The 72089-nt window shown below is 35.6% G+C and overlaps 5 protein-coding genes, 1 long non-coding RNA gene and 1 other non-coding gene across 17 annotated transcripts in view; 2 read left to right on the top strand and 5 right to left on the bottom strand.

The window, feature by feature from the left end:
- Window positions 1–3823, top strand: part of LOC132619570 (uncharacterized) — a 4174-nt gene extending 351 nt beyond the window's left edge. Inside the window, exons 2-14 of the mRNA XM_060334430.1 lie at window positions 36–320; window positions 362–490; window positions 576–689; window positions 781–891; window positions 1146–1292; window positions 1590–1679; window positions 1874–2167; window positions 2274–2348; window positions 2455–2589; window positions 2732–2785; window positions 2917–3096; window positions 3217–3422; window positions 3601–3823. Coding sequence (XP_060190413.1) covers window positions 36–320; window positions 362–490; window positions 576–689; window positions 781–891; window positions 1146–1292; window positions 1590–1679; window positions 1874–2167; window positions 2274–2348; window positions 2455–2589; window positions 2732–2785; window positions 2917–3096; window positions 3217–3422; window positions 3601–3823 — 2043 coding nt within the window. The remainder of the gene's footprint in view (window positions 1–35; window positions 321–361; window positions 491–575; window positions 690–780; window positions 892–1145; window positions 1293–1589; window positions 1680–1873; window positions 2168–2273; window positions 2349–2454; window positions 2590–2731; window positions 2786–2916; window positions 3097–3216; window positions 3423–3600) is intronic.
- Window positions 3824–10354: 6531 nt separating this feature from the next.
- On the bottom strand, window positions 10355–11714 carry LOC132619568 (uncharacterized). Its single transcript, XM_060334429.1, has 3 exons — window positions 11388–11714; window positions 11003–11080; window positions 10355–10927 (listed from the first exon to the last, which is right to left on the bottom strand). The coding sequence occupies exons 1-3, from the start codon at window positions 11712–11714 to the stop codon at window positions 10355–10357; spliced, it is 978 nt and encodes a 325-aa protein (XP_060190412.1).
- Window positions 11715–29168: 17454 nt separating this feature from the next.
- On the bottom strand, window positions 29169–44726 carry LOC132619342 (lysM domain receptor-like kinase 3). Its single transcript, XM_060334277.1, has 12 exons — window positions 43778–44726; window positions 33275–33308; window positions 33154–33158; window positions 32874–33023; window positions 32440–32636; window positions 31772–31861; window positions 30981–31074; window positions 30719–30870; window positions 30552–30643; window positions 30127–30265; window positions 29795–29893; window positions 29169–29704 (listed from the first exon to the last, which is right to left on the bottom strand). The coding sequence occupies exons 1-12, from the start codon at window positions 44406–44408 to the stop codon at window positions 29540–29542; spliced, it is 1848 nt and encodes a 615-aa protein (XP_060190260.1). The 5' UTR covers window positions 44409–44726; the 3' UTR covers window positions 29169–29539.
- A 2150-nt stretch (window positions 44727–46876) lies between these two features.
- Window positions 46877–53769, top strand: LOC132617450 (uncharacterized). 11 transcript variants are annotated; one of them, XR_009573744.1, is made up of 12 exons: window positions 46878–47408; window positions 47857–48254; window positions 48474–49287; window positions 49377–49687; window positions 49758–50136; window positions 50217–50331; window positions 50404–50482; window positions 50570–50677; window positions 51686–52075; window positions 52166–52292; window positions 52795–53300; window positions 53388–53769. It is a non-coding gene; the product is annotated as an uncharacterized LOC132617450 (long non-coding RNA). The 11 variants fall into 11 exon arrangements; XR_009573739.1 differs by having other exon boundaries at window positions 46880–47408; window positions 49377–49683; XR_009573745.1 differs by having other exon boundaries at window positions 49377–50136; window positions 50223–50331; window positions 50413–50482.
- A 518-nt stretch (window positions 53770–54287) lies between these two features.
- LOC132619567 (uncharacterized) lies at window positions 54288–55495 on the bottom strand. Its single transcript, XM_060334428.1, has 4 exons — window positions 54989–55495; window positions 54824–54847; window positions 54668–54724; window positions 54288–54584 (listed from the first exon to the last, which is right to left on the bottom strand). The coding sequence occupies exons 1-4, from the start codon at window positions 55493–55495 to the stop codon at window positions 54288–54290; spliced, it is 885 nt and encodes a 294-aa protein (XP_060190411.1).
- A 356-nt stretch (window positions 55496–55851) lies between these two features.
- Window positions 55852–57548, bottom strand: LOC132619566 (uncharacterized). Its single transcript, XM_060334427.1, has 2 exons — window positions 56980–57548; window positions 55852–56428 (listed from the first exon to the last, which is right to left on the bottom strand). The coding sequence occupies exons 1-2, from the start codon at window positions 57546–57548 to the stop codon at window positions 55852–55854; spliced, it is 1146 nt and encodes a 381-aa protein (XP_060190410.1).
- Window positions 57549–59811: 2263 nt separating this feature from the next.
- Window positions 59812–59914, bottom strand: LOC132620529 (U6 spliceosomal RNA). Its single transcript, XR_009574976.1, has one exon. It is a non-coding gene; the product is annotated as a U6 spliceosomal RNA (small nuclear RNA).
- Window positions 59915–72089: the final 12175 nt, after the last annotated feature.

Genomic DNA, 72089 nt, shown 5'->3' with positions numbered 1-72089 from the left:
TTCGGAACTGACAGTCCACAATATATTATGTGCAGGAGAATAGTTGTAAATTCAACAACATTGTTCCGACCATATCAGAGGTTGAGAAGCTTGATCTGCGTGCATACTTGGTCAACAGACGTGCACCACCACCCCAAACATACCAAGAGAAGGAAAATGAATATGCAGATTTTACCGCAACACCTCCCCATATTGCCGCTGCCAAGAAAACTCAAAAGAACGATGCTTCAAAATCTCCACCGCACAAGAAGCCCAGGAAGATGTCGACGGCAGCATTGCTTGTTGAGAAGTCACCAACCACAATCCCAAAAAAACCTACAGTTGGTCAATCATCTAAAAAATCTGCTTCGTGGTAGATAAGCCAGTTCAATCAAAGGAAAAAGAAAAAGCTGCTCCAAGTGTCCACCGCGTTCCTGTTGACGATGTATCGACCAGCAAATCAGTTGACCCCACAAGTTTGAGGCAGGAACTTAATCAATTTAAGCAGGAAGTAAGTTTTCTAATTTTATTTTGATATTCATCAAACTACAACAAATGAGGATTTTTACGTTGAATTTGTTGTTTTTACCATTTAGGTGCTTGCTGAATTCAAGGTTGTTTTTTCTGAGCTCAAGGATCTTCGCAAAACTATTGATAAAAATTTCAAAAAGGTTTTGAAACATGTCAAAGGGAAACAAAACTCAGAAAAGGTAAAAAAATCAATAAATACATATTCAAACGATTGCATTCAATGTGAAGTAGGAAGCATATGTATCTAACAAATACATATTATTTTTTTAGGATGATGACAATGAAACTCATGTTCCTTTACATGATGACAACTTACATCAACAAGTTGATGATTACATGGACCATGGTGACGATATTCACATGGAGACTGATACGGGTGATGTGCACCCAACAGAGATATTTTTTTTAAAATGTATTTATGTATTTGTTATTGATATGAAAAACAGTAGTGTCATGTATTTTTTGTGTGTACTGTTTTCTTTGACAGCATGACTGTTGAATGTTCCCCTTATGTATTTGTTTACTGCTTTTGGACATCATCAACAAATACTTTCTATGTATTTATGTATTTAATATTGTTTTTTATCAATTAGATTCATATATTTTTATATACTTTGGCCTATTTTTTTTATAAGAAGAAGGGTCTTGCACCGGATATTCGAGTCGGTATTGGCAATGATAGCGGCAATACGCTGAAAGCTTCAACCGAAGAGATTGCGGAAGGAGGTGATCATTCAGGAGAACCGAAGACTTCGGTTGAACGTCCGGTGGATCCAACAGAGGTATTTTTTTACTCATTCTTATATCTTATTTTTAAAAAAATATAATTCAGGTATGCTGAAAAGTTGGCAGCTACTGGCACTTAAAATATTATGTATTTGATATTAATATGACAAAGAGTAGTGTCATGTATTTTTTTGTTTGACAGTATGATTGTTCACTGTTTTCTTTATGTATTTGTTTACTACTTTTGGACATCATCAACAAATACCTTTCTCATGTATTTATGTATTTTATATAGTTCTTTATCTATAAAATTCTTGTATTTTTATAGACTATTGGACTGTGTTTTTTTTAAGGAAAAGGGTATTACACCGGTTATTCAAGTTGATATTGGCAATGAGAGCGGCGATACAATGGAAGCTTCAACCGAAGAGATTGCAGAGGAGGTGATATTTCAGGAGAACCGAAGACTTCGGTTAAACGTTCGGGGAAACATACTATGGAAAAGCAAAAATGTTCTGATGATTCAAATAATTCTGAGGTTCGATAACAACGAATTCTGATTAACCCATTTTTACAGTTTTAAAATGTATCATACAAGTGATTGAATAATGTTTCTTTTTTGTATTTTTTTGAGTAGATGATCGCACAGGTGCTAGCAAAAATAGCAGAATCAGAAATGACTGACGAACAAGTTCACGCAGAAAAAATCGAGGAAAACACTAGCTCAACTCTCTTAGAGGAACCCCAGGCAGCTGTTTGTAACGCGCAGCCGTTGTCTCAGTGGTTGTTGCCTGATGAGTATTTACCAAGCCAAACCCCAGGGAAAGAAATCATGTTACATTCATCAGTCACACGAGCTACATGCCCCAGTAAATACAAGTCTTCACCGTTTGTGACAGATTTTGGTATATATCTACTTTTTAATTTACTTGTTTGTTTTTTTAATACGCAACTTTTAATGTTTAAAGACCAAATACACAAGTAGTAGTTCGGGCAAGAATCATGGACATGGGTTTGATAAAAAATATCCATTCCAGATAGATCCCATTACTGGTCCACTTGATGTACAGATGGTGAATGAATACCGTACTTGGCTCCGAAACGGTCTGCTTGTGAGGCACGATAGCAAGTATGTGTTTTTCTCCCAGTTTTACATATAGTGATTCCGCATGTTTTTCGTGAAAAAGTGGATGTATTTTTTTTTGTTGCCGCAAATAGAACTACGAAGACCATTACAAAAAGAAAATGACAGTTTTTGACAATGGAGTCAAATTCAATTTTGGCATCACAACTGTCAATGATAAGAACTGGTTTTACCTGTTATCGATGGATGGTCAGCTTTGGAATGACGAGGTGATTTTTTCCAGCAATGATATGCCTATCAACTAGTTGTTTTACACATGCACTTTGTGTATCTTACCTGCTCTGTATTTGTAAAATACAGAGATGGATGTATTTCAGGACATTCTGTCTGCTGTGTTTTCTTAAAATACAGAGAGGTTCTGAAATTCACATTTCTGCTACTACAATGCTTTTTATGTATTTGACTGTGATCTAATTTATGTATTTTTTTAACAATTTCAGCACATTGACGTCATTTTCTATTACTTTCGGAAGAAAGGAAAGTATGATAAAAGGAACAATTTCAGCTTCACCACTGTTGACTGCCTATTCAAGTAGAAAATTTATGTGGTCCACCATGCATATCGCAATGTTGAAACACAGACAAATGTGGCAAATGAAGAGCAAGTATTGATTGAGTATGTTAAAGGCCACAGGCTTATTGCCAATGTCCCGTGGCATACCGTTGACAACATGCTAATACCGGTGAATATACAAGAAGAAAATCATTGGTTATTGGTACTCCTTTCATTCAAGGACAGGTATTTTTAATGATGAATTAAATATTTTATCATTAGTTTTTAATTCATCCTTTTACCGCTGAATTCTTCTTCTTATTTTTTTTTTTAAAATGTACAGGCGTCTGTATGTTTACAACTCGTATCGATCAGCCGGGCACAACGCAGAGCAACACTGATGCCACATTTCCTACATCTGGCTGGATTCTATGTAAATAAAAAAAGCATAGATTTGGTGAAAGACCCAGCATATGCGGATAAGGGACAAATCGATAGCTTTGAAGTTGTCTATGTTGATAATCTGCCGCAGCAAACTGTTGGTAGCACGTAAGTTGTAGACATACACTTTTTAAAATATCATAGAGTAACAAATACATGATATATCATATCAATTTGTTATTCTTCTAAAATACATGAGTTGTTTGAAGTTGATATACTTTGTTTAGAACTTGAAACATATATTTTCTAATACAAGTTCTTACCTTTTTGTTTTTTTGTTTTTTAGGGACTGTGGTATTTTTGTGGCAGCGTATGCTGAGTATTTAACATCGAGTGAAAGGATTCCAGATGTCATTGATGCACACATGCAGCGTATGAGATACGGTGCACTCTTGTGGGACTACGTTGAAGGCAAGGCTGCTGACAATGCAGAGAGTGATAATGAAATTCCACCAAGACCGATTAGGCCAACAATCGATTACAACACCGTAGATGCAATTGATGTTTAATAAATACTATTCGTGCATTCGATGTTTTTTGTCCTTTTTTTCTTTACAGCAAACAATCTGATGTTTTTAGATGTATTTTGAATTATGTTGGATAATTATAATTTAACCAAGAAATCTCAATGGTTTTATGTTCAATATGTTTGAAGTACTTAGTTCCATATACTGTCAAATAAATCTGAAGTTTGGATAAAATACAGTAAAATGCAACACCATGAATCCACAAATACATTTAATCACCAGGTTCACAAAATATGTATGTTTAATTCCCCACGTTCACAAAATATGTATGTTTTAGATATGTTTTACGTTAATAAACACATCTTGCGTGTTTGATATGGTCAACACAACTATATGATTTCAATAAAAATAAAAAACAAATCGGAAACAATACGTACGTTTTTATACCACATATGTTGTGCTACGAGGTTGAATAGACAACACCATTTTCATACTGGAACATGGGTTACCTTTTATTGTGTTAAAAATATATGAACATTACCGTGTAATTTCAGACACCATGATCACAATAACCATGCGTGTTCTATTACAGTTTATACAATTTTCAGAAGGCCAATAACTACATAATTTTAAGTTGACATTACAAGCACAACTACGATCCTCCAATCAAAAAAAATTCCAAAATAAAAACAACTTTATCATTTTTACAGTTATAACATGTATGTTATTTTACCAAGTACGCATTATTTTTTGATGTTGAAAAAAACACCATACGTATCGTGCCAAAAAAAATTTGAATTAAGATCATTTTGAATGGGACATTCATTTCATTGAAAAAATTTATATAATACTACAACAAGTGTCAATGGAAGTTTTTGACATAAGTGTTCAAATACTTAAATAACGAATCTATCTTCGGTAAAAAAGTTAAATTGATAGGAACGCAAGAAAAATTCACTTCCTCAGAGGCTCAAACTACATGAACGTCTGTTGTGCCCAAGTTGTCCACAAGTACTGCAAGCATGTCTGCCCTTTCCAAACAACAATTCACTTAAAGGCTTATCACGCCTCTTCTTTGGCCTACCAGGCGGTCTCTTGTATCTTGGGGGCAAAACCACATCCTCCAAGATGTGGTTGGGAATGTTCTATTCACGCTCGTCGGGTAGAGGATCCACAGGTATATCATATGTCTTCAACACGGTCGCCGGTTTGAACAAATCAGAGCAATAATCCTCAGCAACAAGATTTTTCTTTTTAATGACAGCCCATGCATGCGGGTAGGGGATTTCATCTAGTTGAAACATACGACAACTGCAAGTTTTGCTATTCAAATTAAGAATGAATCGTCGTCCTCCATCATGTACTGTGTACACGAATTCTGTTGACGGTTCTACCTGCAAAAATAAATATTACATGTATTTGTTATTGGAACAATCAGAATTTTAAAATAAATGAACAAATCATTAAACAAATACATATCAGTTTTCAAAGATTCATCGTAATTTACATTAACACTAACTGTTCATGCATACCAAATATACAAATGTATAATGTGTAGAAACACCAGATTAGTACAAGTACAAGTTTGTCAAATAAATTATAACACGCATTAAAATGAAACATAGCGTCATTCGTAGACATAGATACTCCTTGATTGATAGCATCTCCTGAAACTTTTTACCGAGTGTAGTGAATGTGTATGTTCCATTTCTCCGGTTATTGTAATTCCATCTCCCAAACATCCTTCTAACTTCTTCGAGAAAGTCATATATAGGCAGTTCTCTAGCTGCTAGAAGATGTCGGTTAATGCACTCTGCTATGTTAGAAGTCATTGTCCACCCTCGGTTAACAGATGCATACAATCTAGCCCACTTGTCTCTACCAGCCGATTCCAAATACTCTGCCACGCGCATATCTACCTTTTGAACCTTTCCCATTAACTCATCGAAATCATCCTGCGTGTATGCCTTTGCCATGGAATAAAAAACAGGACTCAGCACATCATGACTCTTCTTGTATTTCTTACATACATTACCCCATAGGTGCTAAATACATGCATAATGTGCAACTTCTGGATAAATCCGACAAACAGCCTTGTTTATACTTTCATGCCTATCTGATACGATACACATATTCTCTCTGATTCCATATGATTCTCTGAAACGCTTAAAAAACCACGTCCATGATCTGTCATTCTCATAATCAATCACACCATATGCTAAGGGAAGTATGTTGCCTGGAGATACAGTTAAGAAGAAAAAAAATATAATACATTTTGTATTTGTCCAAAACATATAAAATATACACTGACATAACAAATTAATATGTATTTTTTTGACATACCTGCACCGTCTAATATGCTTGCCGAGACAAAAGTTCCATTGTATGGTGTTTTTAAGTGGCTTCCATCCACCACCACAATTGGCCGACAATAATCAAAGCCTTTGATAAATGCATATAGTGCTATAAAAACATACAGAAATTCATTTTTGCGGGTTTTATGCATTCTGATATGTGAACCCGGGTAAGTTTTATCCAAAATGTATAGATATCCAGGTAGTCTTTTATAAGAATCAGCCGGTTAACCCATTAAATCGTTCATCGCCCTTTCTTTGGCCCGCCAAGCAACCATGTATGATACATCCATTCCGAAATCATTTTTCACGTCCTCCGCAATGTCTTTAGGCGTATATTTCCTCTTATGATTTGATATTTTTGGTTTGACAATCCCACTTATCAACCGACTTGTAGCTTGGCATTGGGAATAAACCTTTTCCTTCAATGGACATGTATGTTTATCTCGAAACTCCCTAACTCTAAACATTCCTGACTTACCGACACTTGATGCCCTGAAATTCCAATCACACTCTACTGATACGCACACAAGAGTGTAGCTACAACAAAAAAATAAAAGAAATAAAAAAAAACACATTAATGTAAAATACATCAGTAATGTATTTATTCTTGTTTTATTAATACAAATGACAGATGAGTAACTTTACCATATGTAATTAAGTTAATCAAATGCAAACCAGACCAAATACATTATTTATGAATACAAATACATACAAATCAGTATTGATTCTACTTTATAATAAACATACACATGCTGAGAAATACTTCCACTCGTATAAATTAACAAACATACACTGTCACTGTTCAAATACATAACAACACACAGTTGCAAATACATAAACAAATGCACATTTGGTACCTTATTGCATTGCTCCTTTCTGTCCGATAGTTGAACTTGTTCGTAATTGCATAATTCACCATCACAGATTTTAATGTATCTTTATCCTTGTATACTTGATTGACGGCAACTACTTTTTGGTTCTTGTCATCAATAACCATACCCTTGTTGTTTTCGAATAACAAATCAGCCTTTCCACAACTTGATGATGCAAAATCATGCGAACCAACTGTTTGATTCGTGTATCCGATTTGCAAATAATTACCTTCAACACAACTCTCATACGATATACATATCTCAATGCTTCTATCAGTTGTAATGATACATAATGGGTACATTGGTAATGCTTTGTTCTCTTTCTTCAGTTCCACATACACCCTAACACCCATGTCATTGTGAATTTCCATTGGAATATAATCACCTTCAACCATGTATTTTATGCTTATGTTTTTCATTTTCATGTCCAAATTCAATTGTGTTGCAACTGTTTGTAACAATTCCTCATACGTCGAATACTCCTTGTAAGTCACAACATCGATTTTGTAATTAACGTATTTATTCTCGTCGTTCCAAATACCAGAGTGTCTAATCAACGATGAAATATTGGCCATTTTACAAAAATAAAATAAATTCCTTGAATCACTGTGTCAACATAAAACCTGTAATATGTATGCCCTACATAAGATTCACGTTCAAATTTGAATAATTTATACAAATTAGAATTACTCACTAATAACTCAAATACAACATACACATATTGAATTACACTTCAGAATACATAGTTTAGCATAAATTGAAACTGATATGAAAAATAGTTGAGAAATACATAGTTTAAATAGTTCAGAAATACATAGTTAGAAATACATAGTTTAGGCAGTGCATAAATACATGGTTTAGATATTTTAAAAATACATAGTTTAGATAGTTCAGTTTAGATTGTTCATAAATACATGGGTTATAAATACATAACCTAGACAGTGCATTAAAAAAATAGATTGGATATTATAAAAATACATAGTTGAGATAGTTCAGTTTACATTTGTTCAGAAATACATGGTTTAGATATTGAATTATAGAAAAGAAATACATAGTTTAGATCCATAAGACCAGCGGCGTGCAATTTACGTATATTTGCCGACCGCCTCATCACACTGGCGTGAATGTTATTGATGAAAACTTCGACAAGTTATTGGAACGTGTAAAAGAGAAAACATATTGGAATATAACATACACATACTGTTACACTTCAGAAATACTTAGTTTAGCATAAATTGCTACTGGTATGAAACTTAGTTTAGAAAAACATAGTTTAGCGTCAGAAAAATAAAAGATATGAACTGGATCCTTTTTTTTTGGATTCCTAACCATTCATGTACATTAACATACTTTCAACCAAAATTTTCAAAAGCATTATTCATTCATTCACACGTTTACAATGAGATTACATTATTATTTTCGAATATCAGTGATGAAGGCAGAAATCAAAAAAAAAAAAATAGAAGAATAATACAACTTTGACATTATTATCCAAGAAAACAATTGAAATCACATATTAAATACATATTGAATAGACCAAATTAGTGACAACAAAAACGGTGTTTTTGCACGAATTACCTGATGATTGACGTGTTTGTGTTTGTTACTGTATTTTCAGATGTGTTGAAGATTTAATTTGAAATTTGAATTTTTACGTTTTTGACTGTTGAAGAATGAATGGAAGAAGAGAAACGTGTAAGGAAAGGGAATATTACAGCTAATTTTGTGGAAAGGAAGGTAAAAAATATATTGATTTTGCATTTAATATCACCACGGTTAGAGGCTAAAATAAAGGAAGTTGTTCCCTTTTTTTACCGTATGCTCATGTATTTGCTGATAACAAATACATCCGAAAACATACACAAATCAGCTGATTTGTTGCAACGAATTGTAATATTAAAAAGGATAGTTACAAATGGTAGGAACCTACAATAAGGTAGTCATTTAAGAAATTTTACCATAATTTATTTGCTCCTTGTGCTATTTTGACTTCTAAATTTGAATAAAAGACCTAGTTTAATTAACTACATTCTAACGCGTGCTAAAATATTACCTAACAGAACAATATGTAACTATTGGCGCTCGGATAAAAATGATGTCGTAATAGCCGTGCAATAATATTTTAGAGTCAATAGTGAATAAAAGCTATTATTTGATTGCGCGAAAATAAATGCAATGCGTGTGCATAGGATGGTAAAAAATGCTGAAATGATTATAATGCAAATTGTGGTAATACTGGTAATAATAATAATAATAATAATAATAATAATAATAATAATAATAATAATAGTAATAATAAAAATAACAATAGCTAGTGACTACAATAGAATAATGAAATGCCGGCATTAATAAAAGCTAACAATTATAGTAAAAAATATAAATAATTATTTCTTAAGTTGCCAAAAATATTAGAAGCGTAAATAGATATTTCGGAGGAAAGGTGAGACAAAATTGGGTGTCAACACTATGTATTTGTGTATTTGAACCAGTGATGCATATGTTTGCATGTTTTTGTGTATTTGAACCAATGAGTGACGTATTTTGTTTGTATGTATTTGTGTATTTGAAATAGTGATGAACTGCGAATCAAATATACAGTCATTTAAATTCGTTTATGAATGTTTGAATGTATTTGTGTATTTGAATTTTTCAATAAAAACTTAAATACAATTAATTTTTAAGTGTTTTGAAATTACAAATCATGTATTTTTCGAATTACTGGTTGAATGATCGTAGTCTTTGTTTTTGTGTTTCCTTCTATTATTAATGTTTTTGAATTTTGAATTTAGTTACAAAAAGAAGGGAAGAGAGAAGGAAAATCATGGTTGGAGAAATAAATGGAAGCTAAAATTATGGAACAAAATTTACCTTACCAACAGAAGGAAAGAGAGAAAGATATTAAAAAAAACATATTATTCTGTCTATTAATAAACACCACCATTAATGCCTAAATTTAAAGGATCTGGTTATTGTTTACATATTAGTTATGTATTTGAAGACCTTCAAATACACGCGTCCAAATACATAAACTAATAAAATGGTAGCTACATATCGTAATATTGAAAGGGTAGCTACTAATGGTAAGGAACTATAATAAGGTAGTTATTTCTGTAAGTTTACCAACATAGTAACCAGAATAAGACAATGGGCTTGGCCCACTCCTTTTAATTTCGTTTTTGCTTTATTTATTAATCTCTTTAGGCTAAATTACTAAATAACCCTTATTTTAAAATTTGGGTTATTACATTCTCCACCACTTAAAACAACGTTCGTCCTCAAACGGGTCTAGAATCATACCTATCGTGTCAAATAAGTAAGGATATTTATCTCGCATACTCAGTCTCCTAAGTAGCCTCCTTGGTTGGATAATTACGCCATAACACTTTGACTGAAGCTGCCTTCTTCGACCTCAATTGTCGTACTAGCCTATCAAGAATAGATATCGGACCCTCCTTATAAGTCAAATTCTCATCGAGCTCCACATCCTCAGGCTGAATCTTATGACTATCATCACAAACACATCGTCTTAGCATAGACACGTGAAATACAGGATGAACAGCAGTCAATCTCAGAGGTAAAGCAAGTCTATATGCCACCAACCCAATTCGATCCAAAATCTCATAAGGACCGATATACCTAGGGCTTAGCTTACCCTTCCGACCAAATCTCACAACTCCTTTCACAGGTGAAACTTTTAAGAAAACTTTTTCACCCTTCATGAACTCCACATTACAAACTTTCTTATCTGCATAGAATTTCTGTCTGCTTTGCGCTGTCTTAAGTCGTTCTCGTATCGTCACAACTTTCTCTAAGGCTTGCTGAACCAAATCTGGACCTAATAGTTGTGCTTCGCTCGGTTCGAACCATCCAACTGGTGAACGACACCTGTGACCATATAGAGCCTCAAACGACGCTATCTGTAAACTCGATTAGTAGCCATCCCAATGACCACCAAAATTGATTGCGCAAGCTCTAAGCATGTCCTCTAAAACCTGAATAACCCGCTCATACAGTCCATCAGTCCGTGGATGAAAAGTTGTACTCAACTCAACCTGTGAACCCAATGACTTCTGAAAAGATTTCTAAAACTCAACAGTAAATTTTGCACCTCGATCAAATATTATAGAAATAGGCACACCATGAAGTTGTACTATCTCAGGAGGTAAATATTCGCCAGCTGCTCTGCAGTATGAGTAACCGAACCGGTATAAAATGAGTGAATTTTGTGATTCTATCCACAATCACCCAGATTGAATCATGTTTCTTGAAAGTATTCGGTAACCCAACTACAAAATCCATCGTAATTCTTTCCCACTTCCACTCTGGGATAATCAAGTTTTGCATTACTCTGCCGGGTTTTTGATGTTCATATTTAACCTGCTGACAATTTAAGCAACTAGTCACATGTTTCAAAATATCAGCCCTCATACCTTTCCACCAATACAATCCACGCAAGTCTTGGTACATCTTCGTAGCACCTGGGTGGATGGAGTATCGCGAGTTATGAGCCTCTTCAAGAATTAGTTGCTTCACATCACCCACCATAGGAATACACAGTCTACTATGACAATGTAACACGCCTTTGCCATCAATAGAGAATGACTTAACACCCCCATTTTGCAATAGATCTTGTAGTCTAGCAAAACGGGGATCTTCATATTGGCAAGCCTTGACTTGCCCCACTAATGACGATTGTGCCACCATACCTGCAAGTAACCTGCCCTGCACTATATGATCAATCCGAACTCCGCGTTGGCTAATGCCTGAATATCCTTAGCCATAGGTTGTTCTTCAGTAGTAAATCGGGCCAAGCTGCTCATAGACTTTCTACTCAGGGCGTCTGCCACTACATTCGCCTTACCAGGATGATACAAAATAGTAAGATTGTAATCCTTAAGTAACTCTAAACATCGTCACTCTCTCAAATTCAGATCTCTTTTCTTGAATATGTATTACAGACTCTTGTGATCAGTATAAATTTACACGGGTCACCATAAAGATAGTGGCGCCAGATCTTGAGTGCAAATACAATTGCGACCAATTCTAAGTCATGAGTCGGATAATTCTTCTCATGTTTCTTTAGTTGTCAAGATGCATAAGCTACCACTTTGCCATTTTGCATCAGGACATAGCCCAACCCGACTCGAGATGCATCACAATAAATGGTGAAACCACCCTCATCAGTAGGTAAGGTCAAAATCGGAGCCGTAGTCAATGCAGTCTTTAATTTCTGAAAACTTTCTGAGCATTCATCTGACCACTAGAATACCACACTTTTCTGAGTTAAACATGTCAATGGAGCGGCTATCTTCGAGAAACCCTCCACAAACCTTCTGTAATATCCAGCTAGTCCCATGAAGCTGCGTATCTCTGTGGGAGTAGTGGGTTGAGGCCAATCTCGAACTGCTTCAATTTTCTTTGGATCAACTTGAATCCCATCTCGGGACACCACATGTCCTCAAAAAGAAACAATACCCAACCAGAACTCACATTTTGAGGACTTAGCATAAATTTTTCATTCCTTAAGTGTTTGTAGCACAATTCTAAAGTGTTGTCCATGCTCAGCCTCACTCCCAGATTAGATCAGAATATCATCAATGAACGCAATCACAAAATGGTCCAAGTATGGCTTGAATACCCTGTTCATGAGGTCCACAAATTCTGCAGGGGCATTAGTCAGCCCGAATGACGTCGTCAAAATTTCGAAGTGCCCATATCTAGTCCGAAAAGCTGTCTTGGAGATATCCTCGGTCTTGACTCTCAACTGAGGATAACCTGATCTCAAGTCGATTTTGAAAAAATGAGTAGCACCCTATAGATGATCAAACAAATCATCAATACGAGGCAATGGATACTTATTCTTGATCGTCGCCTTGTTCAGTTGCCTATAGTCAATGCACATTCTCATCACGCCATCTTTCTTTTTCACAAATAACACAGGTGCACCCCAAGTCGATACATTAGGCCTAATGAAACCCTTATCAAGTAGCTCTTAGAGCTGAACCTTTAGTTCTCTCAATTCAGCTAGAGCCATACGATATGGAGGAATATAGATAGGTTGAGTCCCTGGAACTAAATCAATGCTGAGCTCGATTTCTCTCATTGGAGGTAAGCCGAGTAAATCTTTAGGAAACACATCCGCAAATTCGCGAACAACAGAAACACTATCAATAGTAACATTCTCCGCTCGAGTATCATGAATGGTGGCAATAAAACCCAAACACCCATGATTAATCATTCGACGTGCCTTTACATAAGATATTATTTTTCCTTGAGTCACAGGTGTCATGCCTTTCCACATTAAAGGTTCTCCAGGAAAATTAAAATGTATAGGCTTAGCATAGCAATCAACCGATGCATAACATGATGCTAGCCAGTCCATGCCCATAATCACATCGAAAGCAGATATCAGTAACACACATAGATCAACTACGGTGTCCTTGCCCTGAACAGATATCAAACAATCTCTATATACTCTATCCACTAATATACTCTCCCCCATTGGGGTTTCTACCACATATGGCACATTAAAGACTCAACCCCGCGTTCTAAGAATATAGCAAAAGAAAGAGATACATACGAATATATAGAACTGGGATCAATAAAAGCATATGCACCATGAGAACCGATAGTAATAATACCTATGACTACTGCATTAGATGTCTCGACATCATGTCTGGTCATAGCAAAGAATCTCGGCAGTCCACCCGCCCCCTGAGCAACCTACATACCCTGTCGACCCTGTCTATGAGCACCATGTAGAGCATCCCTAGCTAGCTAAATCTGACACTATGTAGCTGTAGTAGTTCCCTGCGGCTGTGTGGTAGCTCGACTAGCACCAGAATTTCCTTTAGGACAGCACTTAGCAATATGCCCCTTTTCACTACAAGAAAAACAAGCCCCATCTGCTCCAAAGCAACGACCACTGTGATTTCTACCATAGTTAGAACACCTTGGATGATAACCTGACTGATATGAGCTACTACAACTCCTCTGCATCTGCTACTGACCCTGTCTAGCTGAATAACCACTCCTAGAAGACTGCACCACTGACTCTGACTGAGCAGGTCTAGACTGCCCACGATAAAATCACTCTTGCCCCCCCAAATGGAGCACCACTAAAACCACCTGTGTTATGTGGCTTTTTATTTTCACGCTGAACTTTGTCCATTTCTAGATAGGACTCATAACGGAGAGAAGTGTCAACTACATCTGAATAGGTACCATATCGTACATCTCGTGCCACAGGACAATGATAGCGGTGCTCAAGTCCATTCACAAATCATCGCACCTTCTCTCTCGGATCCTCAAACAAAGAGGGTACATACCTGGATAAATCTGTAAACTTGGCCTCATACTCTGTAACGGTCATAGTTCCCTGCCGCAGATTATTGAACTGACGTCTCATGTCATCTTGCTTGCTTAATGGAATAAACTTGTACTTAAACATTGCTAAAAACTCTGACCAAGTAATAGGTGGTAACCCTGCTTGTCTACCTCTTTTAATCGAAATTCACTAAGACTCTGCAGACCCCGAGAATAAGAAAGTGGCAAATTCCACACCACGAGTCTCTTTCAGCCCCAACGTAGTCAATATCTTTTCAGAAAGATCAATGAACTTCTGAGGCTCAATAGAAGCTGGTGAAGCATCAAACTCTGGTGGCTTAAGATCCATGAAGTCCTTAAACTCCTTGGATTTCCCTGTAGACTGGACAATCTGTTGAAGGGCCAACTGAGGTGTCTGATTAGCTGCAGCATTCAACTTAACTTTAGCTTGTGCTTGTGAAGTAGCCCGAGGACCAGAAAGTCCACCATAATTAGGCGCCAATGACTCTAACACATTCAACAATCTGGTCACCACATCTGCGGGCAAAGAAATAGTAGGTGCAGCAGCTGGAGCTGGTAGAGTGTTCTGAACCACTTGCTCTTGCACTTGCTCTAATGCAACTCGGGGCTAACCCCCATTCACAACTTTAGGCTGAGGAGTGACCTGAGTCCTAGTCTGAGCTCTATTCTGATGAGTACTAACCTGTCTACCACCGCGGTAGCACTCTGTCCAGCACCACATTTGGCAGAAGAAGATGCGCGTTTCTTAGCCATCTGCAAAAAAAATATTACAAGGTTAGATTTGATTCAACTCACCCACGAATAAGGAATGAAAAAATGGAAAATTTCCTAGATGTTCAGTAGCCTCAAGGTCATAAGTATGGGCGCCTACATACCCATGAACAAGACTTTACTAAACACTATTCCATGACCCAAGACTTAAAGCCTAAGCTCTGATATGAACTTTGTCACTTCCTAAAATACCCGCTAGACATGATTGGCTCCCAGCAAACACCACCTGACAGGCAAACCATATATCATACCCTTTATCATTTACGAAAGCACTAAAAGAAATAAGTGCAGGTCCAACAACTTTATTAATGAAAACAATACGAAATAGTCACCAACCAAATCCATAATCGATTTATAAAAAAACCAACCAACGCTAAGATAAAAAGAATCTCTAGTCCACATCCCACGCTAAGATCATGAAGCATCTAACAGAGTTACATGAGTTTGAATATCAGGCATTTAAACCCAAAATAAAGGAAGTAACTAGAAATAAACTAGGTAAAACTGAAATAGCTGCCTCCACGAACAATGCGGTGGCTCACCTCAGCAACAAAATCCACTCACGAAATCTTCAACCACCAGTCTCGTTCTCAATGATAGTATCTGCATGGACATGCAAGTAAGGAGTGAGTTATACATAAATATAACCCAGTAAGATCCTTGACCCGCCACTTTAAATACCCATAGAACAAACAAGTGTTAGAAAATACAAACAACATAACAAGCATAAAAATATTATGCACATGAATATATCATCATATAATAACAACCAAGGTCCAAACCACTATTTATCAAGTATATCATATATCTCAACACAATTTAAGCTAAGGACTTGTCGTAACAGCAATTAAAGAATTAATCAACGCCATGAATCCACGGCAACATACACAATGTGTCGAATATGTCGGGAAGCATAAACAATGCTAAGGGAAGCATACACAATGCCCCAATATCATCAAGAAGCATACACAATGCTAAGGGAAGGATACAAAATGCCTTAATATCAAGGCTCACAACTGTATCACATCACAAAACAATTTATAAAGAGAGTTTCAGAGTATTTGAAAATAAATTATATGCGGCTGGCCTTAAGGACCACCGATTATGCCAAGCACACGCTCGCACAACACATGGACCAGGCAGACAAAACATATTTTTAAAATGGGTTTGAAAAACAAGTACCCAAAACTTAAAGTCTCACTTATCTCGAATTCACAATCCAAGCATCTCTTCCAATAATTCAAAACTATGCTCTCGAAAATTTGAATCACCTCAAAATACACCAAAACGGGTTTAAGAATAGTCCAAAATCAAAGTCTAGCTCACTGTCTAATCACTCACAATGTATACCCAATTTAGTGTAAAACGTAGCACTTGCAGCAATGGGAAAATTGCAAGGAAATAGTGGCTTTTAGTGTGCTGGTTTGCATTCCTAATACATTGATTTCTCATGCTAACAAAACCCATAAGTTGCACTGTATTAACACGAATGGTGACAACCTCATAAAAGTTATTAATGGACGGTAGAAGACTTTATCATTCAAATGTCTCTTGGATCAATTCAAATTATTCAATTGAAGAATTGTTACTTGCCTTGACTAATTCCTTATACTTGTTGTCTCCTTTAATTAACTAATAATTAAGCAGACATCCAACACAATCCATGAACAAACCAAATGGAATTAATTTGACATAAAGAGTTTCCAATTTTATAAACACCACTATTCTTACTATTTATTCCCTCCCGAAGAAATCCATGAGAAAGACAACTAAAATACTTTTCCCACTATTATATCATTCCCTACACTTTGACAAAAGTATCACATCAACTGTAGTTTAAAATTTAAAGTCAAAGGGACCAAGAATTCTTAATACTTAAACAGATGAAATCGTTGATGTGCACTGTGTTCGTGACTCCCCCCAATTTCTCAATGGGTTTACTTATTTTTCTTCCAAAACTTATGGGATCAATTACCCTAATATTTCTATTCCACTAAAACACAGTAACCAGAATAAGACAATGGCTTGACCCACTCCTTTTAATTTCGTTTTTTGTTTTATTTATTAATCTCTTTAGGCTAAATTACCCAAAAACCCTTATTTTAAAATTTGGGTTATTACAACCCTTCCTTCACATCTGCATGATTATATATACACCATCCCAGGCGACAAATATCACAACTCTCCAAATGCCCTTGTTTCAACCAACAATATTGTTTCTCTTACATCCTTGGCTCCTGAAAGTCAGTTCTTAGTTCAACAAGTTGGCATTGACAGTGAACCTATTTCATATGAGGAATCAGCTGTGCATCCTGCTTGGCAAAATGCAATGACACTTGAATTTGAAACTCTTCATGAAAATCACACATGGGACCTGATTACTTTGCCTTTTGGCAAGTAAGCCATTGGATGTAGATGGGTTTATAAGATCAAGTATAAGGTAAATGGGACTATTGAAAGGTTTAAAGATAGACTTGTTGTCAAAGGCTATACTCAACAAGCAAGTATAGATTACACAGAGACATTTTCACCAGTGGTTAAAATGACCACTGTTAGGTCTCTCATAGCTACTGCAGTCAAAAAACAATAGTGCATTTCACAATTTGATGTGAATGATGCATTCCTCTATGGTGATCTCCGTGAGGAAATTTTATGGAGGCACCACCTGGTCTTCTCATGGGAAATCCTGATCTAGTGTGCAAGCTTAACAAGTCTTTGTATGGACTCAAACAAGCTAGCCCGCAATGGTATGCCAAACTAGCTGAGGCACTGTGTTGCAAGGGTTATAGTCATTCACTAAATGATTAATCTTTGTTCTACAAGAAGACTGCATCATCTACTATGTATCATGTATGTGGCAGTATATGTAGATGATGTGATTATCACTGGTACTGATACAACAGAGATTACTCAGCCGAAAGATTACTTGCATGATAGATTCAAGATAAAGTATATAGGCAGATTGCACTATTTATAAAGTCAGAATTTGGTAGCAATTGAGCTGAATTTTAAGCTACAACTGGATTAGAAACACTACGAACGAATTGAGAACTTGAAATTGACAATAACCGAAGCTAGATTGAGACAATAGGATAGAGAATTTGAGAAATAACAGAGGAATAAGAATAATCGCTATCGAGAAACAAAAATTGAGAAATCAATCGATTGAGAGTGAAAGAAAAAAAATTATATATCAATATGAGAAATAGGATTTGAAAGTAAGTGCGGAAGGAAATCAACGAGAATTGATCATTAATTCTCGCTCTGATACCATGAAAACAGTGAGCTCAACCATGGCAACAATTGCAGAGGAGAGCAGTTAAAGAAAAGATACTTTGGTGGAAGTGCAAAAGTAATTCAAGGAGGTGAGACATGACTCGGGATTTAACCTGCAGATACAACTTTAAAACCTAGCCAAATTCAAGGAGGTGAGACATATTCTCATCATGTGGGAGCGATAATTGCTCTTATATTTGCTAGCACAACCATCCGGAATGTCAATAATGGGGCAAATAGAAAAAATATGAGTTGCCTTCCATATTTGTAATGGAACAAGAACGAAGAGAACAAATAAATCTACCACTTCATTGAGTCAGTTTGTACTACTTGGGAAGTTCCATAAAATCATGTGATCAAGTCTTAGGTGCATTACTTGTGCGAGTGCCATCATCTTTCAAATGTTTTTTTTTTTTGGAAACCACTAAGTAAGTCTTAGTGGAGGATATTTTATTAATAGTAGTACTGAGTAAAACAAGAAGACAAACAAACATACATGGTCCGCAAAAGCAAAAAGCTTAAAGCAAAAGGGACAGCCTCAAAAAAAAGCAAAAAGCTTAAAGCAAAAGGGACAGCCCCAAAAAACAAGACCAGTCCCGACAAAATTCAAACTAGCCTCAATTAGGAAAGTAGGCTGTAACTCCGGCGACGGCCACCAGAACTTCTCTTCAGTAATAGAGATGGAAATTCGATCTGTATACACTTCTTATCGCACCAAATCTCTCACCAGTGCAATGTATACATGTCCAAGGAGTAAAACTCAGAAGATCCAGATCTGTTGCTTTTAGGTAAAAGATTTTTTTGCAACAACCTTATTTCCGTAATTTGAGCTTGATGTTGAAGTGATAAATTGGGAAACCACTGTATTGCGCCTCAATTTGGACTGCTTGTGTCTTGAGTTATTTGAATCAAACGTACTTGTCCATCTGAAGCCCATTATATAACACTTTCCATGAAGAATTATCATCGAATTTTTGGGCTTTTGATATTGCTTGAAACTTACTTTTAACTTTTCTTCTCGTTTATTGACAAAAATTCTAAGGAATGAGCCTAAAGGACTAATACCACCATTAGAATATTTGCTAATATTTGAGTTGAAGAGTTAAAAATTTATTAATGACCAATGAAAATTCTACCAATTATATTGATAGAACACTATGAAGGTGATATACCTTTGAAATCTTATTTGCTTGTTGGATACATCATCTGTAGATGATAATACTTACCTCCTTATTTCCCTTTTATCAACATGATTTCAATGGAGTGAGCCCCAGAGCTAATACCACCATTAAAACCTTGTTAATAATTGGGTTGTAGAGTTAAGTAAATATATCCATGTTTGATGTATTCTTTGCATTTCTGATTCTGATGTTGGGAATTTGCTGCTTGTCCATATTAATAATCCTCCTCCCTGCACTAGGTAAGTCAACAAAAGAGTTAAACCTTGATGTACCTGCAAAATCAAAAGCTAGGTTAGTTAAAAAATCAGCTAGTGAGTTTCCTTCTCTGTAAACATGGAGTATTAGCTCATTGAATCTAGCCTTCAACTTCTTTATTATATCCACCTCTACAACAATACTCCATGGACATTCCCATATCCCCTCAACTACATTCTTCATTATTAATGAGTCTGTCTCCATGATAAGGGGTTGAAGATCATTTTCAAAGCAGTACATTAACCCCTTCTTTAAAGCCCTTGCCTCTGCTACCATATTAGTACTATTGGAATCTTCATCTTCATTAGGACATCATCAGTAGGAATTCTACCTTTCCATACTCTCCATAGCAGAAAAGAAATCTTAAAAGGTACTCCTTTTATCCATAACTGTTTAAAATCATAATTCTCATGGTCTCTGTGTCTCAAAATATTCCAAGCACTATTAACTGTGAACCTACCTGTACTTGTGAGTATCCACCATGGTCTATCCCAGTTACCTTGTAGATGGTCTATATATATATATCTCTGACTTAATGTGTTCTGTAATATCTGCTGGAAAAGATTGGTGCAACAACTGATCTTTCCATGCTCTCTCTTCAATTAAGTCAGCTACATCTACCAACTCTTCATTAGTTGGATAATCAGTGGGAACCACATAGTTTAAAGCTCCCAATTTTGTCTAATTCTCATACCACACATTTGAAGTTCCCCCTTTCATTTCCCACCAAATTTCATGCTCAACTGCATCCCTTTCCTCCAACATCTTCTTCCAAACTTGAGTACCTCCTTTCCATTGTACCAGAGTTGGAATCATTTTTTTGCAATACTTATTCCACATATAGTTTGCCCACAGAGTTGAAGAAGTTCTGAATCTCCACCACAATTTTAAAGCATTAGAAACATCAAAAAGTGATTTGAAACTCAAACCCCCTTCCATAGTTGGCAAACACTAATTAATCCAAGCCACCCAATGTATGCTTCTCCCTTCTTCCTTATTACTCCAGAAAAATTTTGCAAAATTTTTATGGAGTTCATTAATCACACATTTAGGTGGTGCCAAAACTGATAGAAAATGGATTGGCATACTTTGAAGCACACTTCTGATTAAGACAGCCTTTCCTCCAAAAGATAAAAGCTTCCCTTTCCATGAATGCAATCTTCCTTTCACCTTCTTGATGAGATCTGAGTAATAGAACTTCTTCTTTCTAGCATGAAAAATAGGGCACCCTAAGTATATGAAAGGAAATCGTCCTTTAGAGAAACCAGTAATCTCCCCTACCCTTGCACTAACTCTGTGCCCACCTTTGAGAACATATAAAAAGAACTTTTATCATTATTAATGAGTTTCCCAGAAACCTGTTCATACTTCCTTAAGATTTGCATGATGCACCTCAACGAATATGTATCAGCAGAAGTAAAAATAATAGTGTCATCAGCATAAGCAAGATGATTCATAGGATAAGACCATTTTGGCATTCCATATCCAATAAATCTACTATCATTAAATAAAGAGTTCAAAGCCCTTGAAAGTACTTCAGCTGATAATAAGAATAAGGCTGGTGATAATGGGTCTCCTTGCTTCGCCCCTCTTGAAGATTGAAAAAAACCTGTAGGTTGCCCGTTTAATAAAACAGAATACCAATTATTAGCAATCAGCCCCCTTATCAGATTAATGAAGTGTTCTGCAAATCCCATCTTCCTTAGCACATGCATTAGATATTTCTAAGATACTCTATCATAAGCCTTGGCCATATCTAGTTTAATCACCGCATTGGCTGGTTTTCCCTTTAATCTGATATCTGAAACAATCTCTTGAGTGAGGAGAATGTTTTCAAATATACTTCTACCTTTAACAAAACCAGACTGATTAGATGAGATCAGAGTTGGAATGATGCTTTCCATTCTATCATGAATAACTCTTGAAATCACCTTATTAATGAAGTTGGACATGCTGATAGGCTTCAAGTCAGAAAAGGTTTGTACTGGTTGTCTCTTAGGAATCAGCACAAGATTGGTATGTGTGATTGATTTAGGAAGCTCAGCTCCATCAAAAAAACATAGTACAATAGCATGTACATCATTACCAATTATCTCCCAGCATTGTTGATAAAAGCTACTTGTAAAACCATCTGGACCACTAGCACTTTCTCCACCCAAAGCAAAAACTGCCCTCTTTACCTCTTCTTTGTCTGGGTAGGAACATAAAGACACATTTTTCTCATGATTTACCATTGTGGGAATATGATTGAGAAGATCAAATCCCACATTATCACCCTCTTGAGTAAACTGATTTTTGTAGAAATTGACAGCTTCCTCTGATATGTGCTCCTTAGACACTAACCATACTCCATTATTGTCCTGTATTCTCTTTAACTGTAATTTTTCCTCTTTCCATAGACATGATTATGAAAAAAAGAAGTACTTCTGTCCCCTTCAGTGTACCAAGTAAAGCCTGCTTTTTGTCTCCAATATTGTTCTTCAATGCTCAAATATTTCTTCAATTCTGCTTGAGCTTTTTGAAGAATAATCTTATTGATTATACTTGGATCTTCTTCAAGCAATTGTTCTTTCACCCTCACCACTTCTTCCCTAATTAGGACTTGTTTAAAAATATCCCCATAAGTATCCCTGCTCCATGCTGATAATGCCTTCTTGAGATTCTTCAGTTTCTGTTTGAAAGCCAAATATGGAGTTGCTACAAACTCTGTCTGCCAGTTCAATCTCACCACCTCTTTAAATGACTCATGTTGAGTCCAAAAATTCAAGAATCTAAATGGTTTCACAAAGTTGATGATTTCTTCCCCACATACTATCAAGAGAGGTGCATGATCAGACCCTGTTCTTGCAAGATGTTCAACCTCTATCTGTGGAAAAAATTCTTGGAAAGTAGTATTTACCAAGATTATGTCCAATCTTTTAAAGATACAATCCTCTGCAGCTCTTCCATTCCACCAAGTGTATGGACTTCCTTTGTAACCCATATCAAACAACTCACAAGAATTAAGACAGAAAGCAAAGTCTTCACATTCATTCAGAGAAATAGGTAATCCACCCAATTTTTCCTCTTCTGACAATATGACATTAAAATCACCCCCAACTAACCAAGGATTATTGAGTGAACTAGATATGTGATACATATTGTCCCATAGTACTTGCCTTTCTTCTTCAGCACATTTGGCATACACAAAAGTAGTAATGATTTCAGTATTTAATTCCTGATGATGCACCTTTAAAGTTACCTGCTGATCAGTATCCATAATGATATCACACTGTATTGCATTAGCAAGAAATACCCAAATCTTTCCATTTGTATTGGCCAAGGTTGTCTCCATCCTAAGTCTCCTCTTATATTTCAGTAAGTGTCTGTTATTCTAAAATGGTTCCATGAGTGCTATTATGTCAAACTTGTGTTGTCTTTGTAAATTTACCAATCTCTGAAAGGCCTGTTGAGTATTAACAGACCTAATGTTCCATATAAGTGCCTTAATCATCATTTACCCTTTGTTGAAGCAGTCCTCCTTGTTGAAGTTCTCTTGGCTTGAATGACATCTTGATTCTTATTCTTTTTTCCACTCTTAGCTAGAGCTTTTGGAGAAATTCCTGCCTCTCTAGCTATCTTGTGAATATCATTAGCCCTATCTTCATTTTCTTTGTCTTCCTCCAACTGTTGCAACTCCTCTGTAGCCTTCAATAATTCAGTTACTGTTACTTTGTGAGCAACAATATCTTATAATACTGCATTTGGGTGTGACACTGCTGGTTGATTTACTAACTGCTTTTCCTGAACTGTTGCAGCCAGTTGCTTTGTCATCTCAATACCATCAGTCAGGTGGTTGCTATCCTCAGAATCTGCATGTCCCAGGTGATTATTAGCTTTCTCTTTTTCTCCAGTTGAAATGAAAGAAGACTCCACTATTGTTTCATTCAAGTCTATCCCCATATTGTGTTGCATTGCTTCAGCTGCTGCAGGATTTTCAGTAATTCTACTAACTTGATGTTTTTCTGATGGTTTGTTATTGTTGTTTGTGGATTTTGTATGCATATCAAGCACTGGTTCAGATGCATCAGTGGGATGCTGCTGTGCAGGACTATTTCCAATCACTTCAGTTTCATCAGGTGATTTCTTTTCTGTTATGCAAATTTCAGTATTATCTGCTCCCCTATCATACTTGCCATTGTCTTCTCTCACCCCAACAGATTTAGTGAAGGAAGCACAAGAAGAAACTTCCTGAAACTTGTTTCCCAAATCATGTTGATTTCCTTCTCCATCCATTGTTGTAGTCTTACTATTCCCTATATCAGCCATCTCCAATTCTTTATGATTTGACTGCATGGGCTGGTTTTGTTATATCCCGTATTTTATACATTCGGGTATCTTAAGGTAGTCGTGGTAAGTTAAGGAAATGACCACCGTCCAAAATTATTTTAATGTACAAGTTGGCTATGGATATTATTTATGAACATTGGTAGTATAGAAATATCGAGAAGGAAAATTCGCAAAATGTTTCATGGTAATATTGTGGAAGGCTAGGGGCAAAATGGGAATTTCACAAAATATTCAAGAAAGTTTATGAAAAAGACAAGATGGCCGTGTGGCATGTATGTATGCATATACATATAATTGTGGAAAAGAGATGACAAAATACAATAATTAGTCATCTTTTATTTTAATTTTTAAGAAACTTCAAGAAGAGGGCATGTTCCCCTCACATGCTTGTAGGAACTATATATATATATATGAGAGCTTACATGGCAAGACACATAATTCATCATTTCAACTCAAGAAGTTTCAAGAAAGAAAAAAAAAAAAAAAAGAGGAGATGAAGGGCATTCGGCCAAGGGTTGGCCGAACATGACCCATGAGAAAGTTGATCCAAAAAAATATTTTCTTGTGGTATTCCAAGCAATTGGAAGGTCCTCTTTAACATGAGATAATTGTTGGGGCAAGAAGAACATGTATTCTTGCAAGTTACAAATCATAGCTAAGTGGGGAGTTAAGGAGAAAATGTAAGAATCAATCTTCTTTTATATGTTATGGATGGTTGGTATATGTTGTAGAGTGAAGAAATGGATGAAATATATGAAAATATGTGTGTTGGTGTATGGCCGTGTATGTGTTGCATGGTATTGAAGTGATGAATTAATTTTATTTAGTAATTTGATTGTTGTATTTGTGGATTCTATGGTGAGAATGAAGGTTTGATGACTTGAAGAAGTTAGTGTGACCTTGGTATGGTTTCTTATATTTGTAAGAATGATATTGTTAATGTATAGGTTATAAATATAATTCATGAACTTGGAAGTGAGACATTTGTTTGGAAGATTGTAAGTTGGGTTGTGGTGATTGAATTTGAAAGAAGGAATTAAGTTGTTATTGTTCTTGTTGAATTTGGAAGGTGTTGGATGAAGTAGTATGTTGATTGAATCGTTTTGAATATTATATGAATTGAATTGAATATAAATGAAATGTCATTGAATTGTATGACAAAGGTTGTTAATATTAGAATGCGTCTTGAATTGATTGTTGATGTTGTTGGTATGATTGATGGTATTGTTATTGATATTTTGGCCGAGTTGAATTCTCGGATTGTTGGTTGATGATTTGGGCCGAGTTAGATTCTCGGGGATGATATATTTACAGGGGAGATGCTGCCGAAATTTCGGCAGATCATAAGTGAATTTATTTGAAGGATTAAGACAAGTATATGTCGATGAATCTAACGATAGTGTCAATCTTCTTGAATGTAGACTAGCGATAGCGAGCTTGGACAATTAAGCGTAGCTAATAGGACATGGAACAGGTATGTTAAGGCTCGTCCCTTTCTTTCAAAGGCATGATTCCGATGCTATGATTTCATAATTACTTCCATATTTTCCTTGTTTTTAAAAGTTAAAAGTCTATGATTCTAAGGCATGATTCTCTTCTTGAAAACCCGTAAATATTTTCCAAAATGTCTATATTTTTCCAAAACAAAGGTTTATGATTTTGTAAGCTTTTATGACCATAACGGCGGCCATGTTTTTGTAATGAAAACGATGTTGTCAAAGATGAGGATATGTCTAAGATGATCATGATGAGAATGGTCCCATGTTTGAAAGTCTCAAGTTATGGATTTAATATGAATATGAGAATATTAAGCTAGTTCTTGGTCCTCAACTTTATTCCTTGATTATGACTCTACTTTCTAAAGACTTCAAGTATATGAATTTACGCCTTATAAGTTTGATGATCTTGTTATATGTTTTCTCTTAATGCTATTCTTTATTGATAGTCTCGCCTTAAAATACTAGTCCCTTCAAGGTAAGACAAAGCGATCATGGTTATTCCATAATGTAATCGGAGGTTACCGAACTTACGTCACTCCGATAGATACATGACTTTCTTTGGGCTCTCATGCATGATGTTACATGTATATGTATATGAGGAATATAGGGAAAAAGGGACATATGTATATGTATATGGGGGGGGGGGGGGGGGAGGGAGATATGTTGCGCTATAAGACGCATTCCCACCTGATCAGCTGGCGTATTCATCCCGGACGCGGGATATATATGGGCGAGCCGACGTTGTTCGGCGCTATGACATGTTCTATTTTCTATATATGAAAAAGAAATGTTTTTAAAGGAAAGATAAGCATGCATGGCATCCGCCCTAAGAGGCACTCATATGTACAGGTTACTCTTTTACCTCATGATATGCTCTATGTTTCCATACTATTACTGTTCATATTTATATCCCTTACTATGTTACTATTCATGCCTTACATACTCAGTACATTGCTCGTACTGACCCCTCTTCTTCGGGGGATGCGTTTCATGCCGCGCAGGTACACCCAGATGAGCAAAAGCTATTATAGAAGATGTTCCAGCGGAGTTGGCAAGCTCCACTTATTCCTAGAGTGTTGCCGAATCAGGGTATATATGTGCTATGATGTCTTGTTCGAAGTTAGAGACTTTGCAGACAGAATCGTGGGTATAGAGTGTCGGTATTGTAGGCGGCTCCACCAGTCGATATGTTATTATGTTTCATGTCCCGAGCTTCATGTGATGATAGATTTTACCTGAATTGAGTACAATGGAAAAAAAAAATCTGAAAGCTTAGCTATGTTTTTCATTCCTTATTGATGTAAGAGTCTAAAGAGATTATGTATGTAATAAGAGTCAGCGGGTTCGCTCGGCTCCTAACACGGGGTCGGGTGCCCATCACACCCTAGTAAGGCCAGGGTGTGACAGGTTTACCACACTGGCAGATTCATCTTGCCCCTCTTGTGTAAGTATCTTTCCAAAATTATTTTCAACCCATTGTTTAGAACTAGAGGTCTGGTGCTCTTTTGTAGTCTGCACAAAATCTGAAATTTTCTCCTGATTACTACCAAAAGAAGCAACTCCCTCCTTGATAGCTTGTTCTTTGACTTCCTCGTCCTTGCTAGGTACTGTGCTACTGCTTTGTGTTGCTACAATCTCTTTTGTTTGCTCATTCACCTTTGGTTGTAAGGTCTTATCAGCTAATTGTTGTGAAAAATTACCATTGTTTTCTACTTGATCCTCCACATTAGCCCTTGCATTTGTATCATCATGTGCCTCTATAGCAAGTTTCTTGTCTATTACCATTACCACTAGATCATTCTCTGATAAAGCTGCAAATTTATTGTTAATTGGCAGAGATTTATCATTCTCAGCCACTCTTTTTGGTATATCATCCCCCTTATTATGTTTGCCCTCAGTATAGATGTTCCCCTGTTATCCTTAATAGGATTCCACTGACCAGGATTGCCTATCATTCGCCCACTAGAAAGCATCCTCGCTGAATTGTGATATCCCCTTTGCCTTCTGTTTTTAAACTCTTCTTTATCACTTTGGTTTGGTTTCCCTTTTTTCATTTCTTCCTTATTGGTTTCCTTCTCTGCATATTTATGTTGTTGTTGCACTGCGTAAGTTCCTTCATGGCCTTTCACTTTCCTTTCATTACTCTGTTCCTGTTTATGTACTACATTGTTGCTTTCTGCTTCTTTCAGTGGTTCCTCTCTTTGGTGTGCAAGTTCATGGTTAAGGATTCTACATTCATACTTATTATGACCCTGCAATTTGCATTCCCTATAGTATTTAGGGAGATGGTCATAGTGGATCTTCACATCTACAGTCCTTGTTACTCCTGTTGATTCATTTTCTATGTCCATCCTGATTGTAGTGGGTAGGTCTGCCAATAAATCCACTAAAACTTTAACCCTAGCACAGCTAGGTCTAGTTTTATTGATAGTTGCCGCATCCAAATGAATTGGTTTACCCACAGCAGATGCAAGAGTGAATAAAGATTCCTTCACAAAGTATGTAGGTAAAAGGTTTGGAAATGAGATCCAAGCCATTGCTTTTGAAGTTTCCTCATCAACTTTGAATTTGGAGTCATATATGAGTGGTCTCATCTGATAGGAATATCCATCTCTATCACTGATGTAGTAGACTGACTTAGATGTCAAATTTATAAAGTCTGCATATAAACTTAACCTGATGAGGACATGTCTATTCCTGAAAAAGCCAACTCTACATTCACCTTTTACTCCACATTGTGCAGGAATAATCTTGCGAAGTTGATCAATATCTGGCCAACCATATGAGAATTTCCCAACTATAGCATACTGAAGATTTTGAATTAAATCCATCCGAGTCACTTCATTCTCCGTCCATTTGACAAATGGGATTCCATTAAGCATTGAGATCTGCTTCTGCTCTATCGGTTAAATAGTTAATTGTGGTTGTTGTACATCATTGTTTAGAACAACAGGCTTTAATAGACTAGCATATTGCACTTTGCTGTCATTGATTAATACTCCCTCCTTTTGTATAGTTGAAAGATCTTGCTGGCCAGCCTCAGCCGAGGACTGACCAACGGCCATGGAGGCCATGCTTGATTAGCTTGATTATATTAGGGTTTGCATGAGAATAGGAGGTGAGAGAAGAGAGCGTTTTTAGCTGATTGTTGGAGACTAATTTAAAGTTGAAATAGAAATTCAGAATTGTTTAGGATTTAGAATTTATTATGTAATTTTTTAAAATAAAAGTCTAAATAAATTTTTGTAGTCAAATTCGTATGGAAATAGGTTTCTAGCTTCTATTCAAATTTACAATTCAATCACAAAGGCTTACTTTATTCTGTAATATAAATTAACGTATTCCTCTGAAATTTTAAGTACCTCTCAAATCTTTCTTTCTTAATGACATTAAAGAACCGCCTTTTTTTTTTTCCATAACTCATCAAAGATGAAATTGCTAAGCTATCAAATATGAAGAGAATTAGATTTCTTGCATAACAGCCATAAGAAACGAACATATGAAGAAGTAATTTTGTATTTTTCAGATGTGTGACTGAATTGATCTACAATGTGGGACAACATAAACACTGCTCGTCACAGCAGCAGACAACAAAGAAAAAAAATGTATTTTGCCATGAGGAAATGTTCCATATCTAACTCACAAACAAGGTTACTTTATCCTAAATGTTACAAATCAAGACATCTTTCTATGCTTTCTTACACTATTCAAGCAAGTACTATACAAGTCACACTGCGCAAGTAGTAAGTGCACTGATCCAATGCTTAAACAACATGGTCTCGGTCTCATTCACAAGCAAGGATCTGGATGAGCTATTAATTGCGCGTGGAAGCGAGATATTAATTGTGCGTGGATGCAAGATCTTGGTTTACTACCTTCCAGACATAAGATTTATCAAACCTTCATTTTTATAGAAAGATCCAACATCCCAATCTTCTGTCGACGAAGAGAGGGTCATCAGTGCAACCACTATTGATCTCATACTTGGTCTTATTAGGGGATTTTCCTGGGTGCAAGCTTTGGCGAGCTGTGCCATCTGTAATTGGTGAAGACATGGACTTTTGTAAGAAGCCGAAAAAAACAACTATTGCAGCTACCAATGCAAGTTTCATTTAAAATCTTATACCTTCCGGACTGAATCAAGGGGATAGTCGTCTCCAAGTCTTGGGTCAACCAGCTTTTGAAGGTCTTCATCAGGATCTGGCTGATTAAGTACTTCTTCAAACTATGACCGTCAGAGGGCAAAATAGGTATCAGTATATTACCAAAAACTAGCATCACAGTGTTACACAATTATGAATTACAGTGAGTTTTAAATTGCCTATCAAATTGGAGACTAATAACAGGAATGAATAGCAAACATATAATCCTTTCAAAGAGGAATGATTCTGCTAAAGTTGATAAAGGGTCCATGCAATCCGTTCCATTGGAAAAAAGAAAAAGGCAAAAGAAATTTACCAAAGCAACAAGACCCTTTGATTCAGTAACAGAACCATTTGGTTTGACTATCGCTTCCTTGGCTGAAATTAGTTCATATAGGACAACGCCAAAAGCGTAGACATCAACTTTAGGAGAGACATCACCATACTGAGCATACCTGTCGAAAAGCAATGTGCAAATCTGTCACATGAGGCCCTCAAAAAAATGCTTTAATTAGAAAACAACAATTTAAGCTTTGAGCAAGATGTTGAGAGAACCTTGGTTTGAAATAATAATTATCCTTTTCCTGACTGACCATGCACTGATCACCAGTCATTTAAAAAGAAAGGTACAATAATAATAATAATAATAATAATAGATTATCTTCTTCAAAGAAAGAAATATGGTAAGGAATAGCACCAGTCCTACTTTTAAGGCTTCCATTCAAAATGGGAAACACTTACTCCGGAGGCATGTATCCAAATGTACCCACAAGTCGTGTTTGCAAAGATGAGCTTCCAACTTCAGTCAGTTTCGTTAAACCAAAATCTGCAACCTAAATCAGACGATTAACACGATTACAAAAAAGCCTCCCTCAGTAGACAAACACAAAAAAAGTTCCTTGACAAACCTTTGCATGGAAGTTTTTGTCTATCAGAATATTTGCTGTTTTAATATCACGATGGATGTAAACTGGTACGGTATGTTCATGTATGTACTCAAGACCTCTAGCTGAATCTAGAGCAATTTGAACCCTCTTAGACCATGGCAATGGGTCCCTTCCTGGAGATAAATATACCAGATTGAGTATAAGTTCTTTAAGGAACTTAACTATTACTGAAAGAGTGGTTAATTATGACATGTGAATTGTGATTAGTTAACATCAAAGATACCTGTACCACGTAGATGTTGGCCTATGTGACCATTCTCAACATATTCATATACAAGAAATAGGGAGCCTTCAACACAATAGCCTATCAACCGCACCTGCATTCAATATCAATGAAACAATAGGTCAAGCGCATAGAAGAGAAGCATCACACCATGTTTTGAGTTTCAACAACCCTCCCATTTAATAATGTTGAAGACCCCCATCCAAACTAGAAACCCCAATAACAAGTGTAACAAATCCCCTGGAATCTCTTAGTTGAAGCAACCAAGAAAGTAGATTTTGATCCTGTCACAGTGGTCACATATCCTTCCTGAAGTGTGTCATACCCCGCACCAAAACAGAACACCCACTCATCACATGATAACTTTATAATATAATTAAAAATCTGTATCTATGATGTTAATTCCTCAAGCACCCATTGTTCTTTTAGCTTTAGTGCAGTTTGCAGCCTTTTAGGCCTTAATTCTCTTCTGTAATCTGAGCACTCTAGTCTGTAGGTGCATTTCAAGCAACTTATTCAGTTGTAAATGGATGGCAAATTGTAACAACTAGGGTACACTAAGTACAGGTTACAAGGATCATAACAAACATTGAAGTACAGGCTGAGATGTCATTTATTTTGAATTAGTTCATTGAATTGATATTGCTTTAGTATTGAACAACCCCCCCGCCCCCTCCTCTCTCTCTCTCTATAAGTTAAAAAAAAAAAGTCTCAAGAGCAATCCTCAAATGAGAAAATGGGAAGAGTATCAAAATAGACATGCCTCCAGTGGCAGGGAAGTTAGTTTTTACCAGGTTCAGGTGATGAACATTTGTCAAAACCTTCAATTCAGCTAGAAACTCCCTGGTAGCTTCCATGTCCATTTTCTTGATAGCAGCTTTCTGAAATAGTTTACAGCACAATACGTATTGGGAACAAAGATACTTGAATAATTCTTTAAGTTGGTTATGGTTAAAACTTTACAAATAAGAATGATTACAGAAAAATCACAGGATATCCCACCCACTGGAGAAGTGAAATCTTCAGTGTTGGTTAGGATTAACATACATGCAAAGTATGCACGAAATGATGTATGCCAATGCATCACTGGGACATGACCACATGACTAAGCTATTAGTTTATTTGTTGAATGTTCTTCTGCATTTGCCTTCCCTGCTCTTTGTTATAACTAATTCCTCCTCTCTCTGGATTACTGTTTACCCACTTACTTCATTAGATCAGAACCAAAAAAAAAAAAAAAAAATCACTTGATTCATAATATAATAGGTTATACCGAGAAGTAAAATAGAGAAATGATGTATGCCAATGCATCTGTATTTGCCTTCCCTGCTCTTTGCTACAACTAATTCCTCCTTTCTCTGGATTACTGTTTACCCACTTACTTCATTAGATCAGAACTAAAAAAAATCACTTCTTTCATAATATAATAGGTTATACGTAAAATTTAACAATAGCTCACCTCGCCTCTGAGCTCAGCATAGTAAACTGCACCAAAACCACCTTGTCCAATTTTGTTAGCAATGCTGAAGTCATTAGTTGCAGTAGCAAGCTCTTCATAAGTGAACTCAACAGATTTATCCACAGTTATGCCTGAAAGCCCGCCATCACCCTTGCGACCAGAATCTGCAGCTTTAATTGATGTGCTTCCTTCTGGGCCTAATCCAGACAAAAGGTTAACATATAAGTTGACTTATAAACGTTGCTTTCTACCATTCCAATATTTGTTAAAGGTTGGCAGCATAAGTAAAGGAAATATTCAATTCCAACAAAGAAATCAACTACTTTAAATTGCTTTTTCAGCCTTAAAGTGATCTAAGTATAAGCACCTTAAGAAATAATGTACGTCAAATAAATGAAAGTCATAAGAACGGGAAAATAGGGATTGACACCTACCATGACCAGACTCACGGAGGTGGTCTTCGGATGAAAGCAGCCCCTTTTTCGCTTTCTTCCTATAACATCCTACATAAATCAAAGCAGCCAACAGCAAGACTGCTCCTATTGTTCCTATAGATATCCCAGCTATTGCTCCACCAGACATACCTAATTATTTAGAAGTATAGAACGATAAGTACGAGTAGGTAGGTTAAAGGACTTCCTTTATTATCATGAATGGTCTGAAAAACGGATAACAAATAAGCCAACACTGAAGACGAGGAAAGATCCAAACCACCTGTGCTGCAAATTAGAGGGCAGAAACAATACAAATGACAAACGTCAGCAATGTGCTAGCGATTGGAAGATTAATAGAGAACAAGATGATCAGATTTTAACATCAAATATTAATGAGCTACCTTGTTGGCAGTGGCGGAAAGCTCCCATTTTTATCTGCAAAATGAAAGAAATGATGATTCAAACATTGTTTATACATAAACATTAAGAAATATGAAAAAGAAAAAAACAAAGCAGGCACAAGCACTAAAACAGCCCAAGTATTTGTACTAAAGGTGTTACCTCTCTCCAGTTTTAGTTGGCCAACTTAGACTATGCAGATATTGAAAACAAAAACATCAAAAGCATCATTATACTGAAGCTGGTCAGCTATACAAAATATAAATTCATTAATTAGTAAAACGTGTGAAGACGAAGTAAGATCAAAAGATGTCAAAGCTAAAATCAATTTGAAGTTTATCAGTTTCTTTAACTTTGACCTTCTGGTACCGAGAAACTTATCATCGTATGAAACAGGTCAAGGAATTGGAATGGATTAAAGAGGGAAGATTGATCAAGTAAGCTACGCCCTATGGTGTAGAGACTAGAGAGTATCAAAATCAGAAGCAGTCTCTTTTAGGAGATTCCTTAACAATCAAGCTATGACTTCTTCCGGGCACAAACAAATTTACAGAGTTACCGCAAACAGTTCAGTGGATTCTACCACATCGGTTGTGGATGGGTTACCTAGTCTTCTTATATGGACCTGGGCAATCCTCCCTTCACGAGCAAGCTTTTGGGGTTGAGTTAGGCCCAAGATCCATTCTTTACATGGTATTAGAGCCAGGCCCATCCCACTTCATTATTTCAATAATTTTGGGCCCCCATCTCATATTGTCCACACTCCAGCTCCTTTGAGGGGGGGGGGGGGGGGGGGGGGGGGGGTGATTCTCCCACTTCGGTTGTGGATGGGTTACTTCGTCTCCTTATATGGACTTGCACAATCCTCCCCACATCGTCTCCTTATATGGACTTGCGCAATCCTCCCCTCATGAGCTAACTCTTCGAGATTAAGTTAGGCCCAAGATCCATTCTTTACACTATCATTTCAAAAATAGATTGAAAGAGGGGCCATGCGGGCCCACACTAACATAACGGGAAACAAAGAGGTACATGAGCGTATCAGAATCTTAGCAGAAATGCATTTGTACGAGACACAGACTTGAGTCAGGTTACAAAACTCATTGTCTTTAGAACACAACAATATCGCATTTGTTGTATTTCATTTTGAAATTGCTCTAGGAAAGGCTATTTAGTCCTGCTCCACCCAGGTACCCAAATAAGAATCAAGAAGAAATAGACTCACGCAAACCCTTTTAGCTTTCATTCTGTAGCCATTATGGACAGTAAAGATCCTCAAAAGCAAAACTCTGCTCTTAAAGTGTTTCTTTTTGTTAAGCACCTTCTGTTTGATCTTCAGACAACCAAAGCAGTTCTGAAAAATACTTGAAAGGCTTTGTTTGTGTTTCCAAAAGGATATACCTCTAGATATTTTACTATCAATGACAAAAATTAAAGATCATTTTTTTTTATAAGATTATTCTACATTTATTTCATCTAATTCTCTTCGAGGGTAAATGAAACTCTTAATCATCGACATTTGCATTCCATGTTATATATATCTGCAGTGTGAAGAAATGATCCTGGGATGCAGATTGAAGAGCTCAAAGAAGCCAAGCAACAGTCACTCAGTTGTGTTTCTGCTATTTGTGAATACTGGCCTGTTGTTGCCATTATGGGGCCCAGTGATAAACTCAGCTGGTATAGCTAGAATTTTGCAAATCAAAAGCATTTTCTAAATTATAGGAGTTTTACACAAGATCATTATGCTTGAAAACCCGTCAAATTTTTCACATACGAGCAGTGCAGCACTATTAGAGTTGGTCGTGAACTTTGAACCTCTTCAGTCTATGGATGTAGGAACAACTTTAGAACAAAGATAGATGACAATGCTGAAGTTCAATTGGTCACTAATATACCGTGCATCATGCCAAAAAGAAAGGAATGAAAAGGGTTCAACAACAACAATTACACCTCAGTCCCAAAACAAGTTGAGGTCGGCTACATGAATCCTCATTTCTTCATTTAATTAAGCTCATATCATATCATCCTCATACTAGTTAAAATAAAAATGAAAAATGAGTTAAAAAAATTAAGAATAACAATAATAATATTGACCTGCAAAAATAGAGGTAAGGTCTGTGTACACTCTACCCTCCGCAGACCCCACTATGTGGGATTACACTGGGTATGTTGTTGTTGTTGTTGTTGTTGTTTTAATAATAATAATAATAGAATTTCCCTAACAAGTCTAAAACCTATCTCAACTAGTAGTTATCCTACTCCCTCCGGATCAAAAGAGTGTCCACTTAGCCTCTTTTTTTTCTAGGGCAAAAAGAGTGTCCACTTATCAAATCAAGAAAGAATTAACCTTATTTTTCCATATTTGCCTCTATTAAGTATTATGTGATCAAATCCCAATACCCATTAAATTAGGGACAGTTTAGTCAAATTACCTATTTATTTTAAGAGTTAGTATTTTCTTAAGGGAAGTGCGGCTAACTGGACACTCTTTTTGATCCGAAGGGAGTATATGGATCATTTTCTTCTATTGTGCCTTATCTTAGCCAACTCTGCATTGATACCAAGCATGTGTAGGACCTTCGAGACAACTTCCTCCAATAAGCTTTTAGGTCTACCCCGTTCCCTTTTAACACCCTCACTTACCATAGCCTCACAACTATGGACCAGTGCATCTGTAGGTCGACGCAGAACATGCCTAACCCATCTCAAGTGATCTTCTCACATCTATCCTCACTGTGTGCTACTTGTACCTTCTGGTAGTGAATGTGATTATTTCTAGTCTTATCTAATCTGGTACGATCGCACATCCATCTTATCATTCGCATCTCTGCCACACTCATCGTGTGGATATGCAGGACTTTAGCAGGCCAACATTCACTACCATATAACATAGCCAGTCTTATAGTTGTTCTACGGAACTTACCTTTCACTTTGGTAGGCATTTTTTTTTTCTTGAAACGACGACCCTCGATTCTAAATTGTTTGCATTTGGGCACTGCAATCCCATCTAGTCTCATGACTCACCTCACTTTCTCTCTTCTCAGACTAAACCTGCAATGCATGAATTCAGTCTTACTTCTGCTTATCCTAAAACCTTTTCTCTCTAAAGTGCTTCTCCATAGTTCAAGCATTTGGTTTACACTCTCGCTAGTTTCGTCAGTTAACACAATATTATCGGCAAATAGCATATATCATGGGACCTCATCTTGTATTATGTAGGTTAGCTCGTCCATAACTAGTGTAAACAAGTAAGGGCTCAATGTCAAGCTCTAGTGCAAACCCACTGTTACAGGAAACACATCTAAAAAAATAAAAAATAAAAAATCTCCATAGTTCAAGCATTTGGTTTACACTCTCGCTAGTTTCGTCAGTTAGCACAATATCATCGGCAAATAGCATATATCATGGGACCTCATCTTGTATTATGTAGGTTAGCTCGTCCATAACTAGTGTAAACAAGTAAGGGCTCAATGTCAAGCTCTAGTGCAAACCCACTGTTACAGAAACACATCTATATCCCCTATTATTGTTTTCACGCTAGTGGCAGATTCTTTATGCATGTCCTTTATAACATTTACCTATTTAATATGGTACTCTTATCATGTATTTTCTCTAGACCAATAAACACCATGTGTAGATTTCCATCAATCTTCTTAGCAAGGCAAGAGCCTCTGTGGTAGATCTACAGTCTACTAGGCATAAATCCAAACTGTTTCTCTTTCACTATTGTTGTGTTGCTAAGTCTACGCTCTATCACTCTTTCCCAGAATTTCATCGTATGACTCATCAGTTCAATGTCACGATAGTTTGCACAACTTTGAATATCTCCTTTGTTCTTATAAATCGGAATCAGGATATGCCTTCTTCAATCATTGGGCATCCTACTACTTTTTAGTATAGTATTGAATAGCCTGCTGAGCTATTCTACTCTAACATATGCGATTCACTTCCAAACCTCTATAGGGATACTATCAGGACCACAAGATTTATGAATCCCCACATTTTTCATGGCATCCTTTACCTCAGTCGGCCTAATTCTAGGAGTGTAGCTAAAGTTTTCATCATTCAGAGATGTGTGGAGATTATAAAAGGGTATTCTCTTAGTTCGAGATGAACAATTGATCAAAGTAGTCTCTCCACCTCTCCTTAATCTAATTATCTCATCTCAACACTTGTTGAGAATCATCCTTAATATACTTTACTTGGTTTAAATCCTTACCCTTTTTCTCTCTTAGTCGTGCTAGTTTAAACATTTCTTTCTATCCTTCTCGTGTCCCTGCCTTTTGATACAAGTCATCTAAATCTTACCCCAAACTTTACTAATAGCCTTCTTATGTCTTTTGTATTCTTCAAAAGCTCTTTTGTCCTCTCCTTTGGGAACTTCCTATAACACTCTTTTAGCATTAATAACTTTTTGTACCTCCTCATTCCACCATCAAGATTCATGTGGTCAAGTACCTGCACCTTTGACACACCTAACACTTTAGTTGCTTCTTTTTTAATGCAACCTGACATTTCCTTCCATAGGATGTTTGCATCTACATCCAAGTCCCAAGCTCCATTCTCCCCAAGTTTTTCTTGAAATGCTAACTCCTTAACACCCCTTAATGTCCACCACCTAATTTATAGTTGTTTGATAGTCGTCACCTCTCTTTCTCTACTCCTAAACTTTATATCTAAGACTATTAACCTTTGTTGGGAGGTCATCACTTCTCCTGGAATAACCTTAATGTCCTTGCATGTACTTTTATCTCATCTTCTTGTAATTATAAAGTCTATTTGACTATAATTATTCCCACTCTTATAAGTAATTAGGTGAAAATCCCTCTTCTTAAAAATGCGTTAGTTACAACTAAATCATAAATTAAAGTGAATTCTGATATAACCTTCCTTTCGTCATTCCTAGTACCATAACCATAACCCCATGTACTTGTTCAAAGTCGTCGCTATCTTTACTTACATGGCCATTTAGATCTCCCCCTATAAAGATTTGTTGATCTCCTGGAATTTCTTGAACCAAGTTATCCCTATCCTCCCAAAATTTAGCTTTAGCTCCTGCATCTAATCCTATTTGCAGAGCATAAGCACTGATGACATTGATTGTCTCCTTCCCCCAAAGAAGCCATCCTGCAATAATCCTATCCCCAGCTCGTATTACCTCAACAACCTTATCTTTACGTCCCGGTTCTACAATAATTTCCACTCCATTCCTATTTTTAAGTCCCAATTCTACAATAATTCCCACTCCATTCCTATTTTTACCTATCTCAAATACCATAATTTATAACTTGTGTTACCTATCTCTCTAGCCTTTTGTCCTGTCCATTCAGTTTCCCGAAGGCATGCAATACCAACTCCCCTCCTTTTTAGAGTATCCACTAATTCTATCAACTTCCCTATTAATGTTCCTATGTTCCAGCTACCTATCTAAATCCGACTTTCTTGCACTAGCATTTCTTCCCTCGTCCGTCCATGATCCGAGAACCCTTTCTTATTTTGCACCACATCCGGGCACCGTCTGGTGGCACTTGCTTCTTTGCCCATACTCATCCATAATGTGGAAACCCTTTCACGTTTTGCACCACATCCATGCGTTGATGTAGCGGAACTAACTTCTTTATATTACATCCATCCATGATGCGGGAACTCACACCCAGGCGGCGATGTGGTGGAATTCCTTGCTCATTTTTCATCACATTCGGGTGTCGGCGTAACGCGTGATTAGGAGTCATCATGAATTGGTAAAGTTTACGTTGGCAAGCAACCTACCACAACCCTCCTCCTTTTGTTCAAGCTTGGGATCGACAATATAAGCAAGCTCACACTGTTCTTTTAATGCTATATCCTTGCTTCCACCAATTTCAGTTGCGCATTAGACGCATCAAAACCCATCCTTGAGGTGCAATCCTCATTGACTCCATCCATTGTACAACAAACTCCAGTTTATAGTAAACAATAAACTTTAAGCGAATGTCACCCTTAATTAAGACATTTTGCTTCCTAAATTAGTTCCTAATTCCTTCCTTGAAAGAGCATTTTCCCCATTTCGCCACGAAACTAAAACATGAACAAACAAAAAGCACTAGGACTTTCACCTTAAAGTTCTAAATCAGAGGCATAAAACTTGGTAACAGAAAAAAACAAACATATAAAGACCAACCTCTTCCCGGTATATAGATGATTCCTGACCCAATATCTAATTTGGAATCCGCCCCTGGATTATACCTTCGGATTATATCTTCACTCACATTGGCCGCTGAAGCCACCGACGTCATGTTATCCTCCGCCCGCACAGGGTATGTAACAAACAGCCCATAATCTTTAGAAACACCACTAGCCCCACAGGAGCAATTCACTGTCACGTTTAAGGTCGCAGTATCCGGGATACCATTCTCCGGATACTTATTAAACCTCTTCAACATATCCACAGTCGTCAAATCTGAGTAATTCGACGTGATTCGTTCATAAAAATCACCAGGTTTAACCTTGTATGGAAAAGAATGGGCCAATACCTCCCCATCCAAGCAATCACAACGAAAGGGTATGTTAATTCTTGTCCCAGCTATGACACTATCCTGATTACGGATATTGTCCTTGTTGTAAGCTACAATTTCAGGTATACTTGTGGAGAACATTTGTGAGATTAAAGTGAGATTTGAACCTCTCCAAACATAGAATGAAGCTAAAGCTAAATCACACCCTTTCTTGCATTTGGACTCAACTGGTAATGGAACTGAAGATAAGTAAACTAGTATAAAGAAAACCCCTAAGCTTAAAACACTTCTTGGTCTTGATTCAAACATGTTTTATGAAGAAACTATGAAAATTTGACAAAGGGTATGTGGGAAATTGAGTCAAGAAGGTATTTTGGGAAATTTACTTAACACACTTCTTGTTCTTGAAGAAACTATGCTTAAGGATGAAAAAAACTATGAAAATTTGAGAAATGGGTATGTGGGAAATTGATTCAAGAATGTATTTTGGAAGTTTTTAGTTGGGTTTTGGAGGAAGGAGTTGACTGGGTTATGATAAAGTTAGGATTGAAAATTAGTAAAATAATGAAGGAATGATTGAATTGGTTTGTTGTTAACACAACAGTAGTACCTTATTTTCAATTATATGATATCATCAATATATGGGGACAAAACAATGAAAGAATTGTGTCGTCAGCGCACCTGTCAGGGAGTTTAATGAAAGCCGTGTTCTTACGGTCATCTATGGCGGCATTATGTTAGTAGTATTTGTAATTTAATTGAAGCCTTTTATGCTTCCTGTTTGACTAAAGTCAAATTCAACTACAGTAGTTTATTTACTATTCCCTCGATCCCATTTCTTATACCGTGTTTGACTGGATATGAAATTTAAAAATAAATGAACACTTTTGAAATTTATAGTCTAAAACAAATCATAGAAATCTGTATGGTTAAAAATCATTTATTAAGGATAAGAAGGTAAATTTAAATTTTTTTGAATTGTTACTATGTACATAAATGTGTGCTCCCCCCCCCTCCCTTTTTTTTTTGGGGCTGACTATAAAGCAAAGATTGTCTTATAAATTGGGATGGAAGGAGTATAGTTTTTGGTATTTTCTGATACTTCATTTGAGCAAATATCTTTTTTTCAATTAAGTAATTTGTTTGAGTGAATTATCTTTTCTTAGACAAAAGATCATACTAGAGTAGATGTCAGATTGCAATGCTTGCTATTACTAATTTCATAGTCCATTCTAGTCTTTAGCAATTCAAGGTATCAGGAACAAAGCATATCTATTGCTCGAATTAACACGGATAATTATGTATTTGGCTCCTTCTACATCCATTTTTTTTTTCATAAATTTGCACAGAAAACTAGAATTAACCAGTTCTATTTCTCATTAAGTGAGGAATTAGGAATGTGACCCAACATAGAATGTCAAGTTAACGCCGTAAAAATCATCGGTTTGAATTTAGTTATATTATACTCAATATGATTTTTCTAGTCAAATTTGTTCCACCACCATCATTCAATGCGACCGTGAAATTGATATAACTTTACTAGGCAATTAGGGTCTTTCTGCTAAAAGAATGAATAGTAATCAACTAATCACAGATATCTTACCAATCTAAATGAATTTTTTCTTTTAAACAACGTAGTGATTAGAGTGGATCCATCACGGACATTTTATAATATGTCATAGACTCATAGTTAACTACTAGCATGAGAAAGTAGTATCATCTGGCTTCGAAAGAACCAAAGAAATAATGACAAAAAATAAACAAGAAAAAGGGTATAAATAGCTTACTCAAAAATCTACTTCAGACAAGTGAGGGATGGCTCAGTGGTTAAGCACCTCCACCCACGACCGGTAGGTTCTGGGTTCGAGTCACACTGGAGGGGAAGTGTGGAAACACTATAAATCCTCCTAAATGGGTGGGGAAAAAAAAAAAAAAAAAAATCTACTTCAGAGCATCACTTTTATTAATCCCTTTTCTACCCCTGACATGTGACTGGTGGCATGAGAAGTCTGCCAGCTGACAGTATCAAATCTTGTTCTTTATGTTTGCCTTGAATTCTCAGTTGGATAATAATTCTGGCAACTTATGAAAGAACTCTTTTTAAACAATCAAATATACATCCCATCACTCTGATAAATTTACCTATATACATGTCATGAAGGCGGAATATATCGATAACCCCTTAAATTTGTCAGTAAATTTATTTAGATACTCAAATTACGTATAATTTATTTTGACTGAGTACCTGAACACATGATAAAGTATTTATATTAGACACTTCTGGCTCAGATTTTTGAAAAGATTTTGTGCGTATTCTCTGGAGCCTATTACGCATATAAGTTAACCACTTAAAATATGTCATTTCCCTTGATCATACGCATTAGCCTCAACTAGCTGTAAAACCTTATATCCATTGGATTTGTTCTCTCGCAAGCCAACTATGTCAATGGAAATCCTAAGTGACGATTGCAGAAGTGTCAGAAACACAAATGAGTGCATCTGAGGTGCTCAAATGTGATGATGGAGCCAAGCTGACAGAAACAACTTACTTTCGTCGAGTACTAGGCAAACTGCAAAATCTCTCCTTCACCAGGCCGAACATATCCTACGCTGTCAACAAACTCTCTCAGTTTACGCAAGCTCCATCTGAGCTTCAGCGGAAAACTGACAAAAGAGTTCTCAGTACCTCTAGTACAAGTCAATTTGGCATCTGTATGTCCCCCGATGTTGATTTCAATCTCCAAATGTATTTTGGTGCTGACTGGGTTGGTGATCTCATCGATCTCTACCTCTAGGTATATATTGTTTCTTCGCGAAAACACCATTAGTTTGTCCTCTAAAAAATAGAAGATTCTAGCTCACTTTCAACAAATGTTGAATATAGAGTCGTGGCCAATGCTCTTGCTAAGATGCTCTGGATGAACAATCTACTACTTGGATTGCGTCTTCCAACAAGGAAAATTCTAACCAGTTAATGTGACAACATTGGTGTCACCTACTTGAGCAAGAATCCCGTCTTTCACAGTCGTATGAAACATGTTGAGGTGGACTTCCATTTTGTGTGCAAGCATGTTGAGCAGAATAAAGTTCGTGTTTTTTATGTCCATGTTATCAATCAATTAACTAGCTGATACTCTCATAAAAGCATTGGCCAAACCTGCGTTCGACCTCAATTTGTTCGAGTTAGGCTTAGTGACATACGCCTAACTTGAGGGCGGCGTATTGGAGCACCATCTTTAGATGTCGTTTAATGATATTGTCTTTAGATATCGTTTATGTTTACCCTTATGTTATTTGTGTTCATCTCTTGTTTCTATCTTTTGGCATAGATTATTATCTAGATATACTTTAGGATCTTCTTATGAATAACGTGTATTTAAACTCATTGAGGCTTTCAATAATAGATACTCCCTCTATTTCAATTTATGTGATACACTTTCCTCTTTGGTCTGTAAAAAAAAATGATAGATTTTCTTATTTGGAAACAATTTAACTTTATACTTTATCTTTTACACTTAACGAGATAATCTATAACCACACAAATATCTTTGATTTGTTTTAGAACACAAGATTCAAAGTCTTCCTTTTTTTTCTTAAACTCTGTGCCCAGTTAAATTATATCACATAAATTGGGATGGAGGGAGTAGTACAATTTTTCCATCACTTATTCTAAGTGTTTAGACCCATCAAAACCCATCCTCGTTGATTCTATCCATTCAGACTACAATCTCCAGTTTATAGTAAAGAATAAACTCTAACCAATGTCACCCTTAAACAAAACATTTTGCTTCCTAAAATGGTTCCTGCTTCCTGAAAAGGTTCCTGCTTCCTTCCTTCAATGAGCATTTTGCCGCTTTTGCCACCTAACTAAAACATGAACAAAAACTACTACTCCTAGGACTTAACCTTAAAGTTCTAAAGCAGAGGCATAAAACTTTGTACTAAAACAGGAAATAAAACAAACACATAATTCATAAAGACCGTCATTTGAAAAATATCAACACTGACCTTTTCCCGGTATAAAGATGATCCCTTTCCCTGAACTGAAATTTGCCTCTGGATTATACCTTCTGATTATATTAGCACTCACGTTAGCCGTTGACGCCACGTACGTCAGGTTCTCCCCAGCCCTCAAAGGGTATGTAACAAACAGGCCATAATCTTTGGAAACATCACTATTCCCACAGAAGCAATTCACTACCACGTTTAAGTTAACATTTTGAGGGATAGTATTCTCAGGATAGCTATTAAACCTCTTCAACAAATCCACAGTCGTAACACTGGAGTAGTTCCTCGCGATCAGATCATAAGTATCGCGGGGTTTAACCTTGTACGGAAAAGAATGTCCCAATACCTCCCCATCCAAGCAATCACAACGAAAGGGTATGTTAATTCTTGTCCCAGCTATGACACTATCCTGATTAGGGATATTGTTCCTGTTGTTGTAAGCTATAAGTTCAGGTCTACTGGTGGAGAACATCTGTGAGATTAAAGTGAGATCTGAACCCCTCCATACAAAGAATGAACCTAAAGCTAAATCACAACCTTTCTTGCATTGGGACTCAACTGGTAATGGAACTGAGGATAAGTAAACCAGGACTAGGAAGCTTAACACAATTCTTGGTCTGGATTCAAACATGTTTCAAAAACCATGAAGATTTCTGAAATGGGTTTGTGAAACTTTTAGCTGGGTCTTTGGAGGAAGGCGTTGACTGGGTTTTGATGAAGTTTGATCGAAAAATTACTAAAATAATGAATGATTGAATTGGTTTGTTGTTAACATTCCAGATTGTATTAAAGTATCATTATTTTCGATTTGGATGGCATTTAATATGGGAAAAAACAATGAAAAAGAATTGTGTCGTCAGCGCAGCTGTCAGGGAGTTAAAGAAAGCCGTGTTTTTCCGGCTGCTGAATATGTCTTCTTCCCTATGCCCACTTGTTTTCTTTTCTTTCTTTCTTTTTTTTTTTTTTTTGTTTACAATTCTAATTCCTATAGCAGCCGTCAATAGCTTTTAATGTGGGCAATTGTCAACCAGTAGATAGATAGAAATTTTTATTTAAGCCATTGGTGATTCCAGATTGATCAAAGTCAAATTCTATTACTATTACTTTCTCTATCTCAAAATACTTGTCATGTTTCATTTTTTAGAGTTAAACTATATTAATTTTGACCAACATTTTTAAGATATATTTTTTCTTCAATTATATTGATATTAGAAAAAATTGCAACTTATTATAGTACTTTTCATATAGTTTTTGAATATACTAATTGTAATTTTAAAATATTAAATTAAACTAATTCAATTTAGCTTCGAAAATTAATTAACTTACCTCTCAAGAAACTAAACATGAACTGAAGGAGTACTAGCTGTAGTTTTCGTTATCTTCATATATCTCATTTGAGCAAAAATGATTTTTTTGGTTTAAGTAATTTGATTTTTGATTTTTTTAATACAAAAAGGTGAATCACAATCTTTATTAACTTTATAGTCCATTCTAGTTTTTAGCAAGTTAAAGGCATTCGGAATAGAGCATGTCTATGCTTGAATTTACACTAATGCTAATGTTTTGATCTCTGCGTGCTTCGATTTTTTTTTCCACATGAATTTGCACAAGGAAACTAAAATTAGCCAGTTCTATTACTCATTGGGCAGGCAAGGAATATAATCCAGCGTACAGTGTCATCGTGACGTGGTGAAAGTCATCCGTTCGATTTTAATCATCATTAAACCTAATGTGAATTTTCTAGTTCGATTTGCTCCCCTGGCAATAAAAGGCTTGTGAAATTAAGATAACTTTACTGATAATTAAGATTATTTTTCCAAGAAAATAAAATAGTAATCAACTAATCATAGGTATCTATCAATCCAATTGAATATTTTCGTATAAAACTGTAGTGATTAGAATGAATTCCTCACAAATTGTTAACTTTAGCTAGTACTATAAGAAACAGTATCCTATGGCTTCGAAAGAACCTAAGAAGTAATGACAAAAACAAACAAGCAAAGGGGTATAACTTGCTCAAAAATCAACTTTATAACATTCACTTCTATTAATCCTTTTCTACTCTTGACATGGGACTATTGGTTTGAGAAGTCTGCCAACTGAGATCATCAAATCTTGTTCTTTATGTTTGTCTTTAATCTCCTTTGGATAATTATTCTGGTAACTTATGAAATAACTCTTTTAAAAAAATTAAATATAAATCCCATCGTATTATTCTAATAAAGTTACCTATGTATCGTGAAGGCACAATATATCGATAACCTTTTAAATTTGTCATAAATTTTATTAAGACACTCGAATTACAGTCTATTTCGACTGAGCTCCTGAACACATGATGAAGTGTTCATATCAATCACTTCAGGCTCAAATTTTTAGAAAGCTTTTGTGTGTATTTTCAAGCACCTATTACGTAGATAAGTTAACAACTTAAACTATGTCACTTTCCTTGATTTATACGCATTAGCCTCAATAAGTCATAAAACCTTAGGTTTGTCCCAATTGAGGTTGATATATGTCTTATCTACGTGATAGGCGTTTGAGAACACACGCAAAAGCTTTTCCAAAATTTGAATGAAAATTTATAATAAAAATATATGAGTATATTTTATCATGTGTTCGGGTGTTCAATTGAAATCGGTACAAATGTTTAAATGACATTTCTGGCAACAGGGTCTATCGATGTATTCCTTCAAGTTACCCTTTTGATTATTCTCCTCTTTAACAATAAGCCCTCGTATTTTCAATACCTTACCCAAGCAATTAAGTTAATAAATAAAAGATGTTTATTTTTCTTCTTTTTGGGGGTAGTCTTTACGAGCTACTGTTCATTTTATTTACAAAATCCAACCTCTAAATATCTTGAATGGTGTCATATTGATTTTGTTTTCATTTCTCCAAATCAAAGAGCACACAGGTTACTTTAGTCTACCTAACTTTTTAAAAAAGATTTTAAGAATATATAGAAACTAAAGTAGAAAAGAATCAAGAATAAGTCTCTCAATTAGACGTTTTCCTTATACCATTGTCAAGTCCTTGTATTTATTTATTTATTTATTTATTATTTATATTTATTTGTCATTTGAAGAACTATTTTTCAAAGTCCCCTAATTTGAATTTTCAATTTGATGAGTCTAGATGTTGTCTTTTCAATTCACATGTTTGACTTATTCGCAAAATGGAAAATGTCTGATTCAACCTCATTAAAAGTCCTCTTTGCCTAATTTTTGGGGCTATTTGTCTGCCCTTTAGTTTACGTTTGGTGCACACGAGGCAAAATAACAATTTAATTTCTGTGCACTGACAATATAATAAATTATTTATATTAGTAATATAACTTAATTTGTCATAACAGGTTATTTACTATTTGTTTTAGGTACTAATTAACAGTATTAAATAGAGTTAATTACACTGTATGTTAATTGAGGCTCAATTACAACCAAATTGGGCTCATATTTGAAGTTCTTACCCGCAATAGCTCATATTCAGTGTAAACTTAATTTACTGTACACTCTGTTAACCCATTACACTTAAAAGAACGGGAAAAAATCATAGAAAAAGGAAGGGACCCCAATTCCGTTACTTTCTCTTCTTTGTTCCTACTTCTTCTTCACGATTTCAACTTCAAGCTCAGGTAATGATACTTCCCATTCTTCTTTTTTGCTTATATATTTTTTCCTCCGTAGATGTATATCAACTATCACTATTTCCGTCATTTTTTCACAGTGGTTATAGGATTCTTTTTGTTCGTTTTTTTTTTTTTTTTAGCTTTTGTTGAGTTTTTTTTGTTTCAATTTTAGTATGCATGTTCGTTTTTATGTTTTTTTTTTTTTTTTTTTTTTTGTGAATTTTTGGTTGAATGTGGGTTGATTTTGGTTGTTTTTTATGGTTTGATTCTGAATTTTGGTAGAATGTGGGTTGATTTGGTTATTTTTATGATTTGTTTCTGAATTTTGGTAGAGTGGGTTGATTTTGGTCATTTTTTAGGGTTTGTTTCTAAATTTTGGTAGAATGTGGGTTGATTTGGTTGTTTCAATGATTTGTTTCTAACTATCATTTTTGCTTTTTCCTGGAGTATGAAGGTCAAAATGTCTGCATCTAGAAGTTGTTCGAAGATTGTCGGTAGAGGAATTAAATACAATGCTGACACATCAAGCAATTTGCCTTCGACTCCTGGTGTTGCAAATGATGACGATTTCGAGTCCCCTGTTGTTCTTACAAAGAGTTGTCAACAAGAAACAAAGCAAATCACCTGCTCACAAACGAAGAAGGTTAAGAATATCAAGCCGCGGACTAAGAAATGTGGTCGACCTGAGAAAGCTAAAGTGAGGTTGAACTTTGTTGATGAAGATGATGCTGCCAAAAAGAAAGAAAAAAAGAGAAAGTTCGTCAATGTTGCTGAATGTAGTTCTTATGCATTATCGAAAGAACAAAGGGAATCTATTCGATGTAAATTTATGAAAGAAAATCTCAGTTGAAGGTATCTTTTCTATCACTTATCTGTCTAACATCTTTGTTTCATTTGAAGTAACATAGTTTAACTGAGAATGAGTAGCATGTAGTCAATTTGGTTAGCATACTTGGTTTTGTATAGGCTTGTATAATTCTGTATACGTATATGCTTTTTTGATATTTTTCTCAATTGTGTTTGTATCTCTTTTTGTTTACTGATTTCTTTATTCTCTTTTATTCAATGGAGGTTGGTAACTTCTATATACAACCGAATGAACATTTTCGGACTAGGATTAGTTGTGATACCAAGACTGATATTGTCGGCTTTTTGAGGGAATACTTAAGTGATACGCAGCTTCAAATCTTCCGTGATAGTTATTTTGGATATTTCTTAGACCTGCCTCCTTTTAAGATTCAGAACCAGCTTATATATTGCATGTTATTGAGGGAGGTTGTCCCCGGTGTGTTAAGAGAGTTGTGGATTAAACTCAACGGTTGTATATTGAGTTTTGGTATTGGAGAGTTTGCTGTTATTACTGGTTTGAAGTGTGTTGAAGATGATGCAACTATGTATGACAAACCAAGCACCAGTAAGTTGATGGAAACGTATTTTCCAGAAAACACATCAATAACGAGGGAGCAGTTGCTCACTCGCTTTAAGGAAAAGGAATGGAAGTCAGATGATGATGCGTTCAAGATGAGTTTGATGGTAATCATCCACCATTTCTTATTCTCGAATACCAATGATCACTCTATCTCCAAAGCAGATTTTGATATCATTGAAAGTGGTGAATATCAGACTTATGCTTGGGGGAAAAAATGCTTTGAAGAGATTCTCAAAACAACAAGGGATAAACAGTGTGAGTTTTTGATAATGTGTATGGCTTGGAGGGTTCCCGCTTGCACTACAGACTTGGTTTTTCGAATGTTGCTCTCCAGTCGATAAAAAACTCGCTGTTCGTATTGGCAATAATGTGCCACGTATTCTTAACTGGAAAGTGAATGATTCTCCGACGTATACGTTCTTGACTGAGGATGTGCTCATGCCTAGTATTGATAAAGTAAAATGCCTAGTATCCTTTTTTATCAAATTCTCTGATACAAGATTATATATACTATACAAAATTAACCTATTTTTTGCTTTTTGTAGATAAAGTACTGCAACATTTCTCCTACCACTGAGGAAAAAATAAACTTGAAAATTGCTGCATTCTTTGAAGATATCAATGCCGACCATGTTTCTTCACGGGGTTTGCCTGTTTTTCATAATGAAGACTCTAACGTTTCACCCCTACCACATCCTCAGAATATGGAGCAGCCTAAGCAACCTCATCCTCAAAATAAGGAGCAACAACCCGTATTGAGACGCGATCCTTTTGGGAGCAGTAATGGGTTGACGGCTGAAGTTGCTCAGTTGAGAAATGACGTTTCAGAGGCACTGCATCTTTGATATCTTTGTAGGTTGTCAGTTGTTTTTTTTTTGGTATACAAATGCTTGTTAATTTAATTTATGTTGTTTTCCTTTTCCTAGCTTACTGGTAAAGTTGAGGCGCTCAACATTACATCGTATCTTCCTTTGGAATCATATTCAAGCATCTGAAAATTAAGCAACCTAGTGATCAAGGCAATGCTGATGAGAACGGTACATCTGATCAAGGCAATGATGGGTTTCACAATAATGAGTATGTTCCACCTCCTTCCCCCCTCTCCCCTCCAGAACAAGCGCATGATCCAAATATGCAAGGTGACCAAACAACATCAAGTGTCAAGGAAAATAAAGAGGGTACTGATGTTCCCCCCTCCCCCCCCCCCCCCCCCCCCCCCGGAGCACGTGGATGACCTAAACTTGTGATCTGACTAAAATGCATCATGTGTCAAGGGAAATCAGCAAATTACTGATGGTCTTCTTGGTATGTTTTCATCCTGTACTTGGTCTTTTTTTTCTGCCTTCGGATTGAAACCTTTTGATTAATCTTTTTCTCTGTCTAAGTTGTAGCAAGTGATGGTGTTGAGCCCCCCCGAGCAAGTGCATAAAGTAAACATGCAACCTGACCAAACAAAATCAAGTGTCAAGGAAAATGAGGAAGTTACTGATGGTCATCTTGGTATTTTTCAATGAACTTTCTTTTTCTTTCTCTGCCTTTACATTTTTTATTAATCTTTTTCCTCTTTTTAAGTGGAAGCAGTTGAGGACGATCCCTGGTGTGGTATTACTTGAGCAAGTGCATAATCAGCAAATTACTGATGGTCTTCCTGGTATATTTTCGTCCTGTACTTGTTCTTTCTTTTTTCGCCTTCGGATTGAAACCTTTTGATTAATCTTTTCCTCTGTCTAACTGGTAGCAAGTGATGGTGTTGAGCCCCCCGAGCAAGTGCATGAAGTAAATATGCAACGTGACAAAACAAAATCAAGTGTCAAGGAAAATGAGGAAGTTACTAATGGTCATCTTGGTATGTTGTCCTAAGTTAGTGTGACAAATTGCTAAATAATAAACAAAAAACTTGAAAAAAGTAACTAAAGAATGCACTGCTTCTGTAGAAATTTGAAAAAACCAGCAGCAATAGTAGCATGTTCCATCAACCACTGAAAACCTGCAGGTGATTGTATGATTTACTTCTGTGTAATAGCCGCCACTTCTGATGATATTACCAATAAAAACCCGTAGCAGCTCCTCCATGTCCTTGCAATAGCATATCCAAATTGTATTGTATAGTACAAGTAATTCCTGCTTAGCCATAGATTCTGTAGTAATTACAATAGCCCTTGCTACGAATCTGTTTTGCCTGAATACTAGAAAAACCAACATGTCATAGATCTCATATCATTTCCAAGAGTTGGATCAATGAGATGAAAGTGGCCTAAATTGCACCACATCAGTATCACATCATGTCCTACATCAATAGGATTAGTGATACTAATACAGTCTGCATATCTAGAACCAGATTTGGATTTCTTTGCATTTAGAGGACCAACAATAGCCAATACTGTAGAAGTCCATGTCCAAATAGAGTAGGATCTGATGCCAAATTCTGTAGTTATGAAACAAACTTGTACCAAGTCCTTTCCCAGATAACTATGATCAGTAGTACAAATATGTTTCAAACTTCTATAGCAGTTTCCGTCTATTGTCAACCTCTCAACAGATTGGGCACCAAGTGCCAATACCACACCTTGAGAGATAGTCAATAAATAGATCATGTATAACCTGTTTAGTTCCCTTCCTATATTTCCTGAAAACCAGCAAATCAGGTCTGTCATAACAATTTTTGCAAAGTGAAGCTGCCTGTTTCTCTGAATTCCTATATCACTTGTTTCATTTTTGAACACTTGCTCATAACCATCTATATCATTTCCTATGGTGATAAGATCAATATATTGGTACCAATTTTTGCAAAATGAACTTTCTTTTTCTTTCTCTGCCTTTATATTTTTTTATTAATCTTTTTCCTCTTTCTAAGTGGAAGCAGTTGATGGTGTCAAGGACGATCCCTGGTGTGGTATTACTGATGAAGACTTTGCCAATATAAAGATGTCCTAGGTTGTGCTCCCTAGACCTTGGGATATTAGTGATGAAGAGGTTGCTAAGATAAAGATGTCCCGGATTGGGCTTCCTAGACCACTCATCATTGAAAAAAAGACGTGACTCTTGAAAAATTGGCACGAAAGAAATTTCTAGGAAAATTAGCCCAAGATCCATATGTGGGAGATTTTGATGATTCGAGTACATCCAAGTGTATTTTTGATATCAAACATCCTTTCATGAGCGACATTGATGAATTTTATCCTTTGTCGGATTTGGCCCAAGAGTTTGTGGAATTCGTTAAGGATGGGATGAATATGACACGACGGTAACTTTTACTCATTTTAAGCTTTTTATGTTCTGATTTTTACTCTTTATCAAATGTCTTGATGGTGTTCTTTTCTTCATGATTTTTAAGCCCCAAAACTCTGTATCGTGACGGAAAAAATGATCTCCTCGAAGATTTTGTTTTTGGCTCGTGTCATATAAACAAGAAGAACTGGTTCGAGGCGCTTGCACATAGTGGTCGACCTTTAAAAGACACGGTATTACCAATTTTTCTGTCGTAAAATGGATAATTTTGTATATATTTGTTTAATTGTGTATAGTGGGAGTATATGTCCTAATGTACATACACAGACATGCTTTTGCATATGATTGTATAAATCTGTATATGCGAGCATATACTGTTGTATATATTTGTATATTTACTTTTGTCCAACAAAGAAAAGATAATAGCAGAGCTAAGTATAAATCAATGCCTGTATATTTTTGTATAAATTTGTATATATGTTGTTCTCATTTGAGGATTTTTGTTCCTTGAGACTTGCCGTCCTCTGCTCCTGTAGTGTTGTTGTATTGCTGATATTGAGTGCCTTCGGGCTTGCCATTCATTTGTTTCTGAATCTTTACGTGTGCCTGAGTGTTGCTTGCTTCTTAAGTAAATGCTTTGTATATGCTTGAATATGTTTGTATAAATCTGTATATGTGCATGCATACTTTTGGTATATGTGTTGTATATTCAACGTTCTTCTTTTCTTGTCTCAGCATTTGGATGTCATATTTTACTATCTGAGGAAAAAGGCAAAATATGGACCTAATCTTGCCGTAAAGTTTACTACAACTAGCTTTTATTTCAACAAGAAGCTTTATTTGCTTTATATGGAGTTTGAGAAAAAAGGTCAAGATTTTTCTGTGATCCCAAAGGAGCATGAAGTAGAAGAGTACATTAGAGGTTGTTGCTGTGATGCAAATGTAGCTTGGCACAAAGTTGATCATGTGTTATTCCCGATTTATGTCGATCTGGGAAAATCTAAATTGGGACATTAGGTTTTGAGTGTCTTTACCTTCAGTGATTGGTGTATCCATGTGTACGATTCCCAACGTGATTCAAAAAATGATAAACTTGTTATGAAAACTCTGTTACCTTACAAAACATTGCTACCATACTTCCTAGAAAAGTCCAAATTCAATGTTAAGAGGGGCATTGACAAAACTCAAAGTGATGCTTTGCTGATAAATCTGGTTGATAACCTACCACAACAAATCAATAGGTATCTTTTTCTATTCACTTTATTTTTACTTTACTGTTTTTACTGCTTTTATATTAACTCATGGATAATATGTTTTTTTGTTTACAGTGATTGTGGAGTTTTTGTTGTTGTCCTTGCTGATTATTTCATGCATGGTAAAGAAATCAAAAAAGACAATGTTGACATTGAGTTACATCGCACCAGGTATGGATCACTGTTGTGGCATTATGGAAGAAAAAAACAAAAGGCCGATGCAACTAGCGGGACTAAAGAAGTTACTGGCAGATGGTTCAGAAGGAAAAAGAGAAAATGTGAGGAAAAGTAGTGGCTGCATATAATTGCTTTTTGAATTTTACTTAGATGTTTTGAAGCGGTAATGTAAAGTACAAATAATGTGATTTTTAGAAGGGAATTTGACTAAGCTGTTTTGATGCAATACTGTAAAGTACAATGATGTTTGCTAATCAATGAAATGCACTTTTATTGTGTACGTTTGTGATGATTATTGAGTGTTGAATGGTTTTATGTTTGGGTATCACAGGTTCTCAAGTAATATTTGCTGATCTTGGGCAATCCGCATCCTATTTTTAAGGGGATATACGTGATTATACAAAAAGTTATAGATATCTCATGAACTCAATTTTTCATTATGAGAAAGTTTGCCTATGAACTCAAGAAAATCAGTACTTAAAGTTATACATCTACTACACATTTTTTCACTATTTTTAAAGTGATTCCATTCCCCTCATATCTATCACTTTTCACCAGAAAGCCCCATTTCAGGGGATATACGTGATTATACAATATTTATACAAGAGAATACGTGTATAATGAAACATATGTAAGAGAATCTGTATATAGTCTAAAGCAAAACACTTTTTATTGACAAGTGCAACACAACATAGAATCTTAGTGGCATAGGAGCATCGTTATTGACAAGCAAAGCACTTTTGTTTATGAATGTTAACTACCCAACATGACAACAAATGCAATAAGAATCCTGATGTTTCAATCTTTTGGTGGATTCCCACATGTTTTCCTACTGTGACCATCTTGGCCACACACTGAACATGAAAATTTCCTCTTCTTTTTCGCTTTCTCTGAAGACGGTTGGAGTCTTTTCTTTCTTGGCCTTCCTGCATTTCTTCTCCCTTTTGGTGGTAGGACCACATTCTCTAGCACCTCTCTCGGGATCACCCATGTACTCTCATCCGGAATGAGATATACTGGAGTTTCATAAGTTGCAAGGATATGATTCCTTCTATAGTAAAATGAGCAATAATCGGCTAGCGTCAATTTGTTGAGCTTTATACCGCCAAAACATGTGGACATGGAACTTCATCCATTTGGAATCGCCCACAACTATATATTCCATCTTCAAGGCATACAATGTTTCTCTTTACTCCTTCAAATACAGTGTACGACTTGTCTGTAGCAGGCCTTACCTGAATTTTTTTTAAAGAAAAGCCACAGTATTTTATACAACCATATACAAGATTATACAAACATATACAAAATTATACAGGCATATCTTCCTTTATTACCATCACTATCTCAATCTCAAAAGGCTAAATAGAACAAGAGAAAAACAGAAGGCAATACTGCTACTAATGCAAATTATACAAACATATACAAACAGATATGTATATGTCACACAATTATACAGAATTATACAGGATTATACAAAATTATAAAGGATTTTAACTAACCGTCATTTTCTGTGTTGCAAGCAGATTAACCCCAATGAGTTTGTCATACTTTTTGCTAAGTGCGGTGGACGATTTCATTGCTTTTTTCCGACCATGGTAGTTCCATTGTTGTGTCAAGTTTGTCATGAACTCTAGCACACGCATTATTGGCATGTCTCTAGCTTGTTTGTTTGATGAATTAATCGACTCCGCAATATTCGAAGTCATGACCATTGATCTTTTCACTTTTGAGTGTAACATAGACCATCTTTCATACCTAATTTCATGCAAGTAACCAGGCACCCTCTCATCAATTTTAGATATTTCCGTCATAAAGTATTCAAATTTTTGAATGGTGCAAGCATTAGCCACAGCACAGAAGAGGTCATGCAACTGGTCCTTATGTTTCTTGAATTGATCTGATATGTTTCCCCATAAGTGAAATATACAGAAACAATGTGGAATTTCTGGATATACAGCTGCTGTGGTGTTCAAGAGTCCCTCGTGTCTGTCCGAAACTATACACATCCCTTCTCGCACTCCGAAATCACCCTTAGTTGAATGAAAAAACACTTCCAAGATTTATTGTTCTCATAATCCACAATTGCGTAAGCAAGCGGAAGGATTTTTCCTGACAAATAATGATGATTAGCATATAAAATAAGCACTCAAAAATTTCATGTCTCTATAGTATTTTGATCAAATCTGAATTTACTAGTCTCTAAAAACCAGAAAACTAACAAGTCTTCTGATGAGACTTCTACAAAAAGATGAAAAAGACATGCGCATTAACTCTTGTGTCAAGATTCTATAATGGCCAGCTATTATATTAGGAGTTCTCATTTAAAATACAAGAATATACAAATGTTTCATACAAGTTGCAATCAGAAAATAGATACAGTCAACTCACCAGCTCCATCTTGTGTGCAAGCAGTCAATATGGTACCCTTGTATGCTGCTTTAAGAAAGCTTCCATCAACTACCATTATTGGCCTGCAATATTCCCACCCCTTGATGCATGCGAACAGCGAAACAAATACATAGAGAAAGCGCCCATCTTCTGATTTGTGCAATTTTGTAACCGTTCCTGGATTTGACTGCTCCAAAATATACAAGTACTTTGGCACCTCCCTATAAGAATCACATGGGTTTCCTCTTACCATTTCCATTGCTATTTCTTTAGCCCTCCAAGCTTTCATATAGCTCAATTCAACTCCGTGTTGCTTTTGTATGTCGCTTATAATATCATTTGCAGTGTAAATTGTTTTTGGATCAACACATTTGTCCTTGATTATACTTGCAACTACTTTAGAAGTATCATGATGTTGTGTCAAGAATCTTTCACTAAACAAGCATGTATGAACATTATTGAAACTTCTCACCTTGAATATTTCTGCCTTGTATATGGCAGAAGATTTGAAAAACCAAACACGGTCTTCATCCACACATGAAAAGTGATACCTATTGTTAAAGAACATTTAATTATTATATACAATTTTATACAAAACAAAAAAATCTAGGAAACATGATATTCAAGTTTTTATACACATATATACAGTGGGGGAATCACAAATCAGTAAACATTGATATACAAGTTTATACACATATATACAGTGCGGGAATCACAAATCAGTACACATTGATATACAAGTTTATACACACATGTACAGTGGGGGAATCACAAATCAGTACACATTGATATACAGGTTTATACACACATATACAGTGGGGGAATCACAAATCAGTACACATTGATATACAGGTTTATACACATATATCCAGTGGGGGAATCACAAATCAGTACACATTGATATACAGGTTTATACACATATATCCAGTGGGGGAATCACAAATCAGTACACATTGATATACAGGTTTATACACATATATACAGTGGGGGAATCACAAATCAGTACACATTGATATACAGGTTTATACAAGTTTATACACATAACTTTGTCAATATACATATTTATACAAAAATATAACTGAATATACAACTATAACTGTACCTTGATTTACTTGATCTCTTCACCTTAAACTGGAAATTATTCCGAATAGCATAGTTATGCATCACACTAACAACAGTTTCCTTGTTCTTATAAACCTGATCCTCCTCAACCTCTTTGTGTAACATATCATCTATTATACCAAAATACTTGTTTTCAATATATTCATTATCACTTTCATTCTCAATCATATCTATTGTATCAACCTCTTGTACAAAATTGCCTCTATTTATACCACTCGAGCTTATAGCAACTGAATCATACTCAACCTCCTTCACCATGACATAGAGCGCAAAGTCAGTAAACTCTGGATTTTTCTTTTTCAATTCGATATAGACCTGAACTCCAGTATCATTGTAGATTAGGATAGGCATCAAACTATCCCTTGGAACAAACTTAATTTCTAATGCATTCAACTGAGTATCTAGTCTGCTCTGCTTTGAAATTGCTTCAACTAAATTTTCAAAGTTGAAGGTAGACCCAATAGCAATACAATCAGCAACAAAATTGACAAATTTATTGTCATTAGTCCATTGACCACTATGAAGAAGGTATACAGGATAAACCTCCATTGAAACAAGTTGAAATCACGAATTGCAGAAAAAAAAATTGAAATCACGGATTGCACAATAAGGATGTAGATAAAGTTTTTCAAACCATAAATTGCAGAAAAAACTGGAAACAATTGTTGATTTCTTTCACCAATTGCTAATGTATATGAAGTTTTCGAGCTGCATTAGGTTTGATTTTGAAGTATCGATGTATACGAAGTATTGAAGGAGAGAGATTGAGGAAACACAATATGGACAGAGACGGGGAGACCAAAATAACGGGAAAAACGTTGGTTCTTTTAGATATAAGAATGGGCCTATTGTATTTTTGGGCTAGCGATTTGTAATGTAAAGTTTGGGCCATTTTTTTGCAATGTATATGTCCCAGTTATATATTTATGATTTTTTCCCTATTAAATAAGCTAACATGCAATTATCTTTTAGTTAACCACTCATTGTAAAATTATTATTTATATCGTCGATGGATAAAATTTAAAATGAAAAAACACATTTTCCTTGATATTGTTGCATATTTTACTTGTCCATGATTGATTTCAGACTATCTTGAATGTGAAGTTAACAGAGTTTTTTGGTTTTATAGGATGAACTAAATAAAATTTAGTTGGTGAAATAGTTATTCTTCTTGGTGAATTATAAATATTCTTTGTTACTATGACGAAGACTAATGCAGTTTTTTACTTGGTATTGATTGTTGTTTCATACTTTGACTCTCACTACAATCAATTTTGTTTGACCTTCAAATGAACAACAAAATCATCGTATCGAAAGGAATAAATTTAAGAAAAAAAAAACTATGATATATAATATCATGACATAGATTAATATAATTGCTAACTTCAAAAATGCATGTACAAAGTTAGATTTTGTAGAGCCTAACTTTATACCTTAATGCAAGTACGAAGTTGTATGAAGTTGAATTTGATTCAAAATCAGATGTAAGAGTTAAAACTTAAATTTGGTAGTTCAAATTTTAAATATACGGCCTGAAGTTAGGGATCAAGCTTATTTCAGACATAAATGTGTCTGAAGTTTGAACTACAAAAGCAATATCGTTGTGTCTTCACACTTAGATTTTCTACTTCAGACTTCTTGTAAGCCTGAAGTTCATTTTAAAACGACTAAATATAAAAGATGTTGCAGACGTTGACAAAGACCTTTTTTAGCACGTAGGTAGAACATAGAAGGCACTCCTGAGAACTAACTGGAAAATGCCCAAAATAAGAGCTAGCTAGAACAATTTAGCTCATGACAGAGTGCTTAGTGGGGTAGAGCTCTTTAAATTGTATCAAATCAGCTATATAGAGCAAGGCAAGGACTACACCTCTGGAATATAGGCGAATTAGAAGAAAATGATTTTTTCGGAATTTTTTATGTGTAAAAATGAAAATTTCTTATAAAAAAGACACAAAACTAAAAATAAATTTGTCAAGGACTACAAAACCATTTTTTCCCGGTTGAGGACTACAAACTCAAATATTCAACACTGAATTATGAGTGCAAATTTTGATAGTTATCGTAGCATAGACTAAAACCACAAGGGAAACTGGAAGAACTATTTTCTTATTGTTGGTTAACATAATTCAGCTCTTTGGCGGTGAAATACTTAATTTCATTTAGACCATTCAAGATACTTTTTTTCCTTATAGTCTAATCAAACTCCAATTTAAGCCGCCGCAAATCCACGAGGACTATATGAGATTAATGTTCATGAAATAACTAATGGTATGACAATGATCGAAGCCAAGTACCTTATTAAGTTCATTGAAAGATATACGACCAAAGCCAACAATCCGACTAGTTTAAATGACTGATTCACCTATATAAAAAGTAAACTCATATGGAAATATAAATGATTATTTATGTATATGAATTATATATATGGATTAATTAAAGTTAACATTCATCAAAGTCAAGTACTGTAACCATTTAGATATAACCACTTCAATCTGCACATCCCAATTTCCAACTAATTAGACTGGATTTATTATGTAAGCAACAGTGAGTATCAAACAGATGCCAGATTCCATTACTTTAATTTCCATCACCAAATACGTCAAAATCACCTTCCTGAACTTATGACCTCTGTTTAAAGCTAAACAGTATGCAAATTCAGACACACATTTACCCGGTTTCAGAAAGTATTTGACATGTAAGTTGATATATACTCTGAAGAGATAAAAACTGCCATTTGACCTAATCTTACAAGACCAGAATTGCAGACTAAAAGAATAAGCTCAGAGACTAAATCGTCAAAAAAATGCAAAAATATTTGAACCATTTCTCAATTTGTGCGTGTCATCCTTGCGCAGTGGCCATGCTAATCTTCTCTGTATCGTTCCAATTTTATCGGATGTCCCCGAAGGGACAAGCATATTGTGTTTTCAGTTAGCACAGAGCTGGGCTTTTCCATTCAATCTGAACAAAGCCCAGTTGAGCCTGGACTTATCCGTAATGGGCCGGCCTTCTTATTTTTACTTGGTTCGCAAATTCAAAAGTGGCATCGCCTTGCTCTCCCATTTCTTTTCTTCTGGAAATTGCATTTTGGCTAGAATCTTTTGCTTTTGCCAAAACGTAATATTTTTACTATTCTTCAACTAAATATTTTTTGTTATATAATTAGGATTAATAGTCTTTAGAGTACGAAAATTCAAGTCTTCTCACATGTAAATGCTCAAATTCCAAAGTTTAGGCTTATTTCAAATTTCCTTACTTTAACTTGTTTGAAAAGCCACCCAGATAATTGGAATTCGGTTTAATTGTACAGTTTTGTCTGTTTGTTTGACCAAGTAATTATTTGGTTAGGTGAAAATTGAAAGGGTGTAATTACACTCTTCAATTCTCGAGGGAGGAGAGTGATGTAGGGAATTGGGGGTAATTATACCATGTAATTACATGGTTACTTTTTAGTTTCTTTCTTTTTGTTTTATTTTAGTTTCTTTTCTTTTTTATTTCTATTATATTAACTTCTTTTTTATTTTTACTTTTCAATTATTTTTATTTTTAAAATATATTTTTCTTCTTATATTATTTATCGTTAATTTCCTTTTTCTCATTCTCAATCTTTACTTCTTGTGATTACATGTAATTGCTCGTATTTTTATTTTATTTTATTCATTTAGCATAACTATGTTATTATTTCAATTTTTGAAACTACACCTCTTAATATTAAAAGAATGAGTCATTGATAAGCTTGGTATATAACGAATAATGTTATTAAAGTAGAATTTCGTTGTGAATGAGATTACAGACTTATAAATAGGACACAAAGAAGGACTTCCCGATGCAAATCCGAACTAATCAAGCCTCAAAGCAAAATCGAACCAAGAAAAAAAAAGATTGAGGTATTTGAAGTTGATTAATTTTGTAGGCTCCTCATGCTTGCCTGGGCAGTTTCAAAGGTGAGAAGAAAAATTCGGGATATAGAAGAGAAGGCGATTCCCAACATGTTTCGCCAAAGCGTCAACAACATCATTTCCTTGTCACGACCCAAATTTGATACTCAGATTGTGACAGGGCATCTGGCAAGCTTCTACCCATAAGGCGAACCCTCTAAGTTAATTATGCGAAATTAACGAATAAAATGAGTAATACCCAATGTCTCATAAAATAAAGAAAAGTGCAAAAACGAAATACAAATACTGAGTCTGACCATAAACCCCGTAATATGTCTAAGTCATGGAACTACTAGTCTGAATACAAGAGTACGAGACGTAGCTCGGTATACTATTAAGTCAATATTTGAAATCCCTGATAATGCATAAAAACACTTAAATAATACAAGTATATTAAACATATACAAACGCTGAAGCTGAAGCTGAAATCATGAAGCATGATATGAAATACACTGAATCTGAGTCTATGCTCACAGGACATGGTACGTACGTATTAGTCCATGTCTTACCCCATCTTCTGGAGTGGGAATATTTATCCACATCTGACCCGGGTCATTTATAATTCTGGCATCTACCTCCAACCGAATCTGAATATATGCTCACGGGACAACAACAACAACATACCCAGTTGAATCCCATAATGTGAGGTTTGGAGGGGGGGGGGGGGGGGGGGGGGGGGTTAAAGTGACCGGAATATAAACCTCTCTTGAAATGCCAAATTGTCTTCAAACAATCTCAAATAGCCCCAATTTATTTAATAATATAAATAGTGTTCAAAATTAGTTTAGGAAAACTAATCTCATTATTACTTTACACCTCAAATTGAAAGTCCGTTGTCCTGCTATCACTCAACTAACCCTGCTATCAGTCAACTAACCCTTTAATCACCGACATATTCAAAAACTCAATTGGTCTAAAAACGTTTCTCGACGGGATATGATAGGGATCCAATTTCATTAACCATTCATGCCCCAGTACAGTACGTGAGTTATATGGTCCAAGCCTTATAATAATAATTCAATAATATTTGTAGATGCCAAACTAATTCCCCGTGCAAATTTTAAAAAGAATACAACCTAAAGTTATTGTTGATTATTAAATAATATTTCTATTCCCAAATCCCAGTAAACACATTCATGACTTCCACATTCATTTTGTCTCCCCAAGATGAATTTTTTTTGGCATTATTCTATAAGGAATTAACTGTAGACACTGCCCATTCTAGATCCATTAATGAAACATAGCTATGGAAGGAATGAATTGTAGTACCTGAATATGATTGTTGGGAATTCTGCTCTTCCTCGACCTCACAACGCCAATTCTCTCGTATGATAGCAGTTATTTTTCTTTTTCTCTCAGCCTAGTAGAATGAATACCTTCCTCTATTCACCACATCCTTTCCTCTATTCACCACATCCTTCTAAGGCCAATTACGTGAATAGCAGGGATGGCGGGATTAGCCCATTACGCTTACCATTTATTAATAAGTAATCATTTTCCCTTAACTAACTAATTCTTTAACCCTCTGACCAAGTAAACTAATAATTCCCCTCATACCTTATTACTTTACTATTATGTATAAGTGACAATCAAGGGACTTTTGTAGTCCTCACAAATATTTTCAAATTAATGCTATATTTTTCAATTAATTACTTTTAGGTCATTTTCTTATTTTTTAGAGTCAAATTTACTTTTTGGTTCTTATAATGTATTTTTCAAAAGCTGTTGAACCTCCTGCCTTATTTTTCATGTTACTTTCTTTTATCGATCTTATCTATTAACCTAAAAAACAACCATTTCTTCACTAGATATTTTTACTTCTTGTTGCTCTCTCATTTTCTCCTTTTTCATTTGTTGCTTATTATTTTCAGACAGTTTTTTCTCCTGTTTTTGGTTCGTTTGGTATAGATTCTTACATATAGGCATTTCTTTAAATTTATATTTGCATTATGAAATTTGAGAATTTCTGAAAACTCTTTTACTTACATGTGGCCATTTTTTTAACTTTATATTTATACTTTAATGAGCTCATATGTGTTTTAAAAAAAATAGTTTTAACTATTATTTAGTCTTTCTGGTCTATTTTATCTAAAATATTTGTTATTTTAAGAAATCAAGATAGAGTTAATTATTATTTTCCCCTTTACCCGCGCTCTGATGAATATGGAGAGATGTGGTGAAAGAAAGATTAATATTAATTGAGATATATAAGATAATTTAGTTAAATTATGTTTTAGTAAAAATTTCAAGAATGTAATTTAACCGAATAAAAAAAATTATGGACAATTTCATACGTCGCCTTTGAAATATCTTTGATTTTTATAAATACAGAAATAAATTTATTACATCATGCCATATAGTGTTGTAAATGAAAACAATGTTGTCCGTCAAGATTGGATTATCTTTAAAATCTCTTGTTTGGTTAACAAAATTTAATCTTTTTAAGTATAGAGTATATATGAAGAATAAAATTTTATTGATTCTTGAGGTTCATTTAATAAATATAAGTTATTTATTGAATTTCATCTAAAACTAAGGTTAAAAATCACATTTAACTAGCATAAACACTTGATTCAAAATAACGAGTGAAAATCTACAAATATCAAAACAAATTGATTTTTATCTATGAATAAAATCACACGCTCACAAATTCACAACAATACGAAAATATTTTTTGATTTATGAGCTTCACAAGTTGTAATTATTATACTTTATTTTTATCATGTTAGTAGGATATCGAATTATTGTGTCCCTTTGAGATTTGCTAATTTTTTGTACTTGAATAAATTTTTCATTCAAATCACCTAATTGTGTGACAAAGAAATATTAATAATTATAAAACTTATCAAAAAGTTATCATTAACCTGCAAATACGTTAAATTAATTATGTGGTAGAAAATGTGACACATTATACTTATTTGATGAAAATTTCTAAATCTATATTTTGAGTAAGCCCGGGCCTTCCGTAACTAGTTATACTTATAAATGACTCTTAACTGTAAACATAAACATACACATGCAATTCGTACTTACCCACTTAGGTAGGTGAATTGTTAAAATTAAGTAAACCATACTTAAATGGTTAACTCTAAAATTCACTCATAAAATATCGAGTTGTTACATTCCTTCTCTATAATAATGTTGGACCTTGATATGATGATTGTCCACCATTTTTCTCAAGAAAATAATATCCTCAGAAAGATTTCAGGGAGAGGTAATTCTACTTGTAATCACATTCGCAATGAGGAGAGAATCCAGCTCCAGAATAAGGCTAGTAAGGCCCTTGAAAGTGCACCATTGTACAACATAAGAAGCAACCTAAAGTTTAGCTACATTGTCAGTACAGTAATGGAGAGATTTAGCAAGGGCAATGCATTATTGATCTCCCCATTTCTGTTCCTAACAATGCAGCCTATATGGGATTCTAACAACGTCATGGCATGCTCAAATGCAACTCAATTATCTCTTAACTTAGCTATGTTAGACACTTTAACCATTGTTTTAGCTCATCATATGTATTCCATGTCCCCTTATCTGTATGTAGCTACTGATTATGGTACACAATTATCATTGTTCACACATCACATGTGGATTGATGGATTTCTCATAGTTGGTGTTGTTGCACGTGCAACCATTTTTATGGTAAGAGATTATGACCCAACTACCCGGTGACACGATCAAAAACACACACAGAGAGACACACACACATGCCTCATTCCAACTATTATCTTAGCATTATTGTTGCTACCATCAGTATTGATCTTAAGCCAGTTATTACAAGGCTTATCCCACATTACTGGTTTAGAAGAGATACTTAGTCTGTAAGAATAAATAATAGAGAAATTGGAGTGCCAGTTGATAGACTGATCCCAACAAGCTCCTTTCTTGAGAGATCCTTGTTTAACCTAAAAAATGAGGGAACAATTAAATTTATTTTGGAGTTTAAAAGATACGTAATTTGTTTCGTCATGAGTAAAGAAATAAAATGATTAACAGATATTATCGTGATAATAAACAAATAAAATGATTAAGATAAATAAGAATGAAAGGATTAAGTTTGGACTTGATTAATCCTTGGAGCAAATCCTTTGATGAGCTTTATCCGGTCGGACATAACTCAAACTATAGTAATATTCCGGAGCAAGAGATCAACTTAAGAGACTGAATTTAAATAGCAAAAGCTTGTAAGAATAAAGTGTAGTCTGTAGTATTCGATGATCGCCCTAAGGGCTCTTCAGCTTCTTTTTATAGTATAAGTAACTCCCCTCTTAGGCTATGATTACATTCTAATAAATAGCAATAATAGAAAATGAATATCGTTTCAATGCTGAATCGTAACATCTGCACCGTATATGCCCGGTCATAAAACGTTATTCTTCCAATAATGACCCGATGTCACTGCTTTTGGCAGATTAGCTTCGGACATCACCGGAGTTCTTTATTCGAATTAAATGAGACGACTTGCATCGTTATATCTTCTCCTGCCACGAGCTCCAATACAACTTTGCCACGTGTCAAGCTGTGTTTTGGCATGCATATAGATAGTCCCCCCACTCTCCTGTATAATAAAGTGAAACTGGAGAGTGGGATTGAAAACATCATTGGAGCCGTAACTTAATGGAAGGAAAATGAATTGTCTCTTGGATTCATTCGAAAAGGCAAATGCCAAATTTGAAGTCAATGCATCTGTTGCGAAATGCCGACAACCCTTCAATCGACACGATTCACATAAAGCTGCCATTCGTTGGAAGTTTTGTCCCTTTGAATGTCAATTGTTTCATCTTTCCGCTTGGGTTATAAATAAGGCAAGAAATCACTCACCAAGCTCAATCAAATCCTTTCATTCGTAAAGCAAAACACTTCCTTCTTCACCCACATATTTTCTGTCTTTATCAAATTTCAACCATGTCTACTCATAATGACAAACCCTCTCCTGGACGTCATTATAGAAAGGCTCCAGTTTCTCCTTCAAATCAAGAGATTGATTTGAGCTTTCTTGCTGCCGATATTATTCCCGCCGGGTTCAAATATCACGATGACTTCAGTGTTGTCGATCATCATTAAAGTGTCGAAGAAATTGAGTTGTTTATCACTGCTGACACCATCCCCAAAGTTTGTGCAGATTGCAATTTTACTCCCGAAATTGCAATCACTGCCATTAGTAATGGAGCCAAGATGAATCATCACTCAGATGGTTTTTATAGTTTACATTTATCATTTTATGATAGTCTTCAATCTTCCTATTCCACAAATAATTGAGGATTTCTGTCGCCGGTATCAAGTCTGCGTCGGTTAGGTTGCTCCGCAAATCTAGAGTATTGTCTATTGTATTCAATTTCTGGCAGATCAAGCCAGAGCTCCTTTCTTCTTTGACCATTTGATGCACTTATATGCTCCTTAAGGTTTTCGAGGAGGGTTAGTTCACTTGTACCCCCGGGGAAGGCGCAACCTGGTTAACCCAAAAAATGATTTTGACTGAGGTTGGCTCCATAGGTTCATCATGATCCGGACTAGTCACCTCCACCGATTTGAGCTTGATCCCTTCCCGAATGCTTAGAATCCCACTCGTGAGTTTTTTCTATACTCTTCTCCTTATCTTCATTTTCCTTTTACAAGCGAATTGCATTCAGTTTACCTTTTCTGAATATCGCCATATTTCATACTTATTTCTTTAGCTGTTCCTGTTGAGCCAGAGATTTTAGTCGGGATCCTCGAATGGGTGGTAGCATTTTTAAGTGCTTCTCCCAGTTTGATTCACTTTTGGATGAGCATGACATCTGACTAGTGGAGAGGGAAGAACCACGATTAGATGAACTTTTCATAACTCCTTTATCTTTGTTTCAATCTCTTCCTCTCTATTTTAACACCTTCAAAATTATAGATCTTCCGGTTCGAAAACCCACTCCCCAGATAGTTCACACTTAGAAAGCTGCCTTGTTGAACATCGTCAATGCTGCTTCTTCCAACCGAACACGCAAACCAAAAGATGCCTCTATTTCTCCGGTGGGCATTGGTTCTTGGGTACGTATCTATCACTTACTTATGGAAGCTTGGAGCAAGGTTCAACAAGACGCTCCTCCCAGGGTAGTTCTTATTGATGATGATGAGCAAACGCGAGCCGGAGTGCCCCAAGACCATTGCTTGACAATTCTAGTAGAGCATCTAGAGATGTCAAGACCGCTCCTGTCAATCAGTATCCAAGGAGTCCTACTCCTTCGATCTACGAGCCATCGCAAAGAAGCTTTGTTCCTCCAGTTTAAGCAGGAACCTTGGGTTCGTCTCCTCGTCCCAAGCCTCCACTTGCTAACTTGGAAGCCTCCTTAGCTCACCTTGCCAATCTGTTCCTTCAAGTTTCCGCTTCATCACTTCTTCTGATCTTTTCAGCCAGTCCTCAATAGCTACGAATAACCTCTTTGGAATTTGTGCTTTTTTTAAGGGTCATGTTGCTGCTACCTCTACTGCTGAACTTGCACGTTCACTTGCTCCTTCCTGTCAGGAAGTAAATATCCAGAAAGACAATGATCGTTTTTGGGAAGAAGTAGAGAGATTGTAGGCCGAGATCTGGGACTATGATTCCTTCCAGGATTCTCTGAGAATGCGTTTGGAAGATGTGGCCAATTCGTTACGGGATCGGGAAAACTCTTTTCAAAATCTGACTTCCTCTTACGTAGGAATTCAGAACAAAGCTTCCCAATTTGAGGATGATTTAAACAATATCCGGGGGCAACTTCTTAGTGTTGAAGTTTCCCGTGAACGCTTGAGGTCCCGATGTCGAAAATTGTGACTTCATCATGATTTAGCCATTCTTGAGATTAAGAGGGATACGCTCGAAGAAGCTAACGCTCCTGATTTTGATCTCCCAATGGCACTTCTCGAAGAGATAATTGATTTGGAAGTTGAAGATGGCTCTCTAGTATATCCAGGATCATGAAGTAAACGAATCGGGAAGTGAAGACTCTGGATCTCCACTGGCCGCGGGGATTGCCCCGGACAATTAGTCTATGTACTTGTTCTAAACTCCTTCAATGCCAGAAAATTTTATTTGTTTCTCCTTTTTGACTACCTGATAATCCCTTATTTATTTTCGCTTCTTAAGCCTCTCAGGGGGAATACTAGAGCTGAATTATCGGACAATAGCCAAAGAAAAGAACATTTAAGAAGTTCAGCTACAGAGGAATAGATCTTGATGTTCCTCTCAGTGTGTCTACCGATGAGCTTGTTAAGCTTTTCCCTGCTTGTCCTCGCAGAAGGTTCCAGAGAGGTTTGAAAAGGAGGCGACTCATAAAGTTAGCCTTGCCACAAAAAAAAAAAGTTCTCTGCAGAAATAATATCATTTAGGCATTGTTTTACCATAGTTATGTAGGAAGAATTTCTCATTCTAATTTTGAGGATAATAGATGTAGCGGCACACTGCAATCGTCCCTTTGTACTTATCTCCGATTTTCTGGTCGTACTTAATGGATGTCTTTCATTTCTGACTAAAGTAGCATGAAAATATTGTGCATATCTTATTGTTGTACTTTTGTCTATAATTCCGAGACTTTACTATTCTAGTGCAAAAATAAACTGAAACTTCATTACTTACCTGGATATGTTGTTTCCCAAAGGCGTTCCCTTCACTACTTTTATAAGTTATGCAACAGTTCTTCGGGTGAGAATACATAAACCAAAAGTATAATGGAGAACGATAAAGTATATGTTTGTGTATATTTTGAACTATGAGTATAAGTTCAAAGCATGCAAATTAGCACAATCCTCCATTTCTCAAATTTATTGTAGGGTTAACTGTGGCGGATATAGCATAAAAACATTGGGTTTGTCTGAATCTAGTATTATTTTTTTTAACGCGGAACATAAATTTATGTATAATAATGTATTGAAATTGCAATAAATAGTAAGTCTTAACCCATAATTTTAAAAATACAATGCGTCCATTACTTTAATAGTTGTGCAAGTAAACTATATACAACTATATACTCTTTAAATTTGAAATATTGTAATTAATTCCCTAGAACTATGTTCACATCTTTAAACGACATCCAAACTACAGTAATATTGGCAAGCAACCAATTACCACCTATTACTGACGGCCAAACCTTATTCGTAGTTGTGATTTAAAAAAAGAAAACAATTGCTACTCCCCTATAATACATATCTAAGGTGAGTTTACAAGAGAACAGTTACAACAGCAAAGAGCTCACAATTCAAACATTATTATCGCAAGTTTGAAATGTAATATTCCTTTTTTGCTCTTTAGTTGAGCTGTCATTGCTTCTTACGAATTATTGGAAAAATATAATTAAACAAGAAGAAATTTTCTTCTGAAACTTTTTTGCCACGCTGTGGTCTTATGGGAACCGTCGGTTATTAGCTCTTAGTAATTTATCCAGTAATATGGAATAATTAACTGTGTCCATCGGTGTTTTAATTTAAATTTAAAAAAATATATTTATATGTGTCGACGGACTCCCTCAATTACTTAACCTTCTTTTATTAAAAAATACCTCGAAGTTTTTAATTTAGTTAATCGATTGAGACTACTAGAAATATTCGATAGTATTGGCAGAGCACGTTCCGTCAATTTTTTGTTCAAAACTCATGTCTATCAATCGGGTAAATATTTATCCATACCGAGTGTTTACACCAAACAAATGAAATTTATCGTGATTAAGTGAATATATACATTAATAAAGATTAAAGTTGCAGAAATGAGGATGTTGCGATGGATGTGCTGGCATACTAGGAGAGATAGGATTAGAAATTAAGATATCCGAGACAAAGTGGGAGTGGCCTCAGCGGATCATAAGATGGGGGAAACGAGGAGACGCACGGATGCCTCAATGTGGAGGTGTGAGAGGTTAGCTATGGATGGTTTCAGGAGAGGGAGAGGTAGGCCGAAGAAGTATTAGGGAGAGGTGATTAGACAAGACATGACCAAGGTATAGATTAGTGAGGACATATGACCTCAGATAGGAGGCTTTGGAGGACACGGATTAGGGTAGAAGGGTAGTCGGTAGCCGCGCGTTGCATTACTTAGTAGATCCATAGTAGTAGTCGCAGTATTAATTGTATAGTTTCTTGTCCTTCGACTTCTGTTACATTCTGTTATTTCTTGTACTGCGATTAGTTCATTTGTATATCGACTGTAGTTACTGTCTTTTTTCATAATGCTATATTATGATTTTCACCTTATTTATCTATGGTAGTTACTGCCTCTTTTTTCATGCTTACTTTATCATGGTTTTTTCGCTCTCGTTATTTTCATTTTAATACTGTTTTGATCTATTTGTCAATATCTAACCTTCTTTGCCAAGTTTTCTCTTGAGCCGAGGGTCTTTCGAAACAACCATATAAGGTCTGTATACACTCTACCCTCCCAGACCCCACATTGTGGGATTTCACTGGGTATATATTATTGTTGTTGTTGATTAAGTGATAGTTGAATCTATTCAAACACATGTCATGCATACATTGATTTGGTGTAAACCGCCGGTGAGGATAAGTTTTTACCCTACAAATAGTATAATGGCATTTTTTTCCTCCAAGAAAGCGCATGTTTTTAGTAGTGTGACCAGAAAATAAAAGGAAACTGGGGGGAAGGAGGGGGGGGGGGGGGGGGGGGAGGGGGGAGGAGTAGGAGTTAGCATGTGATGACTTTCAATGCCAATGATACTACTAGCATTCTGAGTTTGAAATCATCGATCAGATCGACTGATAAAATAATTTTTGTACCAAAATGTCCTAAGTATAACTCCTGTGTTAGGAATTAAGGTCAAGAGGGGTCTGTTGAAGTCATGAATGGTTTAGTCCTGTGTGTCTCATGTAATGAAATTAGGTTCATGAGGTTAGTTTGAAATCACAAGCTCTTTTGAGTAACTTGATTTACCTTGTGTCTTGTTACTTATCATTGGGAGTTTTTGTCCTGGTCTGGGGATTAATAAATGGAAGGGTCAAGAGGTTTGTCTGAAGTATTGAAGTTGAGCTGATATATGAAACATTAATTGGATTTAATATAATTTGTCTACCCCTTTTTTCCCATTAAATTGGATAGGCCAATGGCTGTAATCAATTCATTTTACTGTCACATGCCAATAGGAAAATATTTACACTTATCCCGGACCATCTTTGGAGAAGAATAGTTACCATTAAACAAATAATTTTGGAATATATGCATAGGCCACAATACATAAAGGAGAATAGTGACTTAGAAGCAAAATGATTGAGGCGGGATGGATAAGATTTCTCCAATCAATCAAAGGACTTGAGTTCGAATTCTAAGAATAAGCCTACACAACACAAATTCAAATTAATTAGTCGAACTAAAGATATTAAATATCGAATATCAAATGGTTTAGATTGGTGTAGGAGAAGACGTAAAACAAACAAGATTGAGAAAATGATTTTGCAAATTAGCTAGTACTAGTATAGCAGTCCAGGAAAAAAAAAAAAGAACATAATTCATATAGAGTCAAGGATAAGAATTCGAGGGTGATTAACAAGTTCAAAGATGGTAATAATTGTGTTTAGTACGAATTACTTCATTTTGAGATGTGATTCGCCAAAAAATCTTCATTTTGAGATGTGATTCGCCAAAAAATTTAAAATTCTTAAGAGGGTATGAATACTTTGGTTGAATTTAAATGATTAAATAGGGTAAGTAAATCAAGAAACAAGAGCTGGATAATCTTGACTATCCCAGCATATAGATATCCAAAAAGCACTTTAGAACAATAGGCCACTAGTTAATTAGTCTTGTCATAAAAGGCAAAAATAAGAAATACGATAGTTCTAATCCACACCAAATGTTTAGATCACACTATATAAATTATCTTGATTAGTAATTCATATATGAAGTGAAAATGTGTATTATTAATTACATAATAAACTAATTACAATTTATATAAATACGAATCATGGATTTATTGGGTTTATAATAAACACAATAATTTTTTCCCCAGAAATACTTAGGCAAGACCATACTTTAAGGTAGTCTTATGCAAGGTGCTCCAAAATTTTGTTCCCCTCAGGTTTTGTTTTTTTAAGCTTTTAAAAGTATTTAATTGAAAAGTTTGTGTTGGTGAAATAGTGATGAGAAAACTATATATTCAATCTACCGAACCATCAAATAGAAAAGTCGGTGCAATATTCT

Source organism: Lycium barbarum, chromosome 11 (assembly GCF_019175385.1).
Source record: "Lycium barbarum isolate Lr01 chromosome 11, ASM1917538v2, whole genome shotgun sequence".
Taxonomy (NCBI): Eukaryota; Viridiplantae; Streptophyta; class Magnoliopsida; order Solanales; family Solanaceae; genus Lycium; species Lycium barbarum.
Note: the sequence above shows the minus strand (reverse complement) of the source record. Positions and strands in the feature narration are given on the sequence as shown.

Bases quoted from the DNA above. Each gene is read 5' to 3' on its own strand.
- LOC132619567 (XM_060334428.1), bottom strand. From the start codon at position 55,495: ATGTGTATAGTTTCGGACAGACACGAGGGACTCTTGAACACCACAGCA. The intron at 54,725-54,823 runs GTAATAAAGGAA...AAAAAAATTCAG, and splicing joins TTGAGATTGAGATAGTGATG to GTAAGGCCTGCTACAGACAA. The intron at 54,585-54,667 runs GTATGCCTTGAA...GGCGGTATAAAG, and splicing joins AAGGAGTAAAGAGAAACATT to CTCAACAAATTGACGCTAGC.
- LOC132619342 (XM_060334277.1), bottom strand. From the start codon at position 44,408: ATGTTTGAATCCAGACCAAGAATTGTGTTAAGCTTCCTAGTCCTGGTT. The intron at 30,266-30,551 runs GTAAGTGTTTCC...GCTTTTCGACAG, and splicing joins TTTGGATACATGCCTCCGGA to GTATGCTCAGTATGGTGATG. The intron at 29,705-29,794 runs GTATAAGATTTT...CACCAATTACAG, and splicing joins CCCTTGATTCAGTCCGGAAG to ATGGCACAGCTCGCCAAAGC.
- LOC132619568 (XM_060334429.1), bottom strand. From the start codon at position 11,714: ATGGTGGCACAATCGTCATTAGTGGGGCAAGTCAAGGCTTGCCAATAT. The intron at 11,081-11,387 runs GTTAAATATGAA...AAATCTTTTCAG, and splicing joins GTTGCTTAAATTGTCAGCAG to AAGTCATTGGGTTCACAGGT. The intron at 10,928-11,002 runs GTTTTAGAGGAC...TCGAGTTTACAG, and splicing joins TGTATGAGCGGGTTATTCAG to ATAGCGTCGTTTGAGGCTCT.
- LOC132619566 (XM_060334427.1), bottom strand. From the start codon at position 57,548: ATGGAGGTTTATCCTGTATACCTTCTTCATAGTGGTCAATGGACTAAT. The intron at 56,429-56,979 runs GTACAGTTATAG...CTTTAACAATAG, and splicing joins AAGAGATCAAGTAAATCAAG to GTATCACTTTTCATGTGTGG.